The 72,089-nt window shown below is 41.9% G+C and overlaps 2 long non-coding RNA genes across 4 annotated transcripts; both read right to left on the reverse strand.

Moving 5' to 3' along the window:
- Nucleotides 1-18,745: 18,745 nt before the first annotated feature.
- Nucleotides 18,746-57,741, reverse strand: LOC146428918 (uncharacterized). Of its 3 annotated transcripts, XR_014855736.1 has the most exons (4): nucleotides 57,351-57,741; nucleotides 29,524-29,607; nucleotides 19,526-20,726; nucleotides 18,746-18,832 (listed from the first exon to the last, which is right to left on the reverse strand). It is a non-coding gene; the product is annotated as an uncharacterized LOC146428918 (long non-coding RNA). The 3 variants fall into 3 exon arrangements; XR_014855734.1 differs by having other exon boundaries at nucleotides 18,746-20,726; XR_014855735.1 differs by lacking the exons at nucleotides 18,746-18,832; nucleotides 19,526-20,726 and adding an exon at nucleotides 24,529-24,614 and having other exon boundaries at nucleotides 57,351-57,737.
- Nucleotides 57,742-64,608: 6,867 nt separating this feature from the next.
- Nucleotides 64,609-66,901, reverse strand: LOC146428919 (uncharacterized). Its single transcript, XR_014855881.1, has 3 exons — nucleotides 66,660-66,901; nucleotides 66,139-66,342; nucleotides 64,609-65,040 (listed from the first exon to the last, which is right to left on the reverse strand). It is a non-coding gene; the product is annotated as an uncharacterized LOC146428919 (long non-coding RNA).
- Between the last annotated feature and the right edge of the window lie 5,188 nt (nucleotides 66,902-72,089).

The following is a 72,089-nucleotide window of genomic DNA, read 5'->3' on the forward strand; positions in this document are numbered from 1 at the left end:
AGACAGTAGAGGGAAGTTCATATACCTGTCACCATGTTCATTACTCAACATTGTGTGCGCTTTTCACTGCCACAGATCACACCCAGACACAGTGCTGATTATCTGTGCAGGAGGTCGCTTTGCATGCCGAAGGAAAACACAGCTAAGTCTTGCTAATTTGATTCTAATATCTGTGCCATGCTATTCTTTGGCCTAGAAATTAGATTGCTTTTTACTAATATAATTGGCTAATTAAAACATCTTCTGTAGGAGATGGGGAGATACCCACGGTCCTTATGGGACTTGTAACATACTAAAGTAAATAGACGTCAGTTCCTTATCCACCAAGAGCTCATTCAGAGCACAAAGAAAGGAATTTACTCAATGCAATTTTCTTCATAAGTTTTTTGAGGTAATTTGGGGTCCAGTCCTCCATGTTTGGAGTGGAGATTGAAACATTGGAACTTAGAGGCTGTGGCCCTGTAGGACTTTCATGGCAATACAGAACAGGTAGTTATGATCCTTTCTGTAAGTTTACAGTATTCTGTATGTTTAGTCATTTTAAGTCCCCTATCTGGGGGCAGGTGGGAAGATGTAAAGAAACAGAAAAAAGTTGCACCAAAACATTTGCAACCTGATAGTACAGTTTTGGTATTTCCTTCCTTGTTTGCTACCACTTACCACCTGGAGTGAATCCCTGGGGGAGGAATAACCCTGGCTAGAGCCACTGATTTCCTGCCTCCCTCTGCTTAGAGATGATGAGGGGTAGACAGATGAGGAAGGGACAAGTGTTACCTCTGCCATAAAGGTGAAAATGGAGCAGTAACTTTCAATTAATAGATCACATTCCTGTCCCGGATCCCAGCTCCAACAGTCACAACCTCCTTCCCCCAGGGTGCTCATCAGATTCCATCTTCATGCAGTATCCTTCAGACTGGACTCTAGGAAAAGTCCTATCCTAGACAATCAATTGTTGAGCCTGGAAAGAGTTTGAGAGACTTATGCTAATCATATTTAATTAGGATGTTCAAATGATTCTAACTAAATGTAGACTTCCCTTAGTATCTTCAATTAAAAGCTCTGGATGTACTCCAAAGCTACAAATTCCTTCACTAAGCCAGTAGGGAATGATAATGAATTATTGCTAATATAATCATAAAGCTTTTATTTGCATAAGTAATATGAAGCTAATGTGTGGATGAAATTAAACTTTAAAATGAAATATTATTAAAACAAAACTGTTAATGAATTTGGACATATTACTGAGCAGGTATATTTGGCAGCTGGCTGGAAAGATAACTCCAATAGAAGTCTAGCAGAATCAAAATCAATATTGAACATTGCATAACACAGTGAAGATCGTTGAGCAAGTTAGTTGTGCTCATTGTCTCAGTTCTGATGTGCTTCATCATTGTTCACTTTTGCAATCATAACCAAGAGATGATGTCAATGCAGGAAAGAGAACCAAATCCCTGGATTTGAGTATTTCATTCTCCTTTTTACTGTTATAATTAGACTGCCTTGAGAGAGAGCACTCTGAATTTTCATTAGGATGGAATAAATATTGAAGACTAAAAGTCATGTTATAAGTAGGTGGTGGACACACATGCTGCTTATACCAGTAGGATTGATTGTTAATATATTAAGATTCTTATTACCAAGGCTGGACTTTTTTCTTCTGGAATATTTTACTGATCACTTTTTACTCCTTTTCATACTGCAGAAGGCTTTCCTCAATTCCTTGTGGATATGTTAGTGCAGAAGTTTGGACTTATTTTGTTTACTATTTTGGTTTGGAGGAATTACTCAAAACTAAAATAATTTTAAGAACAGGATTGTAAGTTGTAAGTTGTGCCTCTGTAATAAGCTGTAGAAAGATACTGAATGCAGTATTTTGATCAGTTTTTTTCTTGCTTCCATGATCATGCATGAACCATGAATACAAGCACCATCTCTCTGTTGGCTTGGGACACTGTTTGCTTTTTATTCTGGCTTCCTGACAAAACCTGCAGAGTAATTGCTGTGCTTGCCTCCACTCACTCTGGACTAGCCCTGCTGTTGCCTCTCACACACAGCCCCTTCACACATGCTCAGCTTCACCCCAGGCTCTGTCCACCTTCTCTGTGAAGAAATGTCCTGGTAAAGTCTCGTTGCTGCCTTGGGCTGCCCTGCTTCTGGAAAGCAGCAGACACCAAATTGGACAAAGCAGCCCTGAATGTGTTATTGGGCTCTCCCAAGCCTCCTCACTTTTGGGCAGACTGAGTGCCATCAAGACACCTCTGAGACAGGATGGAGTCACTGAGTGTGGCTTGAGAGGGAGAAGCATTTTCAGGGCTTGAGGTTTCATTATCATGTTTGAGAAACTAATTAATTTTCTCTTTTGTACAGGAGGATTATGTATTTCACCTTGTTGAAGAGGCCAAAACTCTGATACCCGGAAAGATGAAAGCTGTCAGGTCCCAGCTGATGTTACAGCCTGAGTGGAATGGCCTGTGTTGGCTTGCACTATCTCAGAATTTGCACATATCTGTGTTCTTCCAGTGTTGGTGTTTCAGAAATCACTCAGCCAAGTTGTTGCACTTTTGTGGAGCTTGTGTACCTGACCCACATATGCTGCTTTGAAAATTCCAGTTCTTAGGAATACAGTGTTGTTTTGTGGTGCAAAAAGCTCCTTAGGTTTTCCTTTATTTTTCCTCTGTATTCCATATGAATGGTCTTGGTGGAAAGAAAATAGGAGGCATCTCCCACAGTGTTTCATTTCAGGTACTTGTACTGTTTCTTATACAGAATGAAATTAATTTTCTTTCTGTACTAAAAACAGCCTGAGCAGCCAAAGGGCAGCTGAATTTGGGCAGTGTGGTAAGTCATGCTGGCTGGGTGGTGACCTGTCAGCTGTCAGTGACTCTCACATGTGCCAGAATCTGACTGCTGGGGATACTGCTGTATCTTGCATCAGGTGCAGAACTGGATATTTGGGACACCAAGGATCATCACTTCTTTGCAGACTTCTTCTCCATTTCTGCACATATATGTATTGCATTTAGCATTTCTACTTATTTTAATGCATTTTTTTATATTACCAAACTTAGAAGTTACACCTTTTCTTTTCATGATGTAATTGTCTCCTGACTCAGTGATTAGGAGAATAGCAAGCTGGCTGTGTCCATTGTAAGAGTGTTGGCCCCTGGGAGGCCAAATGCAGGCTTGGTGTTAACACCACAGAGGAACTGGCAGAGCGGCTCCCACTTTTTCCACCTCCCTGGGGCTTGTTCTGTTGGATTGTGCCAGCTCTAAGGTTTCCAGTGTGGGCATCTGTCTTCAGCACAGCTCCATCTGCCTCTTGCTGTGTGCTGGGTAGCAGGGTTGAGCCGTGCTGGGGCAAGGGAACTAAACCCCTTGACGTGGGCAGAGGCTGCTGGCACTGGCACTGCCCCTCTCTCCAGAAACTGGCTGTGAGCTTGGAGCAGGCACAACCCCTGGGAAGCTGTTCAGTGCATCTTACAGGTCTTGCCTGTTCTAGGAGCTTGGCATAATCAGGTTATGAAGGTTTATGCACCCTGAATTAGCATGTTTCTGAATTTTGGCATGCTCGCGTCAAAACTAAATAAAGATTTCATTCTGTTCCCTGGAGACTGTAAATAAATGGGAAGTGATGGGAATAAGCCCCAGATTTGTTGGATGGGAGGTATTTCTAATGCCTTCCCTGAACACATCTCTGCTTGCTTTTGCCAGAGGAGAACTTTGTGTTCAGAGCGTGTGAGTTCTAAACAGCTGAAGAGGAAGAGGCAGCCCATGGTTTATAGATCTCTAGCAACAGCTGAGTGGATTTCCACTGCTTTTATAAACAGATAAAAACAAACTGTAACTCTGCAGATAACTTGTGCAGGAACTGCTGCCTTCTTAAACCTTGGAAATTGGGCTTTGTAATGGAAATAGTAACTTGGTGAACCTTAATTACAGTTGCGGTGCTGGCCATGGCCACCTTTTCACACACAAGGAGAATTCAATATGAGAGGGTGAGCAGAGTAGAAACAATTTGTCATGAATTATATTAGTTGTGAATGTGGACTCTTGTCACGCTGGTCACCTTAGCCAACCTGAGCAAAGTTATTGAACTGAGTGTGGGCTGGGTCAGCACTAGGAAAGTAAAATAGAAACTATGGTTAACCTGTTTTGTACCATGTTTTCAAGAGTCAGATTTAATATCTCAGTGGAAATGCTCCTGTTGTATTGCTTTGTTATTAAGGAAGCTCAAGATGATTTGACAAAATGTTAAAAGTTAAATCACAAATGAATGTTCAGATGTGTTTGCTCAGTTCTGCTATCATTTACTATCGTGCCTCAGGTTTAGAATAATTCAAATACTGAAATGTGTGTCATCATTTGGAAATGCTCAGAAGACAAAGCCAATGTTTCATCAATTCATGTTTGTCCCAAACAGCCTCTATATCCAAGAGTGTGCTTGGAACTCTAGATTAGAGGCATAAAAAGATGAAGAGAATTGTAATGGTTTGCTTTAAAAGAATACTAAGATTTGGGGAGTATGATGAAAGTCAGCTACAGCTTGAGCATTTTTCTTCTGAGTAGTTCTTCAAAGGAGTACAGTGTCAAAACCAAAAGAGATGGCAAGGATATGTTGTCTGTTACCATACATAAGCAAGCAGATGGTTTACTTTTCCTCCTCTTTTAAACGTGTAGATACTACAGTCTCATTATGTCTCTTGGAATGGTTTCAGACATCGATTTAGTTTGCAAAACTGAGTTGATTGAATAATAGCTATATCACAATTTCAAATCTATTAGAAATCTCACTTGCCAGAGGATCTGATGGTTTACTTGACTGTCAATAATAAAACTGTATAAGCCATGAATTACTTTGGACTCTTTGACAGTATTACATTTCTCTGTACCAGGGATAGTGCTGCTGGTATTAGCTGTCAGGAGCTGAGGGAGCTTTCCTGATCTTTCTGAGGGAATTTCATTGTCTCATGGCATTTGTGGGAGTGATTCCCTCCCACCAGCTGCTTGTAAATTTTATCCTTTTCCTTCTCTGTCCCACTCAGCACTTGCTGTCTGGAGAGGAGAGATTTGGGTCCTTGCTGTTGGTTTCAGGAAGTTGCCATCAGTGCATGCTCATAGGTGCTTTATTTTTCCTCTTCTTTTTTTGGTCTTTGCTATTAATTTAGGATGTTAGCTTCTCCACTGCCTCAAAGAGTAGAAAATACAGATAGACAAGTACTTTCTTTTCTTTTGCTAACTGTAACTAACTGTTCTGCCCAGAACAATGTCTTATAACCTGGTTTGTCTCTCACAATCATGTACTTCATACAAGCCCTCCTGAGAAATAAAACTATGCCTGAGAGCTTAAGTTTTTGGACAAAGGTATTGAATAAGGTGATATATGTGGGTCTTAGAAACCCCAGTGAGACACAGTAGCCTTCCTAGAACACTGATGATTTTTATAATTTTATCTGTTATTAGTTCAAAGCACGATTGTTTCCTTAATCTGCAGTACATGGCTCTGTTGGGTCCGCTGACACAAAAGCACTTGAACCTGTTTGTGTTTGATGAAGCAACACTTCAGTAGCAAATTCTCATAGAAAATTAGTTGACCTCAAATGTCTGCACAAGGTATTGCCATTTCTACAAAGTGTGCTTTGGGGATGTGTTCTGTCTTCCTAATTATTAATAATTTCCAACACAATACAAAGAACCATGCAAGAAAGGACTCAGTGCCCAAAAGGAGCACACACAGCTCCTACACTGTGTGACAGGACATGTTTCATGGACATCTGAAATGCTCCAATTTGCTGGCCTGGTGGCTGGCTCACGGGGGTTGAGTCACAGCCCCCTGGCTCTTTAATAGCCATGAAGTGCTGGACTGAATTCATATGTTGTGGCATGCGAAAATTGGCAAACATAAATAAATATTATCTTTTTCTTTTCCAGTGGGATATGAAAAAGGGTGTGGTATATGAATTTGTTTGGCTTTGCACACAGGAAACAAGCACCAGGATCTGAACTGGGACAGTGAACTGAAGACAACCCTCGGCTGCCAGGACAGGCAGATTAGTCAACCCTGTACCAATTTCAAGGTGTTTTGCATTGTAGATTTTCAGTTTTATGTCAGTAGCAGCTGCTCAGGATGTGGGAGTGCAGATTTTTGATCTAGAAAAAGGGGAGAAGTTTTTCCAACCTCTTTAGGGACTCACCTCCTCTCACTTCTCTAACAGCAGCAATAGCACTGAAAAATACAGTCGAGATCATCCTAGGCCCAAATCTTCTGTTATGGGGCTGCGCTTGCTTCAGGACCTGAGTCTGGGGAGAGATCTTGCTCCTGAGTGCCTGGAGACTCTGCACGTGTGCCTGGGTTCATGGTGCTGAGCTGCTTGCTCTGTCCTAGGCTGTCAGGAGTGCTGGGTTGCTGTGTCTGCATGGAATTGCCTTGAGTTCTGCTTTCCCCTGCAGTCCCAGCTACACATGCAGGATCAGCAAGTTGAGACGTGGCTGCTTTTGTAATTTAATGCTTCTTCTGCTGTAATGCATGCAGGGTCACCTGCAGAGACATCCTGAGTGACAGCAAATCCAGCAGGCTGTGCTGTCATCTGAGTCTGGCAGGACAGAATGAGAGCAGAGGGACTCTGAGAAATCTTCCATTCCCTGCCTGTTGTTTTCTTCAGGGTGATAATAACACAGTGTGACTAACCAAAATGATAGCCTCTGGCTCCAGACTAAAACCAAGAAGAGTATTTATGTATATTACAGAAGTTAAGGTGTATCAAATACTGACTGTGATTCCAACCCTCCTCTGTCTTGGATCACAGGAAGCTGATTTGTGCCCCAGGAGAAGGGAGCTTCTAGCTTGGTATTTCCAACAACTTCTTATACCTCACCAGGTGCAATGCTGGCTGGATGGCTGGGCCCGGAGTGGTGAGTGGTCACTTGTGGGGTTCCCCAGGGCTCAGTATTGGGGTCAGTAATTTAATATCTACATCGATGATTAGGATGAGGAGATCGAGGGCACCCTCAGTAAGTTTGCAGACGACACTTGGCTGGGTGGCAGAGGGATCTGGGCAGGCTGGAGCAGTGGGCTGAGGACAACTTGGAAGGTTCAGTAAGGTCAAGTGTTGGGTCCTGCACTTGGGTTGCAGCACTACAGGCTGGGGGAGTAATGGCTTGAGAGCTGCTCAGCAGGAAGGGACTTGGGAGTATTGGTTGACAACTGGCTGGATATAAGCCTGTGTATGCCCAGATGGCCAATAAGGTGAGGGGCATCCTGGCCTGGATCAGCCATAGTGTGGGCAGCAGGACCAGGGCAGTGACCACAGGGAGCATCCCCCTGTACTGACACTGGTGAAGCACCTCAGACTCTGGGTTCAGTTTTGGGTTTCTCACTTCAGAAAGAACGTTGAGGTGCTGGAGGTGCTCTGATGTCCAGAGAAAGGCAACAGAGCTGGGAAAGTCTAGAAGACATGACCTGTGAGGAGTGGCTGAGGGAGCTCGTGCTGTTTAGTCTGGAGAAGTGGATGCTCAGTGGATTCTCACTCTCTACAAATACCTGTGAGGATTATGTAGCCAGGTGGGGCTCAGCTTCTTCTGCCATGTCTCAAGTGAAAGGACTCGAGGAAGTTGTGCCAGGGTAGGTTCAGATTTAAAAAAAAAAAATCACTGTAAGAGTGGTCAGACATTGAAATGAGTTGCCCAGGGAAGTGGTGCATCACCATCTCTGGGAGTGCTCAAGAGATATTTGGATGTGGCACTTGGAGATGTGGCTTAGGGGTGATCATGGTGGTGTTGGTTTGATGACTGGATTCAATTACCTTGAAGGTCTATTCCAACCTTGATGGTGCTGTGATCCCACTGAGCTGCTACTGATGAGGCCAGCTGGGTGTGGGGTTCTTTGGGCATTGGTGTTTTCTTTTGGTCTGTTTTTATTTGCTTCTGTTGGCACTGATCTCTGAAGACAGTAAAAATATTTATTCAGCACAAGCAGGGTGACAGATATCTCTTGTATGAAGAACTATTTGATGAGCTGTTAGTTTTGAGTGCCTTTCCTATTCATTGAACTAATTAGCTCTACAAATCTTGCTGTCAAGCAGTCATATAGCCACTTATTTATTTTCCCATGTGCAGAATTTTTACTTTGCTGCATATACACAGAGCTATAAAACCAAATGCACCAAAAATTGTCTCTTAGTTGGATATAAATGGAAACAAAATACACTTGGAATTATTATTACATGTACCATTAATTTTTATTTGAACTGTCTTATAAAAATGCCAAGCTGCTTTCATTGTTTTTCACTGTTGCACTCATGTAATGAGTGTAATGCTCGTTTACTGCATTACTGGGAGGGTATGAAAATGCCTGTGTCTAAGACAGGGAAGAATAGAGGTTTTAGTGCTGACCACATGGGCACCTAGAATTTCCTGCTGTCACCAATTGCTACGGTTCTTAAAAATTATTGCTTGGTTTTAACCTCCTCTTGTGCTTTCTCTCCTTCTGCAAGCTTTTCTTTTTTGCAGCCGTTTAACCATCCTAATGAGTGGAGTTAAACATTTAATGCAATGAAAGCATTTCAAGCTCATGCCAGTGCAGCCAGCAAGCCTAGGCTGTGCTGTGCTCAGTCACAGCGAGCTTGGCTGCTTCTGGCAGTGACAGTGCAGAGGGCATTCTCATGAAAGAGATCTAGAAAATGTGCTTTGTGGGAAATAAAAATGTGAATTATGTGATTCCTGGCACAAATATCTCTGGTGATTTTTTTGCTGTGGCATTTCTGTTTTGGGACAGTGTCATGTGGGCTCTGGGGACTCAGCAGTATCTGCCAGCAACCAGAACTGCTCATGCAGAACTCTGAAGTGAGGCCCAGAAAGTGAATGATCACCCTGTGAAATACAGACAGATGTTTTATAGCTGCACAGTTGCCTTCTAAAATTGCCAGTAATCCCTGGAAGTTGTGTGATGTAATGGGCAACTGAAATTATGTTGCCTGTTGGAAAGAGATTTTCCATTTTGTAACCTGATATCTGCAAAGTCATCACAGCCAAGATTCCTCTTCAACATATGCAGCATCCTTTGCTCCTTAGAATGGAGCTCATGGAGACTTTTGCCAGTGCAGAACTATGCTGTGAATGATCTAGGTTGTAATGGACCACAAGGCATTAATTTCTTTTCTCAAGTTAAGCAATGTTTTATTTTTTCTTATGTTGATGTCTTCCCTTGTCCTCAAGCATTAAAATCTTAAGAAAACCTCATTTTGGAAGCAGAGGTAATAGAATTGTGTAGTATCTACTGCAAGCACAAATTAAACTACAAGTGAAAGCAAGCATTTACATTATTTTCCTTCCCACCAAAGCAAACCCATTTCAAATGAAGGACAGACAAACAGAGTGTGTGCAGCCCAACACAATGAGAGCTGTAAAAGGGAAAGCTGCTCCACAGAACTGTGCTAATTAGATTCCAAGTGCTCTTATTTGAGTAGTAGAAATGCGTGCCCAAGTTTGATGTGTGGATGTTGGCAAATTGAAGAGTGGTTGGGAAAGAGTTACAGGGAAGATTTGAAAATCATGTAACGTAAAGAGAGACAGAGACTCTCAATCTCTTTACCTTGTTTTTGGAAAGAAGAGTAAATGATTACTTGAAGAAGAGATCTGTGATAGGAGACTTTTTAGACAGCACTGGAGCCTGTTGGGCAGCCATAGCCCAGTAGCTCCATGGCTGAGCTGTATGATTTGGGCTTTGGGTGTCAGTGAACATTTGAGCAGCTTCAGAGTGTTGGGCAGTTGCTGCTGCTTGAAATCTGTGGTCGTGGCTGAATCCTCAAAGCTGTAGATCTGATGAAGCTGTGGAACACATGTTCTGGATCATGTTGGAAAGGTCAGATAATCATAGGGGAGCAATGGCAGAAACAATGTACCGAGGTTTCAGATAAAATTTGACAAGTGCACCTAGGCAATGTGGCTGCCTCTGGTATCTGTGGGAGGCATGCAATCATCAAGATGATGGCAATAAAACAAAAATTGGTAAGTGAAAATTGTGAGGAGGACTTTAGGCTTGTTCTTTGTTCCTTTCTCTGTTTGTTCTCTGGATGCATTATGAAATGTTGAAGTGATGCACAGAGATTAAAAGAAATCTGATCCCTTCTCTAAAGCCTCTAATACCTGTCTTTGGGGAGAAAGAAATCTACAGGTGCTGGAAATATATTTAAACCATCATAAGCCCCAAGAGTTAGAACTCTTCAATGTCAAGCTCTGCCTAAGAGCTGATCAAGTGGGACTCCCTATGTGCAGCCTGTGGATATGCACTTTTGGAAGTGGGGTAGGAGGGATGAGAAAAGGGTTTCAAACATTGGAAATGAGAGCCTTTGAGTTTCATATTTCAGTGTTGGACAGGCACTAATTCACCCTGCACAAAGCCTCCTTTCTCCCCATTCTGTTTATGTAACCGTAATGCATCCATTGCATTCTGTCTCTTAAATTTCCCTCTCATCAGCCAGACCTCACCCTTTGGCAGTTCTCTGCTTGTGCAGGAATCACAAGATTTTTAAGCCATTTTCCAGTTAGGACTGAAATCAAACAGGCTTGACTTCTACAACAGGACTTGAGCTGTAACATCCAGGCTGTGCTTACCTCAAGGTCAGAGCAATCCAGAACGGGGCTGTAACTTGGCCCACATTGTATTATTGACAGCAGCTCTGAGAAGACACCTCTGTTGATGTTAAATCACTGATCCTGCTGCTCAGAAATGTCTCCTCTTTGGTTCTGCAGTCCCTCGTGGTCACCAGGAGGGTACAATGTATTATTTAACTTGCTTTCTTCAAGCATCCAGTCCACACCATTGCTTCATCTGAAGATTTCATTGAAAGAAAATGCTATTATGGAACCAAGCTTCTCACAAGTTCTGAAGAGAAGAAAAGGATACAGTTTGTTGAGGTAAATGAAAAGATTTTGCTTGAGCTATGTGGGCTTTTGTTCTGAGAGTTAATTGGAAAGACATTGAGACGTGCCTAAGGACAGGAAATTGGTTTGAAAAGGAAATACATACCACATTAGAATAAGTTACAAGGTAATGGGGTTTACTAAAGTGGGGTTTATGAGAGTTGAAACTGGAGGGGTCTTTTAATCCATGATACCTGCTCATTTATTGTAACAGTAAGTCTACAGAACCTACAGTAAAGGATGCTATAAAAGATGTAACTTTTTAAAATTATGCTGTAAACCCCATGAATTTCTCTGTACACAGTTCAAAGGAAGTGGCTTTACGTTAAAAACATGTATTCTTACAGATTCTTCCTCAGGGTGACAAATCTCAGTGGCGTCATTTTCCAGATGTGTTTGATTGTAAGTCATACTTTTACCTCAAATTGTAGGAAACTGAGTGTTCAGGTTTATGCTTATCTTTGAGTTTTAATTCAGCTTATGGCATGTGTAATATTTTCTTTTGTCCTAACACATTGTTGTCAAGTCTACAGAGTATATTTTAGTACAGTTTTGAAACATTTCTTTGGTAGTAAGCACTTCTGTCTTGGCAACACTAGAAGTGCTTTTCCGTATCAGCAGCAGTGCATGAATGCTGAACACTCACTGGAGAATCGGGCTGGGTGTTGAGAGAGATTGTAATTCAAAAAAGCAAATGCATGAGTGGTAATTGTATTTAGAAAGTTAATGTAATCAAATTAAGAACTAGTCATCTGTGATGCAGAATTTTTTTCATACACAGAATTTTTCACATCCCAAAATTTCTGAATAAAAGGGCATCCTAGTGACAGAGGAAAGTCCTCCCACTGCCCTTAGAGCACTCTCAGGACGTTGGGATTTGTTTCTGCATCCTTCAGTAAGGATGCCACAGGGGAAAAATTCACCTGTCTCAAAGAGGCTTTGCTGCCTGTAGGTACCTGTGGTACACACAGGTGAGGTGGGCTGAGCTGAAGCACCACTGCTCTGCTTTGCTGAGGGTGTCCAGATTCAGCCCTGAGCTGCAGCAGTTTCAGGAACTACCAGAGGCATCAGAGAAGAGTTTTGCCTGGAGAACACACAAATTATGTTTTCTTCATAACAGAGGCTTTTAATTTCTGTTGTGTCCTTAAATTAATGTATATCCTTGCATTGCCTCCCAGACTGGAGTTCCTTCTCTCTCACCAGTACCTGAGTGTTTGAAAGCCAGGGTGGATTTTTTTCTCAGATTGCCAGATTCTCCTGGATCCCTGATGTAGGATGTAAATCCAGTCACACATTGAAATAACATTTTACTCTGTTTATCAGAAACACTTACACTGAGGAAAGCCAAGATCATTTTTAATGTTGATATTCATAATTTAGCATTTAGCAGCTATAAGAAAATTTTGGGAAGCAACCAATGAAACATTAGTGCAGATCCCCCTGGACCTTTATTGTCATGCTGGTTAACTCTGCAGAGGGAGGTGGGCAGAACCTCTGGGAGGGCTACACTGAATACTGTATTTAGCAGCAGAGGGGAAAAAAGCCTAGTAAAGTTTTTAGTAATCTTGGCTTGAAGTGTAATTTTCTTGTCATCTCTGTAATTAATGCACCACATATTACAGTAGCCCATTGTTATTCCAGAATGCCAGGGTGCATTTCAGACTGAATGGCTGTTTAACAAAACACTCAGCAGATTTATTACCCTCAGGTGATTCTCTCAGTCAGCATTTCCCAATGTTTAACCTGAAGGAGGCAGAATCAATTTTGGTGTCTGTTTTGTGAAAAACCAGGCTCTTTAATTTAAACCACATACAAATGCAGAGACCCCTGGAAAATCAGGGCTAGTCTGGATCTTCATCTTTTAGCAGGAATTACCCTTGTAAGCTCCTTGGGTTTCTCCCACCATAATCAAGGTATCATCTGCCACTTCTCCAATATCTCAGAAGAAATATTTGTGGTCATTTTCACATCATGTGTTGAAAGTTATGTTTGTCATTTTGTTACTGTACAGTTAGTACAGAGCACTTGGCAGCATCAGAAACTGAGGTTCAGCAATGACTGTGTATGGAATGAAAATCCTGAAACAAGGAGATGTCACACTGAATTTGCTCTTACCAGTTCTGCAAAAGAACTCAAGGTGTGATTTAATATTGGAGGGATATGAGAGGCTCAGAACTTTCTCCAAAACAAGGTTGGTTTAAATTTCTTATTACAAAGTATTAGGATTTCAAGCATGAAATTTTACTTTTTCAATAGAGGGAGGATGCTGATAGAAGATGTGTATAGCTCTGGTATGAAGGTACAGAAAAAATGCCGCAGGTGAAAAACAAGAAGTGTATGTTGCAAGTTTGAAGCAGCAAAGCATCATAAAATCGTTTCATTTTTGAGACAGCTCAATTTTCCACTCTTTTAAAACAATCCATTAAATACTCTAGGAAAATTTTTTATTCTATGAAAGTAAAAAAGGATTACAATCAGTTTATCATATTTTTCCTCACTGCTCACCTTCCGTCACATTTCTACTTTTGTTACTACACTTTGTAATATTTTCTTTTTTTCAGTTTTGAAATATATGAACTGACAGAGCTTAAATTTCTTTTGTGTTTCACAGTAGGTGTCTGCCAGTGGCTGAAAAGTCAGAAAAGAATAAGAGCAGGAATGAAGGGAGAGATGTTATGGTTCCTGCACCTGACCTTAACTGATCTTTTATTAACAGTAAAGGGAAGGAAATACAATTTAAAAATATCAACAAGTATTTCCTTCCTTTTCAAATAATTTTAAAAGGCTTGTTTTTCGCTTAAAACTTCAAGGAAAAAAAAGAGAAAAGATTCATTGCATGACATAGCCTAGAGAAGAGAAGGGAAGAGAAAGACCCCTCGAAAAGAAAAGATTTCAGGTTAAAAACTTAAGTGAGCTTAAAAAGTATATAAATCCCAGAGGCTGGGCATCCAGGTACTGCACCTGCTGAAATGCCTGTAAGATCTAATTCCCTCATCAGAGGAAGCAAGGTGCATTAAGGAGGGCAGGTTTGTCCCTGGCAGATTTTGCTGCTGTCACACATTGTCACCCCTTAGCATGGCTGGTGACAATCCAGGTACTTGCCAGTCTGGGTGGTGCTCACAGTCACTCTGGTGTTGTGCTGGCACAGAGACACCGAGTGTGACACCAGATGCGACCCCAAGTGTGACACTTAGCGTGGCAGCAGCACTGGAAGGAGTCTGCTCAAACAGGGCTCATGTTGAGAGCTTGAACTGGAGACCAGCAGAGGCACATGAAGTAGCAGCTGGCAGACAGATTCCTCGGGAGCTGGTGAGAGGGCAGGAAGGGCACTGGGAACTTTACCTTCCTGTCTGGAGCTGGGTGATGTGGCTCATCCCCTCAGTGACCCTGGATGGCTCCAGGGTGTGCTCAGCTCTGGGCAGGGGGCTGGGGCTCTGTGTTTGGTGACACAGCCAAGGCTGTGTCAGCTAGTTCACAGCTATAGAAGACTAGGAGGTTTGGGAATCAATGAAATGTTACCTTTTCTAATTGATGCCAGACTTGCCATGCTGTTGCTGGTGTTAACAAAGGCTCCCTGGGAAATAGGTATAATAACTTCCCAGAAAACAATGATTCACTCTCAAGTGACACTGAGGAACTGGGTTTTTCTGTCTGACTTGTAGCAAGACAAACCAAGTGCTGCTGTGAAGGAACTGGGTGGGTTTGTTACAGCCAGGATTGGCCTAGTCAGGCAGTTCTACCCTTAACAAGTCATGTTTTTGCTCTGGTTTTCTCAGCAGCTGTGGATGTTGGTGTGCTGGACAGAGGTGTGAGGAAAAGGTGATCTCCCTGTGTGGGTGAGTGCACCTGCAGTGCAAACCCCACTGTGGATGTGACAGAGCACAGCAAAGGGCCAGGCCAGAGGGGCCAGGGCTGATTAGACAAAGGCAGCAATGCCACAGAGCCACTGCTGCAACAGAGCCATCCTGAGGTCACCTGTTGTCTCAGGTTAGAGACAAGTTTAGGAGAAAGCGCTCTGAATGAATGCCTTCCCCAAAGGAAAAGGGTTTTGGGACTCCCTTCCCCACCAACAGCAAGGAATTGCTTGGATGAAGTGAAAAAAATGTTTATTTTAACAAACAACATGCCCACAAGGCACGTGGAAAAATTAATAACCGAATAATATGAAAATGAATAATGTTGAGCCTCCTTGTTGTGGAGAAAGCTGGTGGATTTAGAGTTCTTTAGCTGGCTCATCTCTGGAACCAGGATGAGGTGTCCCCATGGCCTCCCTCACCATCTGCGGTGTCTGGCTCCACTGATGGTCTCGTTTCTCAGACCAAAGCTAAGCTGAACAGTTCCAAGAAAAAAACAGCAGAAGCTGCCGAGAATTGCTATTGCAGCCCAGGGAAAGGCTTCTTGGCTCAGCTAACACAAACCAAGCTAGCTAGAAGCTGGAATGTAACTCCCTCCCCACTGCATAGCAGAGCACCTGGAGGAGTGAGAATTCAAAGCACAAACCGAACCAGAGTTCTCCTGGCTCCCACCCCTCTCCCCGATCAGCTTTAAAGCCACAAGACTTTAAAGCATAGAGCAGATGATAGGAGAATACAGTATTATCATAAAATCACCCCAAGACACCTGTGCCACTGCCCCGTGCTGGCTCCTCTCCCACTGCACCAGGCACACACTGCCCCTCCGCCACCCGTGCTCTGGAGCCTGTCTGGGGCCAACACTGCAGTGGGGAGGGCATGTATGGAACAAATTCCACTTTAGAAAGCCATGAAGAGTTAGAGTTAATGGCAATGGCTGTTGTATCACATCTGTGATTTAAGCATGTCTTAAAAATTGTGATTTAAAGAAGAGATCCTGAAGGTGATAGTGGAAAATTTATTCTCGTAAGCCATTGCACTGTAGCTGTGTATGTGTGCTGTGATTCCCCAGCCTCCTGCTGGTTACTGACCCTGGCTGTGTGCTGGACACACAGGAAATGCACTCGGAACTGTAGTCCTGATGGCTGAGCTAGTAACTCTGAAATTGGTTTTATTTTGCAAATTTTTAAGAAAGCATCTTTTCAATAGTTCTGGGCAATCCAAAGTTGTTTCTTTTATCTTGCTGATTTTTGGTGAAATCAGCAAATAAAATAATGAAATCAGCAAATCATCTCAGGAAAATACAGGCACATGCCTTATTTAACCTTTTTATGGAGTCTAGTTCAATTTTTGATAAAAACGGGAACAAACAGATTTTATGGAATTTCTGGTGGTGGTTATAGTTAAAGACCTTTTCCTACTTCATCTAATTTGGAGAGAGGGAGGATTATCTCTCTTGATATTTTGCTATTTTTAAATGATAATGAAGAGGGGTTTTTTCCTTCACAAATAGTTTGTAGAAGCTCTACTGCTCTTCTGGCTGAGCCGGCTTGGTGCAACCTCTGCACTATAGGTTGCATCCACTATAATTGAGTTACAGTGCACAACTGTTGGGTAAATTAATCAAGTGCTGGCTTAGAGTTCATGTAGCTGAAAATTATTTCATGGGATGGATGCCTCCCTGGGGGGCCCTGACCTGAGTGGAATTACCTTAGCAATGATGTGACCTGCAGGGCTGATGCTGCAGGAAATGGGGCTGGAACTGAGGGAACTCTCCCCAGAACTCTGCCCAGAAACGTCCCTGTTGCTCCGAGCCAGGAGAAGAGCACAGCTCTTCTGAGCCAGAAGCTATGCTAGCACTGTTAGGTTTTATAGGGATTTATTCTCTGTGATGTGTGTCCAATTCCCCTTTGAGTTTTTATTTTACACCCACAGCATCTTGTGGCAATGAGTTCCAAAATATGAGTTGTTCTGTCAAAAATGTCACTGGTGTCCCTGAGCTCTTCTAGAATGAAATGAACTCTTTTCTTCCTTTACTGACTATTTTGTGCCATTCTTAATGTCATCGTTTTCTACTGTGGCAGATTCTCTCTTCAGTCTTTGAGCATGTGTTTGGGCAAGGCAAATACAAGGGAAACCTGTAAATGTTCTGACATAATCCACAGCAAAACAGAGCCTGAATCCCTGAGCATGTAATGAATACACAATTGGCTCCAGTGTGCTGGATGTCTGTGGAGAGATTTTTTGAAGTCTTGGGCCTAGTTTGTCTTCCAAGGGTGACAGATGCTGAGCTGTCCTTTGAAAACTTCCATCTTCCACCCCTTTTCCCCTAGTACTTACCTTGTTTGATTTCATACTCACCTATAAATTATCATTGTCACCCAGTTTGACACTCAGCATTACACAAGAGGTTTTCTAGCCCCTCACAGCTAGAAAGCAATGAGGGGTTGGGCATGTTTGTAGCAAAATGTATAGTCCTAAAGGTTTCACAGATGAAATTTCAACCATCAACCCAACCATTTCAACCCTGAGGTGTGCTGCTCTGGGGGTTAATTATCCCAAAAGTTCCGTTCAGCTTTACCTGTGGGAAATGAACCCACTGTGTTTATGCAGCTGGCATCGCTTAAGTGGATGAGCATTGAGATTGTTTTCCAGATTGAAGAAAACTCACACAGAGAATGAAGAGGGCAAATTTACTTTTACACTGCAATATATGTGAAGGTGAACTAGAAAGAACTTTCATTGCTTTTAGTAAGCAGAATAAATCCTTTTACTTGTATTTTATTTTATTTTATATGCTTCCACTTGCTCCATACCTCAAGGCATCCATGAGCTACCTGAATGTATAAAATTATGTCTTGGAGCAAGGAAATCAAATATCAGCCCCATATTTGCCCTTGATTATTCCTGTGCCGGTGTTGGAATTAAGACTTCTCTGTTCCTTAAAGATCTCTCTTATTCCACAAACACTGTATTTTCTGTTGCATTGTCTGAGTTATTTTTATAATTCATAATTATCTTGGTTCTTAAAAATTTAGACATACATTTAAAAGCATGATCCAATCTTGCCTGATTGCTACCACATTGTGTTTGAAGTAATTACCATTCACTTGGCTTTTGAGGCTGTTGAATGAATTTTCCACATGAGATTCCTTAATTTGTACATATTTTATTGCTATAAAATAGGTATTGGCAAGCTGCCTGAACCATCGTGAAGGTCTTTAATTCCTATTCGTATGTTATGAAACAAGTGCAAAAGAGGAGGCATGAGAGAGACGCCTTAAAAATATTTTGTTGACATTTCAAAATTGTCCTTATGCAGGTGCAAATGCAGAGGTAAAACTAAGGTAGCTTAGTTCTGTACTTAAACAGCCAAACCCAGTTAGTTTTCATACAAGAAAGATAATGTTCTTTTATAGTATAAAAGCTCTCTCTTTCTATTCTTGAGCTATTATCCCCATGAGAAATGTTCTCTGCTTGAAGAGGTTATTAGTGCCTTTGTGCTGGCTTCCTGCAGACTAAGGAAAACTTCCAAGAATATTAATCCTCCCTGCCCTGTACATCTATTCTCTCATGGCTGAGAGGCTGCCCTGCTAGCCTGGGTTTAGAGCAAGGAGGTGCTTGTCTGTCTTAAAATAACCATGGCTGGAGGCTGGGGGGTGTGAAATAGGAAAAAAATACCTGCTCTGTTCCCTGGTCCCCCAGAGACACCGGGAAGGATCCTGGCAGCTTCCTTGCATATGGGACTCCTTCCACTCCCCCTCCCCCCCCATTAAACTGCACTGTGCTCTCTGGGTAGCTTTATAAAAAGTCTAATGATAGATTTAAATATGTCAGAGTGCTGTAAGTAAAGAGCAAATTCTAGACCTGATCTTAAAGCAGTCAGGTTTCATAGCTGTATTTTCCTAAACCATATTACAACAAATTTCAGGAGAAAATCTAATGTTAACCAAAAAAAAAAAAAAAAAAAGAAGAAGAAATTTTGTTGGCTTTATTATTCATTTACTTACAAAACTTGCAAGAAAGGATCCCCATGTTTCCCTACCAGGGTATTTCAGTATGACCTTTAAGGAAAAACAGCAAAATAACAATTCTTGGCATTTGCCCTTGTACGGGCATAACTGGTACAAAATTCTGCCCAGCCCAAACTAACAAACCATCCCTGGTGGTCCGGCATTTTACCATCACAGTCCCATAAATCAAACAGCAAGGCTATGGAGGCTTTGGGTGTTACTAATGAGCACTTGCTGGTAACCAGGCTTTCCAGGTGAATTCCAGCCTCCCTTCCTGCTTCTGATGGGAGAGTACAGGAGCTCCGAAAATGGTGATCTTGGTAACAAACCTGGCTGATTGTAGTCATCTGAAGCAAAACGCTTACAGATTGAGGGATGCCATATGCAGGAATACCAGGACTTCCACAGACAGGATTTCAGGGAATGGTGTAAGTATGGAGTGTGCCCTGTGGTGATTTTGGGGTGAGTGGTCTGAAAGTTGGGTGTAAATGTGTTGGCTCACTCTGTTTCAAACATGCTGCAGCTCTAAGGCCCTGCTGAAGTCAATACAAAAAAGGCAGGTGCTTAAAGGTTTCATTGAACTTGAGGACCAGATTTGCAACTTCAAACATAAGAAATCCATTGAGAATAAGGAATGTGTCTGATACTGGGCACCACAGGGAGCAGCTCATCTTCCCTCGCCGTCTATACAGCATCCCTGCTACTAAAGAACTTTTATCTTAGTCATACTAAACCTTTCTTCACCTGCTTGAAACTCTCTGCCTTGGCCTTCTGAGCTCATTTTCACTGTGTAGAGTCTCTGCTGGCCTAGGAAAAACATCTTGGATGCATTTGGCATGCTCTGGTCCTCTCAGTGCTGAATCAGTCTCATGGTTCATGAAGACATCTAAATTTAAGCTCAGCACGTCCTGGGCTGTTGTACAGAGGAGACTCCAGGATGCAGGTTCTCCCAGAGCTGCTGTGCCAGTGCCAGCTGTCTCTGTGCCTGGTCCAAGACAGACCCTGCCATGTCTCTGCTCACAGATTCCAGCCCCTGAACACATAGGACGGAGGATGGGCTGCTGTGCTCGGTGCCTCAGTTACTGCAGCACCCAGCAGCTGAATCCTTCCTGCGTCTGCAGCTGGTGGTGCAGGGGCTGGGTCTGGTGTCCCTGCACTGTGCCCTGCCCGAGATAGGCACCTGATTGTCCCAGAGTGAACCAAAGGACAAGGTCATGACTGTGGAAGGCAACACTGCCATGGGGCTGTCAAGCTGATGGTAAATGCTCTCAGGGCCCTTGCTCTCTATGTTTTCTTCACCTGGGAGTATTCTTACCCTGTTTGATTATTCTTTACTGAGACCGAGCATCCCAGAGAGGACAAAGCCTCTGTTGTTTTGTGGCAATACATGACTTAATTTTTAGGCAGATCACAGATTTCTGCCTGACATTTCTACCTTTCAACTGTTACAAGTTTTTCAGCAAACAGTGGAGGAAAGGGAGAAAGAAAAAACCACCATGTTAAATGTTAACATGCTTTTCTTCTCCCTCTGGATGTAGATTTCAATAAAATGTATAACAGCTTTAAATCTTGTTCCAATACATTTTTATGTGATAATATGTGAAGTATAGTCTGAGAGGACAAAAGACAAGTCTCATTTGTCCTTTAGGCAAAGCTTTTTAAGTGTTCATATATAAAAAATGATTGAGAATACCAGTGACATTTCAACTAGAGACAAAAACAAGTTTAAAAACATTTTGGATTGTCCTAAAAGTGGAAGTTTCATTCCTAGATTCTTTATGAAACCTAATAAATAATGTGGTGTGTAATACAATTGAATTGCTGAATGCAAATGTACCAAGTTAAAGGGAGAATTCAGCTGGGCAGCACTGGCTTAATGTGGCTGTATGCACCTCTCTGTGGTGTTAGTGAGACTGTGTCCTGGTTTGTTGGTGGTCTTTCTCTTCTGAAAAACAGAGAAATGTACAGATTTACTTCTGTAAAGGAAAACTTCCTCCTTAACTGCAAATTCTTAGGAAAAATCTCAGCAGTTTAATTTTATTACTTTAAAAATAATGCCCTAGCCCTGGCTGGATTCAGAACTGAAATGTGCAGTTATGACTTTCTGTCCTGCTGCTTTGAAGAATACTCCTTATATTTCCAGAAAAAGCAATACTCCATCAGAGGGGGCTGTAGCTAAGAAAAAAGCACAGGTGAACTTTGGAATGTGCATTTACAAAGAGAAAAATACCATTTGTGTTTCAGGTGCTTCCTGCCTTAGTGGATATGGCTTTGCTCGGTGTGAGAAGCAGCTCTTGCTGTTTCACTGCTACTCTCTAGGTTTGGCCAGTCATGAAACTGTGAACTGCAGAAGTGAGAAAACTTTGATTTGTGCCTTTTCCTGGGAGAAGGAGGAACAATGTGCTTGTGTCTCAGCCTGTCTACATGATGGGACATGCATTCCAGCTTACTCAATCGCTAATCTACCTGTCGCTGCAGTGTTTCATGCTGGCTGCAGCAGATTCCAAGGGGAATGATTGGACAGGTGGATTTATGTTGCTGTTGAGATGAGCATGACACTCACACAGAGATAATGGCTCCAAGCAAAAGAAAGGATGTCTTTATTACAACAAGGTCTCTTCTTATGCTATTTTTCAACATTCATGCTACATGTTCATTGGTTCCTAATTCACTACATTACAATATCATTGGCTACCTATGACTAATACATATTCTTGCAAAAACAGCCTCCCTCTTGCTGGTGTACATTCCTTTCTTACGTTGTTTGGCTTCTTGCTTCTGTCGGCACTAAGACTCTCATGAGTACAAGCTGATTGTGCTTAAGTTGGTATCTGTGAGTGAAACAGGCTGGCTGTCAGTTCCCACATATTTATCCAAGAATCTCATAGGATGTTTCTCTCTATTTGTCTATTACATTGCTTTCCTCTGACCAGTACAGCTGTGGAAGCAACTAAACCTCTGATGTTGCTCATGCAGGCAGGAGATGCATGTGGGCAGAGAGGATGGACACACTGGAATTCCTCTAGGTAACGCAAAATATCTCAGCTTTGAGGTTCTGTCTTTTCTGTCTGCACAGATCTGCATTGTACCTTCTGGGATAGAGCAACCCCAGCTTGGGACAGTGTTGGTTAGCAGTGTGGAGCAGTCTGGTATGTGCACTCATCAGCACTGGTAGTGGCACAACGCATTTTTTGTGAGGCTTATTTTGTTTGAGAAACCAATATAATGAATTTGCAGTCATTGGGGATTTCACAGCTACACCTATAGCTCTCCAGCAGGTAAGATCTTAACCCAGTAGTGCGGGCCACAGCTCACTGACAGGTTGGATGGAATAACAATTTGCTGGATAAAAAAGCCCCTCTTTAGATGTCTCCCCTGACTTTACATTCCTACATGTGTGATACTTTGTATGCGCAGGTTCCTTATTTACTTTTTTTTAAACAACTTTTATCCTCTTGTTATCAAGATACCATAATTTCTGCTTTGTACCAGTAGCTGTTTATTTGAATTTTTTAAAAAAAATATTTGCAATCCAAATTGACCTTTTTGCTTCATAACCACTTGAAAAAGAGATGTCTTGCTCACATAAGGAATGACTCAAGAGAAGGAGAGTCCTGCATAATTTCCTGTCCTCTCACAGAAACCCTTCATATTGGAGAACTGGGGAATATTACTTTCTGGCCCTGCACACTCTCCTGGGTAGAAGGGTCCTGAAACACAATTTATTGTAAAACACACAGTGGTTACAGAGCTAGCACAGTCAATGATATTCCTTTTATTACCACTCAGATGAGAACACAAAATGACATTGGAAAGCAGTGAACTCACCAGAAGGGCAGAGAAAGCCATTAAATTCAACACGCATCATATTTCATAATCAGAATCCTGCAGTCAGAGCTGACACCACTGAATGAGTTTGTTGCAGTCATGATAATATAAAACCTGCTGCATCTGCTTCCCTTGGCACTTTTCTTTGTAGCCCCTTGCAGTGTATGGGCTATTAATCATCAGTAGCCAGGGACACTGCAGACCAATGCACTTTGTATTGCATAAATTGAAAATGCGTCACTATTAGAGAAAAAACTGCCTTCCGTACATCTCTATTTAGATAGGCAGCTTCCTGAAGAGCTGCCATGCTATTATGGCTAACCGCTTAATTGGAGTTCTTTTCATAGCCTGGTAATTGGGGTTGGATGCAATCCCTTTTGTAGCATGTATGAAAACAAGGCAAGGCAAGTGTTCCTTGCCCTACCTGGGAACCCTGAGAGGGCTCCAGCTGGAGGTGAGAAAATGTAGTCAGAAATACTGTGTCATTTAACCTCACTAAATTAACTTCACAAATGAGAGGGTTGAGTGTACCTGTGAGGGGAGAGGGATGCTGTGCAACCAGCACCTTCAGGTATTTTCCGTGGCTGTGTGGAGTGACAGATCAGCCAGAGGATTGTCATGGGTTTGAGACAGGACCCTGCCAGGAGGACGCACGAAAAAGGGCAAACAGGCTTCAAGCTTAAAGTTGCAAAAAGTGTTTAATTACCTAACAGAGTTGGAGGATAAATGCAGGCAAAAATAAACTTTTCATACAGTTTTGGTTCACTCCCCCCTCCCTCTTACGAACTTATAGTATTCACCCCCTTTCCTCCTTTACAGTCAACAAGCCGGGTGGTGGGGGGGGGGCAGGGTGTGGGGTCTCTTTTCAGTCCACAGAGCAGATTCTCAAATTTACTCATCACAATTCTTCTACTACAAATACTCTTTATCTCTACTAGTTTCTCTCTCTCTCTCCAGACAGTTTTCTGCTCTCACTCCCTCCCTCTTAAGAAGCAGTTTCTGCACTCACACCCCCCCCACTTCCCTCTCTCCAAACCAGCAACACAGACAGGGGCAGGTTGAGGGGTCCTCTGGTCAGTCCAATCAGGAAAAGAGGTTCTCTACTTAGCCAGGGGTCCTTCCCACGAGAGACAGTCTTCTGGGAACTTCTTTGGCGTGGGTCCAATCTCACGAGCAACATTCCCGCCTGAATTCTGCTGCAACATGAGTTCTTTTGTCCATAAGGTGCTGTGCAGACTCTCCTGAGCTGAGGCCAGGCTGCTTCCATGCCAGGAGCAAGGAAAAGGCCTTTCTCTCCCAGTCAAGGCCTTTTGCAGTTTTAACTCTTAGATGAGACTCCCACTGGTTCACAGTCTTTTCCAGGCATCCACCTCCTCCTCTGGAGTGAGCTGTGGGTGGATTTCTGCATCCTTATGGACTCCATGGGCTGCAGGAGAAACTTCTTGCTCCCCCCATAGCTTCCACCATGGCTAGCAGAAAGTTTCAGCTCCGGTGCCGGAAGCACTGGAGCACCTCTTTCTCCCCCCTTCTTCACTGACCTTGGCAATCTCCATGCTGTTCTCCCTCACATATTTTCACCTGCACCTCCTCCTCCTCCAACTACAAAGTGAAAGAAGTGCGCGCCTGCTTTGTTTTGAATTTTTCTTAAATATGTTTTCACAGAGGCGTAACCAGCACCTCCAATTGGCCCAAACTTGGCCGGCAGCATGTCCATCACCTTCAGAGCCATCAGAGATTGGCTCTGCTGGACTTGATGTAAAAACTTCCAGAACTTTCACTCAGGACACACAGGAGCCATCTTTGTGCCACACCCCACCCCTCAGACACCTCCCCAGGCCTACTACAACAGCTTCTGAGGGGTCCAAATTTCTCCTAGATGTTAAAAACACTTCACTGATGTTTTGGGCCAATCAAAACCACCACAGGATGCTTTTCCTTCCATTAGCTTTGTTCACACAATAGGGTAAGATGAGGTTTAGGAGGATAAAAATGTTTTAGTGGCAACCTGAGAAAAGACAGTCATAAATTCAGCCCTCAAAGGTCTCTTTTTTAAGAGAACCCATTTTATTCTACAGTCATTTGTACAAGTTTTATACCTAAAGTGAAAAGATGAGCATCTAATGAAAATGGGACATATAATGTAATTTGTAAATGAAAGTATAGCTTTTAAACTGCATGTGTTTAACTGTACATTGCTTCATGGTTTGAGTATTAGCTCTTGAATGGCTTTGGTCAGTGTTTGGAACTTCATTATATTTGGTTATAGCTGCCCACACTTAATTCTCATTACATCTACCATACTCTGTGGGTCTTGTTTCCCAGTGTGTGCAGTCAGTGATGTGTCAGCAAGACACGGGTCTGAGCTGGAATTGTGGGAACTTGTGTTGAATCCCACATCTTCTAATACTTGCTGCTCAAACACAGGTGTAACAGCTGAATTGCTCTGGCCAGATCCAAATCAGAACCGAGTTTAAATTCAGATTTATACATGGATTTGTTTTACAGTTCTGGACTGTAATCTTCAGCCTCTCCCAGCTGCTCCCTCCTGAGTGTGTGTTTACATTTCAGCTACATTTCTTCACTTGACTTCTTTGGACAAAGTTCTCTAGAGAGTTTCAAATCCAACCACAACAAATAAAAATATTCCTGTCTTGATTGACCCAAGTGGTTTAGAGGATCTCCTGCCATTCAGGTACTACATCAAAGGAATTAGAACTGGGGAGATATTTCCTGAGATGTCTGTCAGTGAGGTTATCTGGGCAGAGCTGGAGCATGTGGAGAGCCCAGGTTATCAGCTACAAGGATGGCACTATATTGACCAAAGGCTGGAGAGGGAAAGGCCAGGCTCCAGCCCAGCGTCAGTGTCTTTGCTTTGGCTGCACATGAACAGTAAGACATGAGAGTGGTGCCCTGCACTTGAATTAGGTAGAGCTCACTGATTTACCTGATTGGCACATACAGGCTTCTCAATAAGATGCTAATTCCCAAGTCCTGACAAAGAAGTGACAGAGATCTGAGAGGCCCCTTCACACAGAAAAGGAAAGGGAGCATGGTAAAGTCATTCCCAGAATTGCACACAGTAAGTGTCATCCTCTTTTAAGTCCTACCAGTTTGTGCCTTTTGACGCTGGGATTTAATCCTGTTAGGAGTTAAGCTGATCAAAATCCATGCTGCTGTTGTCCTGCCCTGGCCTTCCCTTCCAGCCTGCTCCTGGGGCTCTGGTGCTCCTCTGCATGGCTGAAGCTGAAAGAGCTTTTGGTATACTCAGTCTCAGTTGAATTAGCTCTCAGAAATGTCTCAGGGAATATGTGTGTATGATGGTGGTGCCCAAAAGGAGGAATAAGGGCATCACTTTACCCCAGTAAGTAGTATTCAGTTTTAAACTCTGATCACTGGGTCAGAGGCAGGCAATGGGGACAGAGAAGTCACTTAGCACAGAAACTATGAAGGAGTAGTGTCTTTAGGAGGGATGATGGTTGACTCCTATGGAGAGGACATTAAGGATTGAACTTTTAAGAAATCTGAAAATAAATCTTCTCAGTTAAAAAAGGAACTACTCAGACATTGGCTAGTTGCCTTCATCTTGCAGTTTAATGAAAGCTTCATTTCAGTCTAGGTAAACTGGTGGTGAGTTATAACCAGTGCTAATTGTTGGCTATGGGGTAAAACAGTCAGCTACTTGATGATGAAGAACATGGAATCAGAACCATAGAGCATCCTGAGCTGAAAGGGACCCACAAGAATCATCCAGTCCCACTTCTGTCCCTACACAGACACCCCAACGATGCCACCCTGTGCATCCCTGGCAGTGCTGTCCAGACACTCCTGGAGCTCTGGCAGCCTCAGGCTGTGCCCATTGCCTGGGGAGCCTGGGCAGTGCCAGCACCCTCTGGGGGAGAATGTTTCCCTGATCTCCAGTCTGACCTTTCCCTGGCACAGCTCCAGCCATTCCCTGGGGAGCTTGTTCAGTGCCTCACCATGCTCCGGGGAAAAACTTTTTCTTCATATTACCATTTTTAATTGGACATAACAAGGAATATGTGCTATTTTAAAATAATTGGGTGGATTTCTGTGTTATAGTCAGGGAAGGAGAAAAACTATATTCATATTGGTTCAGCACAGGGCAGGCCTGGTAAGCAGTGTGGCTCTGGGACTGATGACTGTGTCTAATACCAAAACATTAATTCTACTTATAATAAAAATAAGCAGAAATGCATTTAGGCAGATGGTCTCTGCTGCCTACACAAAAGGACTCTGAAGCCTTGAGAACTACTAGATCTGATTTTAAAAGGTAAGTAGCTTCAATAACGACATTCAGGTTATGAAAAAGCCCTTTTGAAAAACAGGCAATGCTGTCTGCTCAGACAATTGCTGCTGCTCAGTATTGGTTTCTACCTATTCAAAAATACTGAAAGTTTTTCTCTTAGAAAACGAAGCAAACACAATCCCCAAATCCACACACTCAATTTCAACATTATCTGTGCATGGAAGTACTACCTTGTTGAAAGAAATAAATTATGCAGACGTTTCCTAAATAATTTAACAGATACAGTAAACAAAAATGATGACTTCTTACAAAACACCCTCAACTTGCTAGCATTTTGTTCCTGTGGCAACACATGGGGATTCTGTCTTTTGAGGCTTTAATTTTAACCACACAGTATCCTGTCCTTTGTCAGAGCTTTGTTGCAGATGCAGAATAATGTCCCAAAGCCCTGTCAAATGCTGTGCATCTTTCCAAGTTTCTCCTGTAAATTAAAGCAGCTGTATGCCAATGTCTTAATATTTACTGTAACACTGTTCCTGTTATAAAATAAAATATCCTAGTGTCAGCCAGTGAGTGTGGCTTTGAAAACAAGATCTTATATTTGTTAGTTAATGTTATTATGTGATGAGGGGTTAAAACAGGAAACCTGTTCAAATAGTCAGTTAAGCTGACCTGAAAAAATACAAAAGACCGCACGGTGTGGAAACCATGACAGATTTCTTATCCGTAGCCTACTTTTTTTAGATTATTTTTTCTTATTCAGCAATGCTTTTTCTTAATGCCTTGATTTCACTTGGTGTGTCCCAACCCTTGCTTATTTCTGCTGATAGGCTTTTGTAAATACTATTTTATTTCAAAATGGTTTTGACACACTGCCCTCATTAAACACAAAGTAATATTTAATGTAAATTTAAACTCTCCAGTTTTAAGAGTTACTTGTAAGAGAACAAATACAAGGCAAAATGAAATGCTTCCAAAGGACAGGAAGTTTTCATTCTTAAGGTATATAATTACTTTTCTCTTTCAGTATTGGAATAACACTTGCATTCTGTTGTAAGGGAATACAGAGGTAGAAGAAGTTACTGCAGCAAAGCCAGGTTTTACATTTATTTGTTCTTTGGGGGAATGCTGGAATTAAGACTAGAAGTAAATGAGGCCTCACTGATTTACTAGCAAGTGTCTCAAATGTGTTAACCACTTAGTGCATGATTTATGTGTTCCCTTCCTCACACACACCCTTCACAAAGGAAAATCTAACAATGATTTAGAGTTATGCTGTATTTGTTGCTTTGGTTCTGGTGAATTGTTTCAACTTCTTATTATATGTGAAAGAAAAGCTAAGCAAGGTGAATTACAACAAAATACTTCAATTAGAGCTGTATTTGACCCATAATGCAGTGCTGTATGTTCCATACCTTGTTTTTCATAATATTAACAACATTTTTCATTATGACAGTGATTGCAGAAACTGCTCCCTACCAAGAGGTGATACTGCTATGGAAGGGGATCGGCAGGAACTTCTGCATTCACAGTTTAGGAGCACATTAAAGGGAGCTGAGTAGTCAGACAGTGGGTCAGTGCCACTGTCAGGAAGAGAAATCACCTTCCCTTGCTCATTTCAAATGCTAAAAATCCTGACCCATATCCATCTGCACAGTATTTCTCTAGGATGACATATCATGCTGCACCCTTCAAGATGAACCTTGAACAACAGAAGAAGTACCCACTGTTGGAAGTGCTGCAGAGAAGGGAGTGGACTGTACAGCCACTCGCTTGCTTAAGATCACTCAGCAAACTTTCTTTTTCTTCCCTTCCCTTTCTATCTTTGTATTGTATTAATTTGCCTTTTCCTTTCTTGAATGTGCAGAATAATATGAAATGTGTTTGTTTGCCTTGGAGCACAAGAGTGGAAGAGCCTCAGCCTTATTGCTGGCCAGAGACAGCACACGGGAAGAGGCCAACAAGGTCAGACTGAGTGTCTGTGCCAGCCCTGGCTGCTCTGTGGGCATAGCAGGAAGGTAAGAACTGTGCCTCCAAGGCACAATTGCTTTACGTGGTTCTGAGAACAGAACAGTTTGTATAACACCACTTGTCTGCCCAAGGCTGTGTTAGAGAGACAAGTGGTGTAGTTCTATACGTGGTAAAACTGCTTGTGGATTTGACATTGCTGCCTGTGTTGGAGTAAATGGAAGCTGAATTCAGTGCTGCTGCCCTGTTCCAGAGTAGGATTCAGCCTGGACTGCTCTGCTGGGTAGGGAGGGCAAGCAGTGGGAGCAGCAGGCGGCAGTGTTTCCTGTGAGCTGGCTCAGCCTGGTGTTTTACGTGCTCGAGGGGTGTCAGTGTGGATTACACGCCAAAATCATCCCCAATGATCTGCCTGGGAACAGACTGGGTTCTGAGAATCCTTTCTTCTAGCCCCCCTGAGCCTGCTGATTTAGTGATTTAGTGCTGACTCCCCAGCTCCAGGAGACACAAAGCGATTCCCTTGCAGATTGCTGTTGTCCATCCCACTGGCTCCATGGAGGCAGTCAGGAATGACAACTAGCTTGATATGGCAGCAGCCTGGTATTTTCACTATGGGGAAAACACAGCTCTAAAATCACCTAGTCATTTTTGTGAAACAGCATGTTCAAGATTGATTGCTTACTTCTGGAAGCTGTTGCAGCTGAAAGTTGAGCTGTTTAAAGACTTACAGGTGCAGCGAGTCAGGGTCATCCACGTAAATCATTGCCTGTTGACAAGAAATTTAACAGTTTGTCTTAGCTGTTAGGAAAGCATGCACAACTGGATATGCTGAAATCTTAATGGTGCTTTTCCTTATTATTTGATACAGCTACTAAAAAACCCTCAAACAATACAACTCCCTCACCACAAGCTTTAATTATTTTATGAAGTCAGCAGAGATGTATCGAGACTTAACATTTGGAAAAAAGTTTCAGTTGACCAAAACCAAATCCCTCCCTCTGTGTGTGCATAAATACTTGATTTGCATTAATTTAATATTTTCAACTAGCTATATTTGGAAAAATCATTATTGCAAGCTTCCTTGCTGATAAAGGAGCTCAGCAGAACAGGAAGATGACAGGGAATCAGAGCAAGAACTTCAGGGATGTGAAATGAAAGAGATGGTACATCAAGTTAAGGAAGATGCCTCCAGTGGAAGAGCAGAAGACAAAGTCCTTCTCATCTCCCTGCTTTGCTGTAGGACAGCTTTCCATACTGCAAGCAGAGGAGTTTCCTTCCACACTGCCTTCTGGAGTGAGGCCCAGCTGGTCCTAGAGGAAAACATGATCCTGTTTCAAGGGGAGTTTGTTGTGAGCTCTACCCACACTCTGTAGATATATGTGTTGGAAAATTTAGCAGTTTAAAAATTTTGTATAACTTTAGTCAAAGAGTTTTGTTTGTCTTTACCCTGGGAAAAGGATTTTTAGGTTTCTTTCCAGGGCATTGTTCTGCCAGGGGAGGTCTGGTGAACTCAACATATCAACAGACTTGGAGTAACCCAAAGCTAAAGAGCTATCAACAGAACATCAGCAGGACAGCAGTGGCTATCTACAAACAGCTACCCCAGAGCACCTCCAGCAGGGGTGAAGATATCTGGCCTGGAAAAGACTGATAGGAAAACTGAAGAATGAAAAATCTAATCAACATTAGAGGCGAGGAGATTCAGATTCAATGGGATACTGAATAGTGGGGGTTTGGACCAAAGAACACTGACCCAATACTTTTCTATGTATTTTTACTGTATAAAATATCTGAAGAATCAAGTAAAAGCTATGTATCATGGAATGATTCTCTCTGCACACCCGGGCTGTGTGTGGATGAGATGATTTCTGTGGTATATCCTGGCCAGAACAACATCCTGGCCAGATAATAAAGTAATTGCTTTCACTCTCTAACATTAAAAATGTTGTTGGAGGGTTTTTGTTTTTCCCGCAGTTTCGGTGACATATGCAACCCTATCCTGGCTCTTCCACCCAGGAGAGTTCTTTGCTGCCATTCCAGCTAGTCACTCAATGTTTAACGGCACCACATATTATTTGACAGTGCTCCTGTGCCACGCTGTAAACACCCTGTGCACAGCCCGTGCTGGCACTACCCACAGCCTCAGGGTTCACAGGAGCTCAGTTCAGTTGCCAAACACATGCCCTGACCTGGAGTTCCAGGTTGCATGCTTTTCTACTAAAGGAGTTCTTTAAAAGAGCACTTAAACGCTTAAAAGTACTTTAAAAGAGTTCATGTAACTCCTCAGAAAGTTGTATGTTCTGACATAAGAAGGAAGTCACACCATTTTTCTGGGTTTATAATTTCAGTAATTGATATGTTTTTTATTAAATTGTTTATCAAAGTCATCTTTGAGATTACTCCTTCATCCAGTCATGTGTCTCAGCTAGCTCTTTACAAAGCACAACTAGGCTACTCTTCAGCACTAAGGAAAACTTCATATAAAAATTTATTTTTGACAAAAGTATCCTTCAGCTGAATATAGAAATACTTGTCAAATTACTCTGTAGAAAGCTCTCCATGGTATGTCAATCACTAATCTCTCATTATTTAAGCAATTCCCCAGAAAGTAAGAGATTTTAAAGCTGTACAGTGTCAGCACTGCCTGTAAAATCATTCTTTTGTTGAAAGGCTTTGTATAAAACAAAAGACCCCTCTGCCCACTGATGGGATCTGCAGACAATAGAGCTGGATGAAAATTAGTTAAGGAAGTTTGGTACCTCTCTCTTTTTGAAATCAAGATGAGCTTTTGAAAGGTTTCCATAAAGACAGGAAACATGAAAGAAATTTCCTAAAAACATTTTCAGGACTCAAAATTTGAAGCACTTTGTCACAAGATAGGAAATTCTGTTTGTATTGATGGAATGTTAAAAGTCTTGATTAAACATGCTTCCTAAGCACAAGAGTGTTTCTTTCACAGATATTACTGTCTGGTCTTCTCACTGCAGAATGTAAACTCGCACTTTTTAGTGTCATGCAAAACCAGAAATTTCTTTGAAAACAAACAAACAAACAAAACAAAATAAAGAAACATAAAAATGTGTGTGTATATATATATACACATATATATATATATATGCACACATACATATATACATGTGAAATAAAAAATAAGCAGTTCAGAAGGATAGTGCAGAAGTCCTGTGTTCCTGTGTCCCACCCTTTGCTGGTGTTGTGTTCTAGGATGTATTTCTTAGAGGTTTCTGAGATAAGTCTTGAACCCTGCTGATTTTATGTAATTATTTGGGGTTCAGCAGCGCAGAAGTATAGATTACCATATAGACTTATCCATCAGATGCAAGGAAAACACTGGCCATTGTTTAACACTTGATTTTATTTTTCCCCATGCAGTTGCTGAATGCTTTCTTTGGCAAAACTGAAAGCCAGCCCCTTCAGAAAAGCTACCCTGAGTGCTGGAGATTTGTTTCTGTAACAAGATCATGAAATACATTCTATTGCCTCTCTCACTGTAAAATATGAAAATAGAGATACAATTTTCTGTTTCTAAATATTGAGCTCACATGTGTTTTTCATGTGTATGGTGCCAAAGCCTGGTTGCACTGAAGTCTGAAGGTTGAATAGTTATTTATTAAAATAAAAAAACAATTGAGATGGGAAGGCAGAAGTTAGAATCCTGAAATTCTGTCATTTATGGGCTGGAAAGGCACAGAAACAGACCCTGAGTGCTCTTAATTAGGTAGTAACAATTGTAAGCACGTATACCTGGAGTTGTGTGACTGTTTTTCTTTCTTTTAACCATGTTAGCTAACTTAATCTGAAGGGGTCTATTTCAATAAGTAGCAACCTGAAAGCAAATTCAATGCCAAGAGTGTTTCCTACCAACTAATAAACAGATTACTACTGTAGTAGTACTACTGCCACTACATATTTTAGGCTAAAAGCATTAATGCAGATACTGAATGTACTTTGTAGAAACACCAGTCTTTTTTTCTATTCTGCAATTTTTGTTTCCATTCTGGAAGGCATTAGGAAAAGAATATTTAATACTAAAAATATAGTCACTCCTTTGAACTCATATGGGATTGGGAGTGGGAATGTGGTACAATTTTATTCAAAATTCATGTTGTGACTGAGTACAATCCCTTCTTCTAGCCATACCATTCATCCTCAGGTCCCCAAGATAATAATGTTGTTTGATTTGTAAATTTTAACAACCTGTGGTTTTGCAAATATAACTCCAATTCCATGTACTGGTTTAGTTAGATTTATAGTGTAAAAGCAATTGCCACTTACAGTGAATTTCTCTTGTAGAAATTCCAAATGTGGCTCTCCTTAAACACTAAATGCCCCCCTTCATTCCAACACATAACATGTGTTTGCAAAGCAAAACCAGAATTATAACAGCAGTTTTTACTGCTCCAGCTTGTAGTATCACTGCAGAGAAAAACACAAGGCTCATGTTAACCAGACAGAGAGGAAGGAAAAGGTCAAGATTTTCCACAAAACAACTTTGCATGAGGTAACCCCCACAAAACAGAGCAAAGAGTGTTGTTGGGCATAATCATAGATCAGTGTTTTCTGTTAACTGTTTGTAGCAGTTCCAGGTACCATGGCAGTGCTGATTAGAGAGAAACCCCAGCACAGAGTGTTTTGAATTCCTACTGCTGCTGTTTACACTGTTTTGTCAGGGGCTTTGTCAGCTATTGCTCTGCTGGGTTTTCACAGAGCTCTTTAAAGACCCTTTTTCAAAGTTACATGGTTCGTAAAATCATAGTGAAACAAAGACCTGATATCACTGTTTAATATTTTAATTAAACTACAGAGTAATAATTTGCATTAATTGAAGCTTATTAATTGCAAAGGACAACATCTTGTTTTGTTGTACTTAAAGATTTTATTAGTAACAGACACTTTTAGTTAGTGTTTGTTGCCCCAAGAGCTTTAAAGGAACTGATTTTCTGTCAGAAAAGATTGGAATCAATTGCATTCCTCCTTTCCAGATAGTGCTAAAACATTTATTTAAAGGTTTATATGCTCACCCTGCCTTATCTGTATTCCAAGTCACTTGTCCAATGAAATAAAATTCATTTATGCCTTCCTTCACTGTGTTATTGACAAAGTAAGCTTTATGTGGCTGGAAGCCAGAATTCTGTCTTTTGGGAATACCTCTCTCTAAACTTGTCCAAAAGAATTATTTTATTGTGTTTTTCATGCCACTTCAAGTGTATTTGAATGGTAAATTGTAGAAGCTGGGCTGTCTGTGACCATATCAGCCTTTTGAATTAGCAGCATGCACAGCATGATACAAGTATGAGATTGTAAGGAAGGAGTGTGTGTGGCTACACAATTTTTTAATGGAATTTTTTTCTTTACACTTTAACCTTCATCTCTTTACTTGATTCTACTAATCAAAAACTAGGTCAAATCATTTTTTTAAATGCCTGGCATGAAGGTGATGGAAAGTTTGCCATCAATTAATGTTCTTTAGCCCATTCTCTACGCAAGAGCAGGATGCGGATAGCAAGTGCTAAAAACTACTTGTGCTGTGTTTCATTTTGGGAAAAGAAGCATCTGCAGCTGCTGTGTCCAGCTCTGCAGCCAGTGCTGCAGGAGTCACATCCAGCTGGCTGTCAGGGCAGAATACAGAAAAGCTGCTGTGATCCAGGTGCTTTCTCTTATACAAAAGACAGAGAAAGTAGTTTTTGAGTTAAATACTTAACAAACCAGAGCAACCTGGCCTGGCAGCCATAGAACTGCTGGAAGACTCCAGAAGTGAGATACACACACAACCCAAATGTCATTTCCCTTCTGTGTTGGGACACAGATCTTGTAAAGCCAACAAAGGAGTGGTAAAAATAAAATTTAACAGTGCCGTGCTGATCTGAGACTAGAATGTGGGAGAGGGAAGCAATAAGGTTACCTTTTCCTTCTGTCACTCAGCAGATTCACAGAGCTGACCCTGGAGACAGCAATGTGCATAGAGGCACTGGGATATTACAGCACTTAATTCCACTGCCTCCACCACAAACTAATTAAAAACCCTCTGATTCTACCAAACCCCTTCCTTTCTCTTTTCATTTCCTTTCCAAGCAAGAATTCAGTTTAAATTTTACATTCTTTGGGGACTCTGCAATAAATAAGACTATTTGAGTTGTTCTGGAGATTTTTTAAGCTTTCCTCAGAGAAACTATCCATACATTCAGAAATGTGGATGAACTAAGAACTGAAAGCTGAATATATCCGATTGTTTACGTTCTCACAACTAAGGGTGGAGAGGAGGCTCAGAAAGAAGAATTAAGCACATTTCTCTTACAGAAGCTGCCTTCTCTCTAAGGATGCTCATGAGATGAGCCAGCCTGGGGAAGCCCAGTTATGGGAAGATGCCACCCCAGTAGCCCCTGCAAGCCTGAGGTACCCTCTGCAAAGGGACAGGGCCAGGTCTGCCAGTAGTGGGAGCTCTCAAGTGTGCAGGTGACACAAGGAAGAGAGGTTTGTCTTCTGCATGCTGGACCTTTTTTGGTCAGCCTGAAGTGGACAGGTATCGGGACTAGATGATTGTTGTTGGTCCCTTTCAACTGTAATTATGCTATTCTATCCTAATTTCCCTTCTACAGTAATACTGTTCGGGAGTATGTGATGTTTTCTACAATTGTCAGTTAAGCACACATCAGTCTAACACAAGCTCATCTGAGGACCTGAAGAAAATTTGGCTTTGAGTAGGTAACCTTCAATTTAGCAAATTTGGACCTAAAGAGAAATGCTCAATTCTCTATGATGAAGCTTTCTCATTGTGCTAATGGTGTTAATCAAGGTATTAATTAGGTTGCAGTGTCTGACCCACAGCTTTTGTGTGTCCGTGGCTCATATGCCTGTGGCCAGGTGTGTCTGAACTGCTGTCCTGTGACTACAAACAGGAAGCTCATGTAGCCAATAGGAAAACTTTCCATTTCATACCAACAGTCCTATTTCATTTGCCAAAGAATATGAGTAACATTGCAGGCCCTCCAGCTAGTCCTGAAAGCAACCCCAGTAGAAATACTTGTGGATTTTGTGCTGATTCATTTCTGAGGTCATAAAGTTATGTTTGTGATCACCCTTACTTTCTTTGTTGCCAGATGAAATGATAATAAATGGGTCACAAATTTGGGTAGCAAAGCAAATTTTGTATGCTAAGCAATGCTGAGCAGCAATTACCTTCCAGATTCTGGTTCTGGCAAGGAAGTTTTACAACTATTATATTAGTCACAGAATAGTCAGTCTACTACAGTTCTGAGTCATTCTAGGCTTAAAAAATACCCATCTGAAACAAATCTACAGCACAGAATAAACCCTTCTGTTTGTTTAACCCAATGTCAAATGCAAGCCAGTGCTCTAACACAGAAAGCAGACCTCAAGTAGGCATTTGAGGATACTTTACCTTGTTTTCCTCCTTTCAGACAAAGATCCTATTTTTAGAAATGCTTTTACTTAGTCATAGAAATTACCTGAGTGCTGTGAAAATTGATTACAACGTTCAAAACTCCTAATTTTGAGCATGCCATTGAAGGGTATGTGTTCTCCTCCCTTGGCCAGGCCACTTTTATAACACAGCCCCATGAGGATTCACCACCTTGAAAAACAAGCTGGGGAAGTCAGTCACCTCCAGCACCTTTCACTGGGAATCTTTCCAGGGAAGCTTTCCAGACTTTATAACGACAAATGTGAGATCAAGGTTCATCAGGCCCCATTGGGAATGAATCTCATGCTCAACCCCTTGCAAACCCACCAACCCCCAACTCTCAAACCAGGATTAACACATGTCTGCATTGCTTTTGTCAGTTCTCATATGGGAGAGCTCCCCCACTCCTCCTGGAGCTCACTTCGAGTTGTAACAAATACTTCATTAAAGAATTTGCCTCTGCCTCAACAAGCAATCTTTTCCTTTGGTGTCTGTAAACTCTCGAATGTGATGCTGGTCTGGGCACCCGTGGCCCAGCCCCAGCCCAAGTGACTCACATTGATAGCCACTAAATACATTTCTCATATGGTGAGGGAAATGAAACCCTTCCGCCAGTCCCTGCCCTTGGGGCAGAGACCTGAGGACACACAGTGCTTCCCCAGTACTCGGGTGTCAGGGGTAGCGAGTGACACCGAAGGGCTGCCCCTCCTCCTGCTACAGCCATGGCACCCCCAGGGGCAGAGCTCAGAGCACAGCGCTCTCCCCCTGTTACTGGCTCAGCCAATGTGATATGCCTGCAGCAGGAAATGGAATCTCCACGGGAGAATGGGAGCTCCCAACAGAAGTCCAACTCATTCACAAGCCAGACATGCCCCAGGAGCTTGTTTGCAGTGACCTCGTTCGCCCTCTGTTGTTACACGTTTGTCGCAGCGGCACTATTTCACAGGCAACAACCATTTAAAAATAGCTTCAGATATGACTAATCGAAGACAAAATGCTGCTTTCAGCTGCCACTTGGCAGCTTTCATCCTCGTGGTGGGTAGGTGGTTTAAAGAGGTAGAAAGCAAATATTTGGACTCTGAAAACACTCTTACTGCACCTTTTTTGTGTGTTTATATTTAAATAGACTACCAGCTGAATGGATGATTCATTCTAGAGAGGTGGATACACAGAATGTAAAAAGGTCATTTTGTGTTCAAGCCAACTTGAAGCTGATACCCTCCTGATGCGCCAAAGTAATTTTACCTATGATTATGAAGAAATTCAAACATGTTTGTGTGGAGTGAGGTCTTGGTAGTGGTTCTTTTAAGGGAAAAAAAAGGAAAGTCAAACTCCAGTGAATTCTGAAATGTTTTTGCAATGGTATTATTTATGTGACCATTCTCATCATGTCTGAAAATTAGATGACAACGGAGGGAGAGAAAAAAAATCTCTCAGATGAGTGCAAACATGTCCTGAATCAAAAGTTTCCTGCCCTTGCTCGCATGGGTATGAGCACTGGTACATACAGTCCTTGCTTTATCCTAGAGCTCAGACCAGGGCACAGTAAGTTCTGGGACAACATGAGTGCTTCAAACATCCCAAAAAATCAGGATCTTTGATTGCTTGGCCTTCAAACCAATTTTTTCACCCTTATGAAGGATGAAGGAATCCCCTGTATTCCCCAGGATTTACTGTCAAGGCTGGGTTTCTGTGGCCTCATGATCCTCTTCAAAACAAGTGATCTTTTTCTTAGAGCAGGTCCCAACACTTTTAAGATTTCTTAGCTTAGTTCAAAACCTGGTTTTCAGATATGTTTATTGCAGTCAATGCTCACACTGTGAACAATGAGCTATATAGGAGCATCTCCCTATTGAGTTTAGCCAACAACCAGAACAGGTGAGTTTTCCCCCTTGTCTTGTCTTGAATCAGTTCCTAATAATAGGCAACTTTAGGCAAAATACAAGGTTTTATATGGTGAGGTTAGCTAATGGAAAAACCAAGCAGATGGTTAACAAACACCAGGAAATACCAAAATTCCACTAAGGACAAGTCTTCAATGAGATGAAATTGCAACAGTTAAAGTCAGTGCTACCTATAGAAGCATTTGGCTTCAAATTCTACATTACGTGAGAGAAACTTGTATTTTGACAGCATCTTCACTTATGCAGATGTGCCAGACTCTTGTATGCAAAGCAGAATATGGATAGGGTAAAACAGCCTTCCCATTTCAGTGGTCTCAGACATGAGGATGGTAGACACATCTGAAGGACTGGAAATGGTAAAAATGAACATCCCACAGACATGATCGTTGGCAGCCAGGAGGGAATCAGCTGCTCCTGTGCTCCCGCAGACTCCTGAGTCATCAGGTCTGTGCAAAAATAGCTTTCACAGGAAAAGCAAAAGCCTCACCAACTTTTTTTCTTAGCATTTCACAGACATGCGTAACCTCTTAACAGGGGTGATCCTCTATGCTTCAACCCTTTTATATTTTTTAATGAGGTGAAACTGTTTTTCTAATTTACAGACATTAAATTTCTTTTTTATTGCAATTCTTCAGGTTTTAACTTTAGTTTTGCTTTCTGGTATTTTGCTAATGCTTGTTTTCAGCTAGAGGAAAAAGGACTTGGGATGTCTCCTAAATTCAGGTAAAATTTACTATTACAAGAGACCACAAGCTATAGTTCTCAAAGAATTGACTTGTTAGCTCAGTTTCAGACAGGACAGTTGATGTGGCAAGAGACAGCGGGACCAAGGAAAAAAGAAAATATTTCCCCAGGTCACCTGGAGCTCCCTTGCCTACTCCATCCACAAATTCTATGAGGTAAGTTTGGGGGCTTTTTGAAGAAATAAATAGCTCCCAATCTTAACCTACTTAACAAAGGAAAATCAATTGTTAAGAACAAGTTCTTCTGAAAACAGGCTTAAATCCTTAATAGTATGTTGTATCTCATAGAATCTCATCAGGGCTAGTAATATTGACTTCTTGTAACATTCTGTGGTAAGTATGTAGTGCGGTAGATCTACATCAGAAAATTTCTGCTTTGAATCCTTTACTTATTTTTTTCTCCCAGTAAAAACAACAAAAAAGAAAGTTTTCCAAATTGATAACCTTAGGGAGGATTTCTGGACTGAAATATAAGCAAGTCTCTCTTATCTTCCACAACATTGCCAAAGAAAGATCTGTCCAGAAACTACATTGCCTGTGTTGTTTCTGCTTATTTTACGAGGAGCTCCTCTAATGTCTGATTAAGACTAAGATCTGAATTTGAAAGATCTGAATGCTCATCACTGTGAAAATGCTGAGCCAACTTTGTCTAGCAACCTTTGACGTATAAAGAGAGCTGGTAATTGCCACTTGCATTTCTAAATGTTGTAAATAACAGCAAATTATTATTTGATAGGATCTACTTTTAGATCTCACTGTAAAAGGCAGGCAGTTTCAGCGAATAAATAAATTTTCTTCTGCTGTACTTTTGGTTTACACTCTTTCCCCGCAGCAAATGTCTAATTACCTTAGATAAACGTGTGTAAACATGAGCCTTCTCCTCCATAATCCACCTCCTATGGTCCTGGTTTATACTGAGGTTAATAAACTCAGTCTATTTACCATCCTACTTGAAGTAATGCTTTTAATGCTCTATGCAACTTCATGGTCTTTTACCAGGAGTAAAAAAGGCATAGAATTAGGGAATGATCATCATTGATGGGTCTGGGTTCAATAACAGAGACTTCTAACTTATGAGGCTATGAACAGAAATGCCAGCAAACAGATTTGCAGAAGTGCTTGATTTGTTTTCCAAGAGCGTTAATTTTCATTTTTAGCCTGTTTATCCTTCTGTGTAATAATTCCTTATTCCTGATTTGGAGAGGAGACTCATGCATTATCATTCAGAATGCCACGAAATTCAATTAAGGGCTGGCTGCAGCATCCCTTCTTAGTTTGTGACTGATTCCAATGAGAAAAGCAGATGAGTTTTTCCAGCATAAAGCGTGCCTGCTAATTTTAACAAAGCAGACAGCCTTAAGCTATGCAAGCTGTCATTAAACAATAAAGAAACAATGAAATGGCTCAAGCGGTAGTGTCATTCAGCCAGGGGTAAGACTGTCCTTTGAATATTTAGGCACCAAGGACATAAACTACTGCCATATCTCAAATAATGTAATTCCACATCCACCAGACTCAAGCCTCTGGAAGCCCAGCTTGCTCCTCCAGCTGGATCCAAACTGCCTGGCAGTTCTGTTGTCTGTCAGTCAAGTGTCACCATTCTGCTGTCAGCACTACAACCATCTTTACCTCAGAGGTGTACAGGCGCCTGTCAGCTTGATGGAAGCAGTCTGGGTGTAATGATAGGATGAAATGTTGATTCTGGTCCTCTGGCATAATTATTATTCTTATAAAGTATGTTTCAATTTAGTTTTCAAGATGACCAAAAGTTTCCAAGGCAAGCTTTCATTTCTCTTATTTAGAAACCCTGAGATATCTTTGAGCATCTGGAAAATGCCTCACTTTCCCCTACAAGTATTTAATGAGGATTTTCTGACTTCTACCCGCATAGTACATAGTCATGTTTTTAATTCTTTACTTCATGACTCAAGGGAGTGAGGCATGGATTAAATGTTCTATTTAAAAATGCTTTGACACATTTTGTTGAAGCCAAGAAAATCCTGTTGAAGTATTATCATGATTTACTTGAGGTAAATCAGCAAATAAATCATGTTGCCTCATCGGGCCACTCAGCTGAGCGTGTGTTTTATGTACACAGAGCCTGATAGCGGCAACAATTGGCACATTTCCTTCAAGTCAGTGAGAGATTACACAGTAAGACAGAGATACTTAGAGAGCTTTTGCTGGTGGTGTCTGAGCCCCTAGGCTTTGTTCAGGCAGCTCCAATCTGAATGGATCACTTCCATACTGAAGGAAACAACAACAGCAAAATCTCTGGAGTGCAGTGTGAAGTGTTTTCCATTAATGGCAACATGAACGTTATTGCCGAGCCGTGTTACACCAGATAATTGTATGCAGCAGAAGGTAATTTAATTCACCAGAATTTTGCTTTGCTTCCCCCTCCAGGTAAAAAATCTGATCAGAAGCTGGCTCTATATGCAAAATCATTGAGTGACTGCGGCAGTTTCTTTCAGAACAGAGCTGCATCAGGCAGCAGCTGGAACAAGCCCCTGCATCTGGGGAAGCAAACACTGGGGCTGTGGTTCCCCCCTGCTCTCTGCAGCCCTTAGCTGGTGGGGGAAAGCAGGGCCCAGAGCCAAAGTGAAAGGTAAGTAGAGCTGGAGGCTGTTATGCCCACCATGTGTGTGCAAGGAGTTACCTCATGCTGGTGTGGCACATCCTGTGAGGGCCCTGTGGTGTGAGTGAGGCTGTTTATCCACACCAGGATGTTCTGTAGCCCCACCACCTGGCTCAGCACCTGCTCTGACATGCTACAGAAAAGGGAGGTTGTATCCTGAGGTCAGAGCAGAAGTTTCTCAAACTTTTCCCTGAATTTCCTCCTCTCCTGCCTTCTGCTTCCCTAAGGAGGGTGACAAGAGGCTTGCACCAGGACTGCTTCCCCTATGATGGTCCCAATGGGTTATCAAACCCAGCCCAGAAGGACCCTTGGCCACAAAGAGCCAAGAATCCTCTGAAGGGGACAACTTCTCATGCCTGTCTCCAGACAAACCCTACCTGCCCTGGTTTGAGACTGCCCATGCCCGTTGGTTCAAAAGCTTCAAGCCCTGCCTGGTCCCTGGCCAGGTAACAAACCTGAGAGCTGCCAGCAAAGGGCAAGGGGACAGGGATTACACCAAGGTGGTGCTATTTCTTGTGGTTTGACATGCATTTGAGACAAACTAATGCTTTGCTCATCTACTGCAAACACTTAAACCCCTGAAGTTGGGCTTCTGGAAGTAGAAACCTCAGAAAGAGGCTAAGTGCCTACAGAAATATGCTGAGATACGGAATCTATCTGCTAGGAATGATTAGAATTGTGTATGAAGTCTTTGATGCTTCATCCAAACTTGTGTTTACCTGGCCTGTGGTGAATAAATTGGACACATTCAACCACCTGGGTCTGAAAGCATTTTAAAGAGCAGGTGTAAGTGTTCATAAGCAAGGGATAGGTCAAGCCACTTGCCAGCTTTGTTGCTTCAGTGGATTAGAATTCAAGGACAGGGTCCTTCTTTCCCCAAAAAGGGGAGCTAGAAATTCTTGGCTACTTTCAGAAATGATCCAAAACCCTTAAATTCCAGGTAGGAATAGATGAACAAAAGTGTTTTCCCCTGTGAACACACTTTCTCCACAACACACACACTTTCTCCCTGTCTTGATTAGGATCTTCAGATGAGAATTCAAAGGCCACTTTTCCAGGCTTTTCTCCTCTGTGTGTGTGTGTGTGTGTGTGTGTGTATGTGTTTGTTTTGGAGTAGATTCATCTCTGTTGAACCTGATAAAACTTCTCTGAGAGAAGTTGTTTTCTGGATTTACACTCAACTCCTGTCTGCATTATCAAAAATACTCCTGATGGATCCTCCACACGCCTGAAGTCTTTCAGAAAGATTCAGTGACTCTCACCAGTTATTGGGAGCTGGAGATCCTGCTAAGGGCTGCTCCCAGGGTCCCACCCAAAGCTGACAGGATGACTGGTCATGCACAATCAGTTCTGAAGTGGGACCTGACATTTTCAAAAAGAACTTAAGCTACCTGGGGTTTCTCTGGGGTAATTCCTGTACATGATCTGGGATACCTGCGCTGAGTGCATTTACTCTGATAAATGCTTCCTAAAATGGCAGATTTCAGAATAATTCTAAGTTACATATTTGGATAACTACTTCACAAGATGTTTGAGAAATTTTAATGAAAAGCAAATGATTAGGAAAGTCAAAAAAAGAAAGAAAACATATCTAAGTGTTCTGGGGCTCTGGTTCAGAAGTAGAGCTGATTGCCAAAGTTACTGGATAACATAAACACTCTTTCAATTTCTTTGCAATTTTGAAGCTAATACAACTCCAGTGGAAGTTCCTAATGTTATTTTTCCTCTCTTAACCTAATTAACAAACTGAAAACTTATGTAGTCCTAAATGAAATTGCTTTCTCCTAAGCACTGCAGGAGTTATTGCTCATGTACCTATTAAAGCTTGGGTATCTCTGCCAACTCTCCCCAGCAGCCGCAGTGCCTGAATTCCCTTCCCAGGAATGATGCCCTGAGATTGCACATTTGAATCCATGCTCCCATAGGATGCAACCTGCTTACATGAACTCAGGACAGTATAACCCTGCTCCATTATTATTATTATTTTAAATGTTTCATTGGAGTTGTTAATTTTAGCATATTTGCCTGATGAACATTTAGAAAAGCCTTGGTTTAGTTTAAATATCTGGTGTATTTTTAAAGAAGAATGAAAAAAGACCTGCCCCAAGGTTTCAATTTCATAAAAACTTTAAGAACTCTTTAAATCAAATTATTCAAAACCAAAATAAAATTGCTTAAACTGAGAGGAATATCTTTTTTCTTGAACATGATTTTTTTATTATGAATTTTTCAACAGAGTTGTATTAAAACAGGATTACTTGTTAACAAGAACCTGCCATCACTTTTAGAGTGATATTCCAGGGTAGTACTAGTACTGTGCTAATAGCTTCACAAACAGTTAGTTTCTCAAAAACAGATTTAACACATTTCCAAACAGAATATGTGTGTATTATTTTATTAATAAATGTATTTTATCATGATATCACTTCCAAAATACTGAAGGCATAAAATGGTTTATAGTCCAAAAGATAAGCCAGCACAAGCTGCTATGCTGGAGTATAAGAAAGGATCTGAGAAAGTGCTAAAAGCGTTATTAGAGCTACAGAATGGACTCTTAAATCTTTTATGCAACTTGATCAGTTCCCCTTGGAACCACACTGTATTGTTTTCATAAATAAACACCCAAAGTTGCTGTGCACAGTGTTTCTGGGCTATCACACACCGCTTTTGTCCTTTAACAGGGTTTGTGTTAAATTGTAAACTACAAACACTCCCATGAAAAATTCTTGTTTCCAGCACACTGCCTGTGGATACAAGCCATCCTTCCTGATGATCAGCAGAGCCCTCACATCCACCAGTCAGGCTCTTCTTGCTCTATGGAATGCCGCAGCTCAAAGGCCCCCTGGGTGGAGCAGCCCAGCAAGAGACTGGTTTCCTGACCCTGAATTTGTCCATGGCAATGAGATTTAGGATGTAATTCCTCTCCTGCCTTGGTCTCTTTTTACAGGAAGAAGCAGTAGAGAATAACTCTCCATTTTTATCTGCTCTACCATTACAACTCCAAAAGTCTCCAGACACTGGCCTGTCTTTGCCTGAATTAAAGGCATTCTGCTCCCTGGGTTGTTGCTCAGGATTGTCAGCCAAACCTGGCAGATAAGTTTTCATTTGTCCATTTTCATTGGAATAGTTTAACCTTATGCTAGACCATGGTTTTCCAGCTCATTTTTTAAATGGAGTGCTCTCCAGAAAATCAGCTGTGGCAGAGATCTCCTGTCCTGCACTGGCTACAGCTCAGTGAATTATGAAGCACAAAGTTCTACATGCTTCAAACTGAAGCTCCCAAAGTGACCTTGCTGTCCCAGCTCATCACATTTTTGTCACACCCACCCTCCTCCCCACTCAAGGAGATTGGAAAGATACCTGACAGAGAAAACACAGCTTATCCAAAGCATTCTAATGGCTTGGTTGAAGCTCATACTATGTTGTCCCAGTAAAATACAATCTGAGATTGTTAAACTCTAAGCACTGCTGTTAATAAAAATAAAATAAAATTTAAAAAAAAAGAAAAAGCAGACAACTGTGTGAAGATGTACTCTGGAGAACAGTGTGAAATGAAACCACACAAAGGTAGTTTCAGAAATAAGGACTCTTGAAAGGAATTATTGGGGAGTCTGTGGGGTCCAAGACACATAAAAAGCATCTAGAGTATAAATATTGAAAAAAATCTTTTGGTTAGAGAACAAAACATTTTAAGTGCTGCACATAAAAGACTAGAAATTTCTGCAATATAATTATGCATTTTGTTATTCTAAATTAGTGACAGAGAGGTAAAAAGGGAAAATTAGTGTACTTATCTTTTCAGGGCACTGATGCTCTCATCAGTGCCCAGAAAAGATAAGTACACTAATTCTTTGTATGTCCTTTCATGAGCCAGGATACAATATTGAAGTCAAGTAAAATAAAACCATCTTCAGCTCACCATTGTGCAGAAAATGGTTCAGTCTAGGGAATAGGACAGTTGAACCCATAATCTTTTTCCAGAAGGAAAAACCCATGGCTTTGTACTATAGACCACTTGGTACACAGATGGTGGTACCACAGAGAACAGGAGGTGAACAAATGGAAGATTCAGCAATTTTGAGAAAAACATCTGTATAAGGTCTGAATGAGCACTAACCTTGCTGCTATGGAGTGGCAATGATCTCAGCATGCAGCAGCAAATAATGTGTCCCAGAATGGCTTAAGCTTCTTAGCCTAAATCAGAAACACCACGTTAAAATACCCAGTCTCCACCCCTGAAATGCCTCCAGGCTGCTCTGTTGGCCAGAGTATGAGGACAGCTTGGAGAGGGAGGTGAAAGAACTACCAGTGCATGAGGATCAGCTGAAGCTGAAGCCCTGCTATGCTGGGATTCAGATGTACATGGAGTAGTTCCTGCTCTTCTCTGGGCCTCCTGCTGTTTATCATTATCTGTGTCTTGCAGAGGAATCAAGAGATTTGCTGTGAGCCGCAGATGGACTTGAGCCAGAAACTCAGTACAAAGGCCTGAAAGTTGAACTTCAATTGCGTAAAACCCAGAGCCATCCAGAACAGGCCAATGGATGGAGCGCAGGATTTGTGACAGAGCTGTGCTGGTCTGAAATGGCAGCTGAAGGAATGTCTGGAGTGACATTTGTGCAGCTGAGTCCCAGCCTTGCATTGGGGCCCTTTATTTTTCTCAACAGATGGACAGTTAAAGAGATACTTTCAAACCTGATTTCATGTGTCGGCAAGTTACAGATACAGTCTCTGTTCTTTGAGGACTAATCCAATGGTTCTGCACCTCCAATGACCACAGCATGACTCTGCAGGAATTCAGACACAAACCAGAAGCAGTTTCTATTGTGCCATAGTTTTAACCACTTTGGAGCACATGGGAGACAAGACAGAGGGAATGAGCAGCCATTCAAAGCATGTGTTGCTGTTAAGGCTCATGAACTCCACCCATTTAGCACCTCTTGAGGATATTGTATAAAGTGGACTTGAACAATAACACTGAGTATTTCCTTGCCCCTGCATGCAACAAAAAATAAAGTTCATGAAGAGTTTTTCATTAGAAGCTATGCAAAAATGCATTGCAGCTGTCTCATTACATGTCTAGAAGGATTCCTGCACAAGGAACAGAAAGAGAAATAAAACCTTTTGCCTGACAACCAAAATGAAAACCCATACTGTTTCCTGTATGAGTGGAAAGCAAACACTGAGGGAATAAAAGTGGACATATAGGAACTACTATTGCATGTGCCCATGCACACAGACAAGGCATAATTTAAAGAGCTATGGTGCTGCTGAGTCTGAGGTCACTTTTGTTGATATCTGTTGAAAATCACTGTTACATAACTCATACCCCAGCACAGAAAGATGTCAGATAGCAGCAGCAAAAATACAGCTTGGAAAGATTTATCATCACAGATGGTCTAAATTGAACCACAGAGCACAGACTGTGTTTTCTCCTACAGCATTTTGCAGGGTGTGTATTGTGTATTCCCAGCAATAGAATTAGGATCCTGAAATCCTGAAAATAGAATCGATCCTGAAATAATTTCTTAGTGCAAAGTCAGCAAATACAAAACTAGTGAATGAGCCTTGACTCAACATGACTTTCTCTGGGTGCCAAACCAGACCTCATGCCAGGACAAGGTCAGATCTACCAGTTCTGATGTGACGTTGTGCATGTCACAGAAAACAAACAAATACTGAAGGAGTGGATATTTTTTTCAGTGTTCATCAGGGTCAGCTGACAGCTTTTTACTGAAACACATATGCTGATCTAGGTTAGGTACATTAAGCTTTGTTTGGAAAAAAATGGGCCTGCATTACAGCTACAGGAAGTGTCACGAAGCCAGCGAAGTCCAAGGAATTACATGGCTTTTTTGGGCACACCACACATATTAAAAGGTACCTTGCAAAATCTGTGCCACCTGAGAAAGAAGTGGTCAAATAGGTAACTCAAGTTAGCTATTGAGAGACAGAATATGTGAATTCTAAAACCTAGAAACACAGGATTCCCTTAATCTTATCAAGATAAGAGGGACAAGAATCCATTTGAAGCCAGCACAGCAATTGCTGAATCATCCCATGAAAGACTGCGCATGCTCCAGAGAGAAAGGTGAAAAGTGCATTGTGATGAAGACTACTAGGACCTTCATCCTGGAGGGGTCTTTGGGGGTCTCTAAAGACCACCAGGACATTCAGAGCATGCATGGTGCACATGCTAATGATATTAATTACTTCCAAGAAATTATTTGTATAACGACTCCTATCCTGGGGAATGTAATAAATATTCATTAATTTTACCTATAACACTGGGTCTTTAGAGGTACCGAGCTGTGTTTGAGGAGTGAACTCCCCACACCTGGTGCACTGAATAAAGCAAATAAGCACTTCTCTGATGTTGTCTCGGAAGTGTCTCCGGGCTCAATTGGGGCAAATCACACCCTTTATGGTGATCCACAGACTCATTCTACTTTCCTTATGGGCCTTTCTTTTGCTCCCGTATCACCTTTATATCTCTTATAAATTCATATTTACTTCCTTTGCATTGATTTTATCCATGAAGGAGTACAGCTGCCTTCAGCAGCCAGCCTCTCTCCTCTTCCTCAGCTGATTCCTTAGTATGTTCACATTCTAATGGGATGCATTTTGTCTACTTTGATTGTCTGCTGGTCAGAAGTAGTTTTGTCCACAATCCTGTGAATGTAACAACTAACTCTCACCAGCTTAGAAAAAAAAGACCAGAATTTACTAGTACCTTTTCAATAACCCATAAAAATTCCTTTGACTTTTGTTTGTGTAGATCCTCCTGGAAAGTGGGGGATGTGAGAGAAAGCCAGTCCACAGTCTACTATAAAAATTAACTTTAATGGGAAAAATAATGTTGCTTACAAACCAAGGAAGCTACACTGCATGGGAAATAGAGCATGAAAAGGATTTGTGCTGTGATGTCAAGATTAGAGAGAATAAGCAACGTGAATTAGCAAGTGGAATGCAAATATTGTATGTTCAAGTGTAACTTCAGTGTAATATCAGAGATGTGGGTGCATAAGGAATTAGAGCATCTCTAAAACAGTACTCAAACTGCTTCTCTCTGCAGACTGGAGCCCATGTATGGTGGCTTAGGTTTCCAACCTTCATTGATCTAGAGGTGATGCTTTCTCCTTACTCTTTTTAGCAGTATTTATTGCATGAAATTAGAGATTTTGTTAATGCAGATACATTGCATTTACATCAGTGACTTGCTCAGGAGAACATGTGGAAGTGAACATGTCTTGGCTTTGGACAGAGGAGGCAGTAGCAAAGCAAAGCTAAACCATAGGTCCTCGCGGAGTGGTGAGGGCTGAGCAGCTCTGGGAAGGGGAGAGTGGCAGAGAGCACCAGCTGGGCTGCTCTGTGTGCCAGGTAGGGCAGGAACTACAGACTGCATGCCCAGCCTGCTGCACTTCTCTCTGCACCACCTCAGAAGATGAAGGAACAGTGTATCTTTTATTAGACATGAATTTTTCTAATGCACCTTTATTTAGTTTAAAGGTTCCAAGGCCACCTTGCCCCTGAATGTGGAGCCCAGAGCTGTATATATAATGGTGCACTTACACTAAAGTGACTATTTAAATGCTTTACTGAATCAGGGCCATGATATACTAAAAGCTTTCCATAGCTTGAGGGGTTGGTCTAGGAACCTCCTGAATGCAGACAAAAAAATACGTTTTCTTAGGTAAAGAAACATTTTTAAAGTCTTTACATGTCTTATAGGCTTGGAGGAAGAAGTATTTCAAAATAAGAGCAAATGCTCAGTTTCCTTCAATTCTGCATGGACAGAGCCTATATTTCTAAAGGAAAGGCTCTAGGCCACATCTTGTCCATGCCATTCATGTCCAGTGGATTTAAGGATGATTATCATTACCTCCTCATTACCAGGCTCTCCACTTCTCTTGATCTGTGAGCTCCAGACTTGAATACAAAAATAAGAGGTTTAGGGCTCACACCATATAATTCCTTCCTATTGTCCCTTAATTTGCAGGTCTAATGCCACAGAAATTGTCTTTTCTCACCCTTATTACTTGCCCTTTCCCCTGTAAATGGTGTAGTTGCATTGCAGTGACTGCACTTGACTCCACAGCTGACTTCTGTGTGCATTGCGCTTCTCTACTTGACCCAAAATCATCTCAGTACTTCATTTTTGGAGGCGTTTCTTTGCTTTTCCCTAAGGAAATTAATTCCTTCCTTGTAGAAGAAAGCCAGCTTCTGTTTTCCACTTGAGTACTTTTTTGGGCAGAGAGGGGAGGAGGAATCAAGTGGATGATTTGAGTTTTTAAATCAATAAACTGCCAAACTACAGTACTAGTGCAAAAGGGCAAGTATGTAATTTTCTCAGTAGCAAATATAGCTACATGTATCTAAATCTGAGACATTCATCAGCTCCTTTATAGGAAAAGACAGGGCTCAGAAATGATTTTCTGTTTAAGTACGTAAGATCAAACATGTTTGTCATTTTAGCCTTCCCTTTATTCTATCTGATTTCAAGATCTTCAGACAGAGTCTCTTCAGATGTCATTGCTTCAAGCTTCTGCTTTTATCACATTAACCACTCTTCATGAGCTTTTACACATCAAAATGTCTTTAGATACATTGTTGAAGAGAATGTTCTTGTGAAGACTTCAATAAAAAGTTAGAGAATCTGTGCCTGGAACTTTGTACAAACACACTTAGAGGAAATAAACACTTTGAAACAAAAATGAAAACCCAAACAAAAATCCACAATGCTTCACTGACATTTTGTTTTTCAAGGAGAAAAAAGATGTTTTCCTTCTGTTTGAATACAGCTTTGTGTGCAAAACCCCAGACACGGTGAGCCATCTCGTGCCTGTCAAATCCTTACATTTGCAGAGCTTAACATTTTTGTGGGTTTGAATTCTCCTCTTCCTACTGTATGAGGCAGAGGTTTCCACCAAACTCTGTAATTAGGAACACCTTCATTTTGTAATGGATGGTCTAGGCCTTTACTGAGCCACATCTTCAGATGTGTGTGGATCCTGCTTCTATTTGTTTTTTCACTAGAGGAAATTCTTCCTAGCTACTAGAAAGAGTTGGGGTTTGCTCTACATTGTTTTAACTGAGGACAGAATTAGCCTTTGTAGAGTCCTTTGGCAATTTCCTCGCTGATTGCCATCACTTGTGCTTCAACAATACCTTGCAATTAACAGTAATAAACGTGGGACAGTAACAACTGGTGCATGGCATTGAAGCTCTCTCATCCCTCACACAAGCAGGTTTGGGCTCGCCTGTGGCAGAAGAGTGTGTTTGCACTCGGAAACAGACTGATTCCAGTGCACAGCACGTGGGATCACAAGGGGGCCAGCAGGATGCCATCTCAGACTGGCAGCTTTCTTATCAGTTACAGACTCACTTATTCTTGAGATAATGCTGCTGCTTTTGTCACAGCTGCTTGCAGTCAGACTGGAGTGAAGGACTTAGAAAGAAGCTCCGGAAGCATTTCAGGACATGTTTGTGCACACACAGGTTGATCGACTAGTGACAAGCTGACCAGCCAGCTGGGCTCTGTCACCTGTGGTGAGGAACTGTAGCACCAGGATTTGCTATGACATAAACTTCCTCTGTTTCATCAGCATCCCTGAGGTGTTGGAATCACACTGAAGCATAAACCACAACACTGGTATGACAGCATGTTAAATAAGAGAAAGCCCAGTCACTATACTTGCATCACCAGCTCTAAGGGTCAAATGCATCCAGCTTCCTCAATAATCCTCCTGCATTTCCATCAGAATAACTGTAGCTTTGTGTGAAAAGTATCTACTTTAGTTCCTTGCATTAAAAAAAAACCAAACCCAAAACAATTAGAAAAGAATGCTCATCTCCCAAGTTCTGCTGTGGATTTTGTCACCCAGCAGAGGGAGGCCACTTGCAAGTTGATGAGAGCAATTTGTGAGTACAACAATAAGCACTACAGGGGTATCCAAGATGGAAAGCCATAGGCTTCCTTGTTGGAAAGGAAAGGTGCATCTCCCACATCTTTGGCAAAGATTTTCTTCGCTCTTCTGTAGGTGCCTGAGGAGCACACAGCCCCCTGCTCTCAGCAGAGCCCAGCTGCACAGCCCACACCCCCCATACACTATTTTCAGAGCATGTTGCCTGGAGGATGTATAGAGCAAAGGTGTAATTAATCACTAGGAGCAATTTTCCCTCAGCTACTTCAGACTTTCCATTGCAGAATGTACCATAATGTCTCAGCTGCTAGCAATCAAGTCCCAAAATGACCAATTCATAGTCCTAATCAGTTCTGAAATTAAACACCCCTCCCAACATCCCATCCCTCAGAAACAAGACTAAAAATACTATTTGTCAAAAGTCTAACAAAAACACCCCACACTCTCAAACTCATGCAGTGTGAAGATAAGGAGCAGTACTCTATTTTTCAGAGTTTGTTCATTGGGTCCCTTAAACATAATTGCATATAATAGAAAAATATAGTATTTAAATATTGCCATAAATGAGACCCAAAGGAAACATATTTTCTTAATAAAATGCAGAAAATGTTTGAACTAAGAAGACCTAAATGTTAAATTCAATTGTCTTCCATTTTCATGCTGTGTAGAGAAGACTTTGAGCTCAGAATGTCATGTTTTTTCAACTCCTCTTCCCTGTTAATTTGATAGGTTAATTATGTGACATACATGAAGCACCTAAGACTAATGATAAATAATTTAGTGTTTGACACTCACAGTGAATGCACATAGTGATAGGTTTGTAGTTAGAAACAGAAAAAGTCCATTCAGTGGCTTCACAGATAATGGCACTTGGCATGCATGGGAAAAGCACAATAGCAAAGCATTCTTTTTGAGAGCTATTTTCTAGCAAGTTTTAAGTCTTGATTTATCAAAACAAGGAATGTTCAACCAGGCTGTTACTGTTTAAAATATTGTTCCTGATAATCCGGCTCCTTGATTCCCAAAGTGGGGAGTGGATGAGGGGCAGGTGAGCCACAGGGACAGCAGCAAAATCCTCCCCTGAGACAGGGCGAGAGAACAGCAGCCAGTGCAGCAGCTGTGTACCTCTGGTCATCACCAGTTCTCAGGTTTGCTTACAGCTGCAAACAAAAGGAATGCCAAACTGCATCTGGGAAAAGCTTAGAACAGATCCCTAGGAATTTAGCTGGAAATAACTGAAAGAAAGGTCTGCACAAGTGAAGAAGGCGTTGTGACACTGGTTGCTCAGTTGTCTCAGTAACAGCCCGATGGTAACACTGTTCACTGTACTCCCACACTGGATATGACTTCTTGGCTATATAAGATCACTTGCCATTTCTCGATTTTTTCCAGATTTAAATGGTTTTAAGCTCTGAATAGTCTGTCTTGATGATGTGTAATTCCAGTTAGGTTTATGAACAAAAGGTGATTTGTATGTGTATGTGTGCACCAAAGGTTTTGTCTGTGCTGGCCCGGAAATCCCGTCTTTGTGGTTTGCTGTACTCAGCAACGCCTCTGTTCCCCATCCTGCCTCTGCTGCCCAGGGTGTGCCTGTGCTTCAGGCTGCAGGGACCCCAGCAGGGACACACCTGGCACTGTGTGTGCATGTGGCTGCTCAAGACAGCTGATCACCCACCCGACTACTCCAGAACCATCCTCATTTAAACCTTCTCATGCAGGGTCATGTGCCAGTTAGAAAAGGGGAGGGGGGAAACTAAAATGGAGAGAAAATAACTTGCAGTAACATTAGATAAAATTGTTACCTTACAAAGGAGATGTGTGACACCCAGCACATCAGAAAGTATTACTTCCTTAAAGAAGGCTGGGCTTGAATATCATGCACCAAATTTTGCTGAAGATTAAATGCTAATAATCAGATCAAATGTGGATATACGAGATGGGAGATGAGGCTGGGAAATTGCTTGCCAGACTAAACAAAGAGGAGGATAGCACTAAAGTTATTAGCTCAATTAAGGAGAAAGATGGTTTGATGAAAACCAACACTCACTAAAATAAATCAAGTATTTAGAATACTAAAAAAAACACCAAACCCAAACCAACTTAAATCTGTGGACAGCTTTTCTCTGACATCCTCTGTGCCAGTGCAATCTACAGACTTCTGTATTTATAAATGAGTATTACAAGAAGTTATCTGCAAGAAGTAAATATAACAACATTTAGCAGCCCTTCAATATTTTAGGAAGGGTTACTCAAATGGATCTCACAGATGGGAAATTGCTATTATCCCTTATTATCCCACAGATGGGAAATTGCTATTATATGTTTTTTATGGACAGGAAGGGACAACACTCATGGCTGCACCTTTCCCTGTTCTTACCTGCATCCCTTGGGCTCAGGGCAGTACATGGCTCTCCTGGTGCTCATCCCCTCGTGGGCCAGCTGTGAGGCTGTGAACTCTGATTTCAAGATTGATTTCAATGCTGAAGCATTAAAGCAGCATTTTAGGTACCAGTGATCCCCAGTGCAAGATATTGGTGGATGTTTATGAAGCATTTTCTTACATCCCAGTCTGTTAACTTTTCATTAATTCAGGGATAGCTCTAGAAACATAAAATGTGTAACAACGGATTGCCTACGTGATAACTAAAAAAGAAAAGAAAATCACTATCTTATACTCCAGAGGGCCTCACTAATTGACCTGACATGCTTATTAAGCAGTTTTGATCAGAAATTATTAACATTATCCAACTAGACCAATTAGAGCTCAGAAAAGGGGGGAAAAAAAAGAGCTTGGAATATTATAGAAGCCTCAATTTGAACAGCATCATTTGCAATATGAAATACCAGCTGATTCAGCAAACAAGTAGAAGTCTGGGAAACAAGTTATAACCCATGACACAAGGAAATAATAGATAAACTGAAAAGCCATGACAAAACGTTTTCTTCAGGGCAGACACGCAGAAGACCTTTAAAACTTATTATCACCTCTAGAAGAGGTGGGCAGAAGACAGAGTAGTTTATCTGGTGCAGCAGCACTAAGTGTTGGTTCCACACCAGACCCCCTGTGGATAGCTGAGAAACAGCCTGTGGGAAGTCTGCGCTGGAAATTTACCCTTGAGAGACACTGTTAGGAATTGCTGTTTGTTGTTGCCACTGCAGAAGACTGGAGATCTCAAATCTAACTATCCTAAATGCAAAGGAAGAGACAACTCTACTAACAGACAGGGATATGATTGCACACACGGGACAAGGTCCCCCACATGCTTTCACTAAACCATCTCAGTACCTCTCCTGATGAGCTTTTATTCCTGTTTTCAGCTGCAAGGTGGCATGGCCTGTCCCAGGCACACCATCCCTAGCTTCACATTCCAGATAGTCCCCAGCCATGTGGTGCTGCTGAACTGTGTGCCAACATGTCCCTTCCTGAGACACCTTCTCCATGTGGGAGAACGAAGGAGCACTTGGCTAGAATAGCAGGAGGAATATCAAGCTGCCGTGACAATGAATTGTACAGATTTAATTTTTTTCTGGCAGAAAGTTGTCTGGAGAATTTGAGCAGGTGCACAGAGAGTCTGGGATTTTCAGAACAAACATTTTGGTCTTTAGATCTGAGATAATATGGCCCCAGGGAGAACGTTCAGTAAAACAGTGTATGAAAACCTTAGTGAATGGAAGTTCCCTGCCACAAAATGTCACATTTATAACTGCCTATTTAGGAATTTAACGAATGTCAGAGAGGTTGGTTAAAGATTTTGTGCTTTTGTTTGTCCTACTCATACCTGTTTTCACAAACAAGTGTGTTCCTGTGTGTGTAACACAGGAAGTTGTCAGATCCTGTAGGATACTAGCTGCAAATCTCAGCATCTCAAGGTACTGTCTTGCAACTTCATCTTCTCTTAGTGGCACCAGAAAACTAATTCCTTTTTGCACAAGAGAAACAGTCTGAAATCTCAAACTTCATGGGAACATGAAATATTCAAGGAATTTTTTTCATCTTAAACCTTGATGCATACTTTGCATTCTTGCATATCACCAAAGTTTCTGTCATCTCAGGGAATATGGATTTCAAGGCTTAGATTCAGTTGGACTGACTAATTACTTGTGTTGTAATGATCAACCTGCTTAATTTATCACTTCTTTGAACATTTAATTAGCCAACAGTGCAAGACAATTTAGTTCTGAATTAGGATAAATTAAAATGCTAGCTTTGCAGCATTAAGGATATGTGAACCACCACCAATTGCTCCTATGAAAACATTCAACTAGCAGAGAGGAGAATGCAAAGATCTCAGCCAGGTTAATGATTCTGAATGAACAGCCTTTGAAAAGCTACCTGTGAAATGTGTCTGTTTCATCACATGTCAATCTGCCTATGCTGAAAGATAAAAACAAAGAGCTGAAAATGGTGATTTCCTCCTCATCCTCTATGCTTGACTCCAGCTCCTTCAAGTGCGGGAGGCTCCTCAGGCCCATGCATCCACTCCTACCCCTGGGTAGCTGGGGTCCCAGTTTAATCCCTGTACACATCCATTTGGGGCAAGGTTGCATGTTTTCCTATAAGCAAAGTTCTAATTCATATTTTTGCAACTGCTTCGGAGCTGCCCTGGTATCAGGCAGTTAAATGTTCTTAGACTAATAGAGAATAATAAACCTGAATATAGAACTTTAATAGAAAAAAATGAGCAGTGGAGATGGTTTAAGATTAACAGTCCATGGAGACGCTTTTGTGAAGATACCCAAACTACTTCCATTATGTGTGCTGTCATTTGGCTTCCGTGACTAAGCCATTGTTATAAACTGAAAAGAACCACGGATAACACTTTCAAAAGTGCAAAGAACCGCAGGTCTAATTCTTGCTGGTTTTCTGAGAGTCTCATTCTCAGCCTTGCACCTGCAGCATACATTTAGGCACTTTGTATATGTTTTACAGAATTACTGTGGAAAGGATGAGACTCGATATCTTTGTGTGTCTTGATATCTTGGTCAAAGCCACAAAAGGAAAAACTGACTGTCCAAATCCTTGGGCTGTTTTGACCTCTGAGAGTCTTTGTTCTTGAGGTGTTTATTCAAAACTTGAGCACACATTGTAGAACAGAGATGAGGACCAGTGAATGCATTTCTTTCTTGTCTAATGAATAAAACTCTACAAATGCAACCACCAGTGAGATGCAAATGCATTCAGAATCTGCCATAGAGTCCTAAGAGGTGCCTGTATACATCAGTATCAGACATTTACTAATACAGAAAACAGGGGTGGCAAGCAGCAATACCAGTTTAGTTCCAAATAATTTTGACTACACTTTGCAATGGTGTATTTAGTGCTAATTAGTCCATTTTGAATTGTTTGCCCAAAATATACAATAATAACATTTCATTAAAAAGCCTTCAATTAAAGAAGAGAGAAAAAACTTCTTATCAGAAAGCTATCTGCACACATATTATATCCACACATCCCATATCTGCACACTGTATAATCAAGCATGCTCAAATTAGAGATGAAATTGCAGCTTTTCTGTTACCATGAGAACAGCAATATTTCTCACAGCCTGTTAAAATTATTAACTCAAGGAGCTTATATCTTTTTAAACTTCATTATTATTTATCTAGGGTTGTACAAGCTTTGGCTGTGCCCACACTACCCAGCATTAATCACATCTCAAGTGAACTACTGCCAGCATGGAGAGAGCCTCCACCATTTTTTGCCAGCCACTATAATTAGCTTTTATCCTTCTGTTGTGTGGGGTTTTTTTGTGGGTTTGGGGTTTTTTTTGTTTGGTTGGTTTTTGGTTTTTTTGTGGTGGTAGTAGTAGCCATGTGTGGACATTACAGTGGAAACTGTTACAATGAAAAAACCAGAAAAGCTTACAGGACTCTTGCAGCCTGTGCTCCACAGCAGTGAGCAAGTTCAGTGGTGGTCTAAGTTCAGCGCTGTGGGGAAAAGGAATGGTAATGAGAGCCTCAAACCCTTTCCTCGCAGGCAGTATAAGGCCAGGCCTCGGTGCCGGCACTGTCACCCCGAGGCTGAGGTTGCCATGGCAATGTGCGGGGAGGCCAGCCTTACTCCAGCAGGACGAGGGCTGTGTGTTTTCCCATCTGGTGCTGACTCGATCCTCTGACGCACAGCCTGCCCTGTCCTCTCCTTCTCACCTCAGCAGCAATTGGAACAGTTTGCTTTCAGCAGAGAGAGGGTGAGGAAAAGCCGCTGTGAGTGTTTGGCCGAGTGCAAAGGAGATTAACGGCAGGAGTGTAGGTCTGAGCCGAAGATCCTGCTGGCAGCGAGCACTGGCAGCAGAGCTGGCCTGATTCATGCTGCACTTCATATGCTTTACATGTCCTGGTAGCTCAAAGGAGATGGAGGGGACATTTGGAAAAACGAAGGATTCCAGCTGCCTTGTTACATGCTGACACTGGAGTCACTGTAGCTGCCTGGGCAATCCATCATGCTTTGGCTCCCACATAGCTGCCAGCTTTCGGGTTATTCCGGGAAAAGGGGACTCATTTCGCCATGTGTCAAAAGGAAACACAGATGAATTCCAGTGTGGGGCTCCACAGCTTAGAGGTGTTTCAGTTTTCTTCATGACATGCTCATTACTCTACTCCTGCAGCTGTCCCAGAGCAGGACAGATAAAAGTTGTAGGATTTCAAAAGTCACATTCACAGAATTCCTTTACAATTCTGATTCTCTTCTTTTGTTTAATTGCTACTTAGATGCAGTCAAATAGGCTCCAGAACTTAAAGATGAGCTGTGTTGTCTCCTTTGGTTTCCTGCTGGGCTATCAGACCAGCTCAGAGACAGTGGCACAAGCCCAGGAAGGAAAGTGAGAGAGTGGCAGTGCACCTTGGGACATCTTAACAGCCTCCCGGAGCCCCTGACTCTGCAGGTGCTCAGTGGGACCACTATACATGTGCAAAGGTTGGGCCACACAATAGAGTCTTGCACTCTGCAAGGGCAATACGAGTAAGAATCACCTTGAATTCCTGTCCTTTCTTTCTTGTTTTTCTGGGGATAAAAATAATCCCTGTAAACAGGCCCTGAACTTACCTTGTCAGTTTTCAGACCCTCGAGGGCTTTGTGCCCCATGTCTGTGCAGCAGGGCCTTCACCAAGAGCTGAGCTGGAGGCCACCCTCACCAGTTCTGTTCTCAGAACAGCTCTTGTGCTTGTAAATCACAGAGGTTAGGGCAACCAGCTCAGAGGTGTTTTCCAGTAAATCTTTGCAACCACATCGTTTTAGTTTTGCTTGGGTCCTTACAAAGTACAAAATATTTCCAGAGGGAAAAATACCTTCTGATTGGAGAGCAGCCCTTTACCCCTCACTATAACCCATTTTTAAGTATGCTCAGGCATGAGGCAGGCAGGCAGACTGGTTCCAGCACAGCCAGGTTATTACAACCTGTCCCCAAACCACATAACATTTGATGTGTGCACCTGACCTGCATTTTACCTGTATGAACAGGGCCCGGCTCAGTGTATTTTCTGCAGCATTCACAATAAAGCAAACTAAGCTGACACTTCTCAATTCTACTGAATTACTAGTTTTTTAATGGCTTTGTATTACCTTGCTATCTATTAGATTTTTGGCTGCTTGTAAATCCAAAATTTCTTGTTACCCAATGTTTCCAGTAGTTTTGCTGCCTCATCTTCTGAAGACTCCAAGGCTTTTGTGATCAATAGCCACTTATTATATTGAAAGCAGAAGTAGAATAATGAAGATATGTTCATTCTAAAGGAGGAATATCTCAATAGATGAAAATAGCTTTGAAGATAAGGAATGCCCATGAATTCAGGAGAAAATAATAAGATTCCAGAGATAAAGTAAACTATAACAATCTTTATGATAATGGGAGAGGAACACATTAAGAATTTTATTAGCAAGAACTACAAAAATTAGCTCTCTCCATTTTCTTCTTAGAACCAGTGAACATTTTGTTTCCATAATAAAAACAGCAATGAAAAGAAAATTGGACACAGGGCATTACACTTTTTCCTCTGGAGGGGTTAGACGATTTCTCTTCTCTGCAGAGCAATGTGGACAATCAAGGCTGTAACTCTGCAGGACATGGTGCATGTCACAGGTGTGCCATCTCACCCCCAGCTCCCTCCACTTCACAGATCCCATTGCATTTGCTGAGCACAGCCCTGGGAGAGTCCCATCTCCTCAACTAGTCACCCCAGAACAGTAATCATCGATATACTGATGGATGAAGCGGAAATTTTTCCTTTATTCCTTTTCTGCACAGTGACTACAAATGAAGATGGGGCAGGAGTCTGTATCCACAGGGTGCTCCAGTACAGGACCTCCTGGCAGATGCTGACACTGCCTGGCCTGAGCAGGCCAAGAAGCACCACAGTATAACAGACACAGTACCTTGAGCTCAGGGAGAAAAAAGATGTGCCACACTGAAACTGCAGTAAGAGGCTTCTTAGGGCCTCCTCCCTGCTTGCTTTAATAATCAGGTAAGGATTTGCAGATTGCAGAGAAAGTACAAGTGGCAAAAGACTCACGATGAAGTTCAGGAGAGTAGAAAAATCCTACAAACAGACCCACTGGTACACCTGCAGGGAGCAGAAATCAGCTGGGAACAGCTTTGGATATGTTCCTGAAGGAGAAGGAAGAAACTGCTCAGCTTAACTGAGTCATAGGTTCAGACTAAAGAACCAACATCTCTGGCACTTCAGGCTGTGACTCAGTTACTAGAGTAGTTTTCTTAATCTCTGACAGAAAGAGTAAATACTACAAAGTGTTTGGTGCAAGAGCAGCTTCCTCAGTCAGAAAAAAATGGAGAGACAATTTAGAAATGTCGATTCAACATTAACTTGAATTCAGACTCCTGAGGTTTTGCAACATGACAGTCACCACCTGGAGCTGCAGGGCTGTAGCTGTGATATGCTTCAGGATTAGAGATTCCTGCATCTTTAGCTTTTCTAAAACACTTTTCAGCAATCCGCATAAGCTGAATCATCCCTTCTTAGCACCATCCTAGAGATATGGAACTTGAAGTTCATGAATGCGCCATTGCCAAAGCCCAAATTCAGTAGCTGGCAACTGAAGCCTCACTCTCTGGGATCTTTTCTCCCATCTGAATAAAATGTGCACAGTATTCAGGACCAAAATGCATCGCCTTGTAATTATCATTATGCTGCATTTTGAAGCCCATTTATCACTTCTCAGGAGCCATTTGTAGTATCATAACTTTGCTCACTTCCTCACTAAAAAAAATTAGCTGTTTCCAATACCCAATCCTGCAAGAGTAGATTGTGTTCAGTGATTGCTCCAACGGCCTTGCCAGTGAATTGAAACACTTTTTGCTAGGGCCATTAAGCAGGCTAGGGGAATGTTCATGTATGTTTAATGCTCACAAAATCAGTACAATTGAATTCCAAGGATCAGAGGGAAAACAAGTAAAATTAGAAAGGCTGATGAAATGAACAAGGAAAAATGTGCTCACGTTGCTAAAGAACCTGAGCTTGTAAAATCTGGCTTTGGGATTTTTTGCAGGCTTGAGATGTAGGAGTGTTAACCTGGATAAGTTTATCTACTCAATTATCTTGGTATAAGCACTAGCTCTAAACCAGGACACTGCATCCCAGGGCCATTACAGCTCCTATAAAGCTCAGTCAACCAATCCGACTCATTTAAGGCTTCAAGTTTACTGAATTCCTGGACAGACAGCACTGAAGAGTTAACTGAACACAACATCTTCGCATTGTGGGGGCCCAGTCAGTGCCCAGGCTCAGATAAGATTCACAGTATTACTTTGGATGTAGAAGTTACTCAGTATGTACTCTGAGCTGATGTTGCGCTAGGCCAGTTGATAAAGACTGTTTTCCTGTTCAAAGGTGGACAATGGATTCTGTGTGTTTCTGCAGTGAGACATGAGACAGGCTGACTGACTTCCAGGGTACGACAGGACCATACTGCCAATTCTCCTTCTCTTTCATTGCTCTCCTTCCTTTCCAAACATAGAGGAAGACCTCACATCTATTTTCTGAATAACAGCAGCTGTGGCAACTTATCCCAGAGAGGGATGTCTTCCTTCAAGTATTTCTGCCAACATCTCATGCTGCTTCAGCATGCATAGGGTGAAGGCATTTCTCTTCAGGCTGCTCTGTGATGTCCATGAGAAGCAATGCATACTCCCCCCTTTTCTGTGCCTCCAAACCCAATCCCCAGCACTGAAGGCCATCTCACAGTAACCAGCAAGGTAAACCATCCCCTCTTCTCTTTTTGGAACCTTTTCTATTTTAAACAAGTGACAGGTTGACATACATGGCTGCCATCCCTTTGAATCATTAAACTGCTATGGATCTTGTTTATTGCCCTTGATTATGAGTCCTCTCTCTTCACCAAGCAGTAAATAAAGGCTTTTGACTTTAAACACAGCTCAGGTATGTCATGACTGCAAACAGCCTGCTGCTCTCTCAACATGTTTATCTAATGTCTGCAGGAGTAAGAACAGGGAGCAGGAGAGCAGATGGTGCAGCTATCTCAGTGCAGAGAGTACAGGCTATGGATGCAATATGTACATAGCCAGTATTTTCTAATGCAACACTATAATTACTGCGGAGAGGATTTTATTTTTAAACTTCAGCTTAAATAAGATGATTGCTTCAGACCACAACAGCTCAAGTGCAGCTGGAGTGATAGCAAGCCTTGTCTCCAGACACAAGGGAGAATCCCAAATATACGGGCTAAGATGAGCAGGAACGTGAGACAGAGCAGGAGAGCAATAAACTACTGAAGGCAAAAGGGATTTCCAGTACAACCTGTGACTGAAGTATCCTCTCAAAAAAATATTTCTCCTCGTCTTTAGAAACATATTGGAGTGGTGGGAGGGGGCTGGTATACTTTGAAAAGAGTATCAGTGGAAGCAGCTCAAAACAGGGAAGTTGTGTAAAGGGAAGCTGCAAAACTAATGAGGAAAACAACTGAAAGCAGCAGTAGGGTCTTTCTGGGGGAAGGGAACTGGTGCAAATAAAGGTCAGCACTGGGACCAGATGGTGAGCAGCTAGTAACCAGCAACTGTTCCATCATCCAAATACTTGCCTCTTTCCCCTCACATGACATGCATTATTCAGTAGCAGCAGAGTTTTGAAGGCCTAATTAATCCTTGCAATCAAGTTAAGTTTTCGGTACTTAGAACTAAGTTAAGTGTGGTATTTTGATCTGGTTCAATAAATAGCCTGTGTCACTTATCTCCCTCTCTCATGCAGACTCTCTGAAAAACTAAATTGAGCATGCTGAAATTTGTTTAGTGAAAAGGTTTTCTTCAGAAGTTGTCTCAGAGAGTGAGGCAGTAGCTCAAGGAGGACTGTATCGCTTTGAAATGGGACTAGGGACTATTAGTTATTTTGGTACAGAACGGACAGAGATGGGGAAAATAAAAGCTTGGGCTATTTTTCAGTCCTCCCAGTTTAGAAGAGAGAGAGTGAAGGTGCTTCACTGGCTGATGGGTGCCATGCAGGGAGACAAAACAGGCTGTCCTTGCCCCAAGGGCTCAGCCCCAACAGCCATCCCGTGTGGTATGGGGCCCTGGCAGAAGTGCCCCACAACACCCTGTGTGTTGTGATCCACCACAGCATCGAGGGCTAGGGCCTGCATTTAGGTAAGATGTAACAAAAATAGCAGCAGCAGTAATGGAATCTTTGACACAACAAAGGAGCCACAGTGTTGCCCTCCAATAGTCACTCCTGCCAGGCAATTGGAGAATGTTTTCCATCTTCACTGATCTGAAGCTTTTGGAATGAATATACACTTTCTATTTCTGAGATAACAGAAAAAATCCTTCCTGAGGATAACAGCAAAAGAATATTTAGTGACAATCAGTACTATTGCTAATTTTGCACGGTCTTCAGTAATTTACTTTCCCCGTGTCCTCATTTTCTTCATTTGCATACTACACCTTGTACCTACATCCCAAGAGCTTTAAAAGGAAAAAAGGGATTTATATTTGGCATGATACTAATCGCTTTTGCAGCATGTATAAATAACTTCTGCAGTGAAAATTTAGGCCTGTATCTGGCATATTTAGATTAATAGGTTTTTTAAACAAAAATATATAAAAAACTACAGAACACTTGAAAATAAGTGACTGCTGTCAGGCACCTGGTGTGATTCTTGGGACTGTCTTAAGCAGGGCCAGGAGTTGGACTTCAATGGTCCTTGTGGATCCTTTCCAGCTCAGGATATTCTATAATTCCGCGATTCTATTTTCTAACAGAAAATATTTGTAAGAGCAAAATGATTTTACAGTCACAGGCTGCACATAATACCGCAGAGATCTATTGAAAAACAATCATGAGAAGGTGTTAAGATTTTATTATCCTTTTATTTCTTCCATGTTTTGGTAATGTTAGAAAGCCAAAGCCCTGAGAACAGGAAGCAGAAGGGGAGCTCTCTGTTGGTACTTGACAGTGCAGAGGCAGGAGAACCATTTGACAGGAGCAGCCCAGCAGGACAGGAAGGACAAGTGAGGAAAGGGCACTTGGCCAGACCACACAGATCTTGCCTGCAGGAAAAGAGCAGTGATATTTTAAATAAAATTATGTGTTCTCTGCTACTTTAAAATAACATTTGCATTGGTCCTTGTGACTGTCTGGCCAGGAGAACTAGGGGTAGCTGACTAGTGTGACACATGTCTCAGAGACAGCAAACTGCTGAAATACTGTGAAAGAGAGAAAATTCATTTGTTTTGGTTATAGGGACTTCGAGGTCAGGTTAAGGAATTTTTAGGCTGCTGTTACATTTCCAAAAGAGCTAAAACAGCAGCAGAAGCTGCAGCAAGAAATATCACCTCCTTCTGTAGCAAGTTTGATGCTATCACAGCTTCTGCATCAATAACAACCCCCAGCAAACTGGGGCTGCGGGTGATGCTGAGTGCACGAGATCCCTACCCAGCACAAAGCCACAAACAGCTGTGGGAAGGAGTGCAGTCCAGAGACTGCAGATCCCTTTGGAAGCAGCTGGTGAGTACTGGCTACCTCAGCAGCCCTCCACAGCTGTGGAAGGAGACCTGGATCAAGTGCATTGTTGACCTCTCCCAGGCTGTAAAACTCCTGTGCATGACTGAACCTTGAGCTCTGCTGCAGTGTGGGCTCTATTCAGTACCTTACACTTGTTTAACCCCATGTGCAAAGTCACTGGTAGTAGGGAAGTGTTATTAATTCTTGAATGTTCTGGAAGCACAACTGAATTTCCCAGGATAATGACTAAAAACTTGAGCCTTTGAAATGCAGTGACCTGATCTCCTCAAGAAAACAGGCCTTGGAGACCACGTGGTCAATCTACCACCAAGCTAGAACACCCCTCCAGGCCCTTAGGAACCTGGTAGCCTATTTTAACAAATATTTACAGAGTAATAGACAATTCAAAGACAATCACATTCCTGCAAATTTATGGCCATTAGCATCTAGCTGAGGTAGGGACCCAAATAAGCCCCTCTGCCAGGAAAAGGCAAGTGAATCTCAGTTGTTCATACTCTGCTTGGAGGTCACTGTCTGGCCTGTCTTCCTTATTATGGCTCTCACAAAGGACATGTAAGGAGGCTGCAATTACTCTGTAGAAAAAGAAAAAAAAGCTCAACTTCACAGGCAGCTTCACTCCATTAGCTGTGTCATTCTCAGAACAACTTGGTGTTTTTAGAACATTATAAATTAAAGCTTTTGGTTTTAGTGCCAGAACAAATGGCTGAAGCAGTTGGAAATTTCTGAAAATATTAATAGTGGTAGTAATACAGCACATAAGGTTCACTCTGTATTTGGTTCTTGTTCTAATGACTTCTGAGTAGAAAAGAATATTTTACTAATGATATATTTTAAAAGTAGTTCATAAGTGTTGTATTTTTATTATTATATAGTACAATTATTCCTCTTCTCTAAACTTCTGAATCATTCAGTAGAAAAAAAAAACCCATCCAGTGTTTCCCCCACTGAGTCCCACATTTCAGGGCTGAGCTATTACATACTTTAGAATGAGACTGTTTATTGAAAGCCTTTGTATACAGTCAGCAAGCAAGCCATGTCTGCCAATAGCATGTAGGCTGTTCTGCAGCCAGGATTGCTCACAACACCAGGGGGAGAAGTCCCAGCCGTTTGGGTGACCTCTTTGTCCCAAATTAACAGCAAAATACTAGTTAAAGTTCATAGACTTGACTGAACTTACGCTGAGAACATCGTGGTCAAAGAAATACTGAACATTACAGATGTTTCTATGCATCTGTAAAAATAAAATTACCTTTTCCTGACTTTTAGCAGCAAAACTAGGTATGAATCTGCAGTGTTTTCTTTTGCTGTCCTTGTCTCAAAGAGGAGCATAGTCTCTGACGCTGCTCACAGAGGAGCCCAGGGCTCCTCCTCTGACCCATCCAGCCCAAGGTTGAAAACCACTCCCACAACACTCCCTTCCTTCAAAGAGCTTCTGCATTGCAGACCTGTAACACACTGCCCACTGTGAGTCCATTGGCATCCAAACCTCTCTGTTGGCTTTTTTTTTTTTGGTGGTATTTTTTCACCTTTCATAGTGAGTGGTAGGGCATAGCTGGGAGCTTTGGAAGTAGGTCTCCATGTATTACTGCTGCAGTAAACAAGTGGTTTCATTTCTCACACTAAAGAGAAGAAAAACTCATCTATACAAGGTGATGGATGATTGCACTCACCATTTGTAACACATTTTAATAAAATTGTAGGAGAGTTTTCCTCCCTACAGCATTCCAACAGAAGGTAATTCTTTAAAGCCTCTCTCAGTGTCACAAATGTTACATCCTTCTCTTTAGCTTAGACATATTCCTTTTTCAACAGGTACTTAAAAGGCACAGAAATTTCCTTTCAAGATGGTCAGGTTGATATGTTGTCCACAAGACCTGCAATGAGAAACACTGCAGTGAACACACCACGTATCCAGGATTTCCTGCACACCTGCAGGGGCATGTTTCAAGAACCTACTCTGTGTTTTGGGGCATTTTTCAGACTTGAGGCTCTCTGGTTGTTGTTTTGAGAATCCAAGGTGCAGGTGGGCAGCTGGGGAGCGTTGGAGGCACAAGGCTGGGCCTGGCGCAGTCTGTCATGGCAGGGAGAGATCCCTGTGCGAGGACAGAGAGCGTGGAGATGGGGTAGGGAGGCTGGCAAACCCTGGGCTTTGGGGCTTTTTTTTAATTAAAAAAAAGTAAGAAGCCCTCACCTCATAACAACTGCAAAGCATGGTGATATAAACTATCAAAGACCTGAATCATTTGTAGGAGAATTGATGTAACTAGTGGCTTCTCTTTTGTCCCGAGGCTGGAGGAACCTGTGCAGGTGCAGGAGCACAGTGGCTTGCAAGTGCCACAGCAGGGACAGGGTGAGGTGCACCTGCACAGCATGCTAGTCACAGCTCAGATCCAACAGCTCTGAGAGCAAAGTGCCAGAGATTTGTGGGCATTGCCAGTGTGGAATGTGAGGAATGGGAGCTCTGCTGAGGCTGGTGTGACCTGGGTGTGTGGCAGTGGAGGACAGAGAGAAAACACCAGCTAGACCATGAGAGGTATTTCCTAGAGAAAAGACTGCAGTTTTAATTATGTGAAACAACCACCTCAAACTTCCTAATGAGGATAGGAGAATGAAGTCAGCTCATACCGCGGGGAAGAAGGAGCTTTACAAATTCTGTAGCACTGCTAAGTGCTGATTTACAGTAATTCCTTTCATTTCTTTTCTAATTAAACATCTCCTGAAGGATCAGGCCTGTCAATGTGATCTGAGGCCTATAGCCTGAAGTGTAAAGTGAAGCAAATTGCCTGACTTGCTTGTGATGATAGAGTCATTTTGGAAGGAGATTGAAAATCAATACTTGTCATCCCTGCGCAGTGCTCTTTATTCAGAGGGGCAATTTGTAAGTGTAATCTGTATGAGTGTAGTGGGAGCATACAAAGTTACAGTACTAGTCATGCAGAGTGAAATGACAGAATATAAAATATAGGCTTCTTGCCATTTTATTCATATTAATGTCAAGGAAGCTTATGAATAAGCACAACATTTTAATTTAGTGCTGTGCACTGAGGCCACTTGCTGCAGCTTTTGGCTTAAGCTGCATCCAGCATTACAGGTAGCAGTGTTTGACATGATTTCCCCAGTGACAATGTCAGGCAGTATCTGTGTCCAACTGCTTTCAGCAGCAGCAAGGCAAACCAGGGCTAAAAAAAGAGAAATGGATCAACCATGTGTGTGCTGGGAAAACAGCAGACAAGCTCTCAGTGATCATGGGGCTTAGTCAAACTCCAAGAGAATAGCAGCGCTGGAGTGCAGATGCAATCACAGAGGACAAGAGGCACTCAAGATCTTGTGCTTTTCTCAAATGAGAGCACTCGAGAGCAGAAGACTGACAGCTCCTTACTCCAAGCATTATACAGTCAGGTGCGTTGTTAGCTCCCCCTTGCAGCCCTGGCAGCTCACTTTAATGTGCACTGGTGGCTAGGAACAGTTTTCCTTCTGAATTTCTCCTGAAATGAATTTGCTAACTATGACAATTATTGGGACAAATTAATTAGGTCAAATTAGACAGGGCCAAATGGGCTTTGGTTACTGAGTAAGGCTGTTCAGCTCACTTTACCTATTCACTCTGTCAGAGCCAGAGAAGTGAGATGTAATTCTAGTCAGCATTGCTACCTCTTTGCTGTTACCCATCTACAGTATTCTCTCATGCTGAAAAAATTGGTGACATCATAAAATATAATATGATATTTCTCTCTGTGGAAAATGAGTCTTAAAAAAAAAAAGTGACACAATTATTTCGAAAAAAATTTAGGTATTTTGAAGAGAACTTTCTTCTCCTCAAAGCACTACATCACTCCCAAGATAGAGATGCTAAAATTATAAAAGTTATGAAACTGGCCTAAAGCCTTCCTATGGGGAAATCTGTGCCTGAGAATTATTCAATGGAGAATATGGGTTTCCTATGGGTGTGCATTTTGCATCTCAACTGGCTCAGAGTGGATTTTAAATTGTTATATTTGAACTTTTTTTCTAAGGATGTTTTCAGTTAATTTGCACCCTGCCTTAGCTCAAGAGACAGAGTGGACAAACAGAAACCAAATGCTTCTTGGATCACCTGCCAGAACTCCTAAATTGCATTATAATTATTTCAAATAATGAAAAGCTTTCAAGTCCCTATTTTTCCATTTAAAGAGTGATACTTTACTAGCCAGGCCTGCTGACAAAAGCTGGTATTTGGAAATGGTGTAAATTGCCCAAGTTCTAAAGCACAGTCTCGTGGGATTCCCAAACTTTACTTACTTGGGTGTGAAGAACAGGAAAGCTCAGTGGCATGCTGGTTGTCATGCTGTATCCCCTTGCCAGCCCTCCCGAAATCAATTGGCACATCACGTTTCCTGCAGATGGACCACAAATGGCACATGTACAGCTGATGTGCTCTGGCACTCAGGGAATGAGATTGCATTTGCCAGTTAGCTTGCCAGCCAGAAGCCAGATTTAATTTGGAAGAGAATGTTCCACAGTTGTTTAGAAATAGCAAGGAGCAGATTTTTAATCATCCTCTGTTCCTCCCTGTTCAGTCTCATCCTCTAATTGGTAAATGAGAGGCCCAATCAGCTCAAATCAGGGAAAAAAATGTGTCTCAAGCAGCCAGTGAGACAGAAAACAGAGGTATCCACTCCTTGATACCATGATCTTGCATCTGTTTGCAAGTCAGATTTAGCTAATCACAGGGTCCCAGGGAGCAATTAGTCTCTCTTTCTAGGTTCCATGTGTAAATTCTAGTAGAAAAGAGATTTTTTCCACTTGCTGCCCTGATTATTTTTGCTTGCTCTTAACTATTTGCCATTTTATCCACCAGAAGGGACATATAATGTTATTTTATATGTTTGTAGATAAACACAGCTAGACTCAACAGAAAACATTTTAAATTGAGTGTAGTAACATGCTTGAAAGAAGTAAATTTTCTGTGTTTCTGTATCATGGTGGTTTTCACCTCCCCGTATTTCTTCTTTGGTAATGTACCATCCTTCAGTCTGAATGAATTCCTTAAGCCATGATCCTTAAAAATAAATAAAGACTGTCTCAGCCTCTAGACTTTGAAATGCTTGCACAGGACTTGTTTTCAGCTGACAGCAGCTTGGCAATCAGCCTTTCATCTTTAATCTGGGCAATTTTAAATTACATCTCTGTTTAGGAATGTCTGGCCTGGTTGTGGATGATTGTTCTTTATAAGGAGATGGCTCTGGATAGTGCCCTTCCATTCCCAGGAAGGGACACCCTGTTCTGGGAGGGATGGGCAGCAGAATGTAGCCCTGAATATGTAACAGAATTTTTATGTTCTTGAGCATCCATGTTTAGCTCTGTATCTTGAAGACTGATCTGTCAAAGCTCTTGCTTTTCATCTGGTGGAGCCCCAGACGTGTTGGAGACATTGAACCGTGGTGCCCTGGTGCCCACATGTTATTTGCAATGACTGGTTCCTGTAAGCTCTGTTTTTTAGTGCCCTCTGCCCCACAGGCTTCTGTCTTCTGCATCTCTGCCCCACAGGCTCCTGTCCCGTGGGCTCCAACTGTCTCCTTGGTGATTTCTGTTATTGCCAGATTATCTGAATTGGCAGCTGAAAAATACATTAGACCTGTTTCTTCAGCTATTCTAAAGACTTTTTAAAACACAGTTATTGTGTCTTCACTTATTATTCTGCTATCTGCCAAGTATATTTAAAAACGTGCATTTTACAAGCTGCTCTGTGTTTCTCATGTTTCTTTATGCTGCTTTTAAAGTGGGTTTTCTTTGGCTTTAGTCTGTCAGGCTGTCTGGAGCTTCAGCACTGGATTTGCAGAAGTACACTGATGCCTGAAGGCCTTTGAGTATGTTGAATAAAGCCCTGGGCATCACTGGCCTGGGCCTGAGGTGCTATCCGTGGCCTTGTGCTTCTCTTGAAAAATGTCAGGTTTATAAAGCCATCAGTAAAAGCATCTCAGCTGAAAGGTTATTCAACCATAGACAAAATCTCATTGCCTCCCACCGGGCCAGGTTTGAGCCTTCAACACCTGACCTGAGATCTGCCAAAGTCTGTGTGGTTGAGCTCAATGGCAAGAGCCACCTCTGGCCACACCCAAAGGAAGACAGGTCACCCCACTGCAGGACCTGCTCAGTCAACCTCTGGGCCACCCCTGGGGTCCTGCCTGCGAACACCAGGGTGCAGAATTCAGGTTACCGTGGCTGTCCTTGCAATATACTTAATGCAAAGGGAGATGATACTTTGGTGACAGCTTGGGAAGGTACCTTGAGCAAACTGACATAAGTGACTCGAATTACACTTTGGAGATATGGTAACCATGGAAACCTGAGGGAGAACCTGTTTCTCAACTTTTGGTGCCTGGTAGTTTAAAAGCTCTTCATTGATACTTTGAGGTGAGAGTCTGAGTAGCAGAGGCAACCTCTTTTAGGGGTAAACAAAAGCATTGAGACAAACAGAGAAGTCAGGTTCTGACATCAGCAGCGCAGGGTGCATGGGCTTGGATGAAACAGTGCTGGTTGATTCAAGCTGGTGTTTTTAGACAGTAAAATGATAGTTTGGTTTTGCCTGATCTCCATACTGCCTCATGCCTTGCTAAGTATTTCAGTTTGGATTGGGTTATGAACACGTAATTTAACCAGAACAGCTGCCAGTACAGGTAGGGCTACACAGGTATAGATGCATTTGGTCTCTTTAAAGCTACAATGATGTAACTGGTAACTATGTGAGGAAGGCAAACTTCACTTCTGAAGGCGTATAGCTGTACAAAAAGGTGTTCCACAATTCAGAGCACGTTGGAATTCCATGAAGATTTCAGCTCAGTAGTCTATAGCTACCAAAAGGGCAAATAGTAAAGAAAAAAATGTTTTTAGTAAGGGGAATAGATAAAAAAAAAATAAGGTCATTAAAAACTGTAGCAATTGTGTTCAAGATAAACAATGTTAGTAGGCCTGTGAAACTCCTTGTCAAAGACTGTATTTGTAAAAAGGGCCTGTGGGATGCAGAGCCTGCTCAGCATTTGGAGAAAACATCTACTGTTACTAGACATATAAATAATATTAGATTCAAGAAATACCTTGAGCTGGAAATGGTCAGGGGCTGTGAGAGTACTTGGGAAATACCAACATTTACATGGTTCTTACTTATCTCTGGGTGTTGACTTAAGGCTCTTAAGAGAGGGTCTTTGGCTGAACACAGGTATGGCTGCTTTCAATAGCTGGCTTAATCGGAACATAAATGAATAAGCAAACAGCAGATAGAAGTGGTTGTTAACACTGACTGATGTCTACTGCAGTAGACATCACTTCTCTGACAAGTGTAATTCCATTTTAATTGTTTAATTGTACTAATGCTCATTGTGGAAAGTGATGTCAAATCTTTACTGACAATCCGACACTAACTTTTTGTTTGCACAAATAATAGGATAGATGTGAAGTGCAGGACTGTATAGTAGTGATTATTTTTTTCTCATTGTGCCTCCTTTCAGAGAGGTATGTAGAAGAAGATAAATGAAATGATCCTGCAGACTCAGAATGTATTCTAGCATTAATTCTTTCCTGCAAATTGCTGCTAATTTTTTCCCACTCAATTCTGTCGCAAATTCATGGTGCTGGTTCCTGCTAT

Source organism: Lichenostomus cassidix, chromosome 19 (assembly GCF_008360975.1).
Source record: "Lichenostomus cassidix isolate B80296 chromosome 19, HeHo_3.0, whole genome shotgun sequence".
Classification (NCBI taxonomy): domain Eukaryota; kingdom Metazoa; phylum Chordata; class Aves; order Passeriformes; family Meliphagidae; genus Lichenostomus; species Lichenostomus cassidix.